At 38.4% G+C, this 72,089-nt stretch overlaps 1 pseudogene; it reads right to left on the reverse strand.

Moving 5' to 3' along the window:
* Positions 1–18,568: 18,568 nt before the first annotated feature.
* On the reverse strand, positions 18,569–47,855 carry LOC110195383 (charged multivesicular body protein 1B2-like; annotated as a pseudogene).
* Positions 47,856–72,089: the final 24,234 nt, after the last annotated feature.

Here is a 72,089-nt window from a genome sequence, read left to right on the forward strand (position 1 = left end):
AGATAAGGAAACTATGGCTGAGAAAGGTTGCTTTCTCAACTCTCCTACCACTCTGACCTTTCCTTTTCTGTCTCCTTTGCTATATTATCATCATTTTCCAACTGAGGAAAATTAGTATTACTATATTATTTGATAACCAATTTTACTCTGCAATTCATCCTTCCCTCATTTTGTCAGACCTTCCTTCTGAAGGGCAGGCAGTTTCTTTTTTTTTTCTTTTGGTAAGGCAATTGGGGTTAAGTGACTTGCCCAGAGTCACACAGCTAGTAAGTGTAAGATGTCTGAGGTTGGATTTGAACTCAGGTCCTCCTGATTTCAGGGCCAGTGCTCTATCCACTGTGCCACCTAGCTGCCCCAGGGCAGGCAGTTTCTGAAGAGCATGATTGATAACTGAGATGACTCCCAGCCCCCAAGACATCTTCTCACTAGCCAGCTTGGGCTAGGCCCTCTCCTAGGCACAAGTATCTTGTTCTTGCTTTTTCTTTATCAAAATTGGGGGGGGGGGTGGAGACCAAACCCAGGGTGGGGGAGGGGAGGAACCTGATTGAAATGTTTTTTGTTTTTCCAGCCAAGATTGCTAGAGACAGCTGGATCTCATAAAGCTACTCTCAGCCGTTCTTTCAGTTGTGTCTGACTTCTCATGGCCACATTTGGGGTTTTTTTTGGCAGGGATAATGAAGTAATTTACCATTTCCTTCTCCAGATCATTTTACAGATGAAGAACATCTGTAAACTCACCTGTAAACAGAGTTAAGTGACATGTCCAAGGTCACACTACTAGTAAGCGTCTGAGGCCGGATTTGAACTCACAAAGATGAGTGTTCCTGACTTCAGGCCCAATACTCTAGCTAGCATTCCTTTAAGATCAGAGAGGGACATAACCAGCCACATCTGAAGGTCAACCTACTTTCCCCAGCTTCAAACTAACGCTATCACCTGAAAATTAGTCTGTGCCCCTACCCCAAGACGAAGTGATAGGGAGGAGCTGAGAACTCTTAACGTCCATCCTCATTAAAATGTCTGCCAGTTGAGATTTCCTTGCCTTTGCTAGGGAAAAGCCAAATGATATGTTGCCAGGCCAATCTTAAGGAAGACACACCTTGAGATTCAGAAGGCTCTGTCCACCCTCACCCTGGGTCTTTGGTCATCAAAAGAAGCCAATAACCCAATGTGCTGGTTACAATAGCCTAATAGATTGCTTGTCCTCAGAACTCAGTCTCTCAGGAGTTACATCATCACACCCATCCTTTATTATCAGATTGCATGCCCGTAAATGAATGGTACCTGGCTCAGAGAATTGTCTCTGTTTCTTGTTATTCAGTCTTTTTAGTTGTGTCTGACTTGAGGATCTCATTTGGGGTTTTCTTGGCAAAAGATAGTAGAGTGGTTTGCCATTTCCTTCTCCAGTCCATTTTACAGATGAAGAAGTTAAGGCAAATAGGGTTAAGTGACTTGCCTTGAGTCACACAACTAGGAAGTATCTGAGGCTAGATTTGAAATCAAGAAGATTCATCTTCCTGACTCCAGGCCTGGCACTCTATCCACTTCACCACTTTGTGTGGGAGTGCCTTGAAGCTCTGTCCTAGTCTCTCTTCACGCTTAGCCAAAATTTTACTATGACCAAGTTGGATTTATACCAGGGATATAAAGGTGATCAAATGTTAGGAAGTCAATGAACATAATCACCTTAAGAACAAAAATAGCCTAAACCAAAAGATTTCATCAATAGATGCAGAAAAAGCCTTTGACAAAGTATTTTACTCATTTACATCAAAAACCCTGCAAAACATATAGGGACATTTTAATATAACTATATATGGCTATATATATGGATATATGCATACATGTGTGTGCATATATATTTTATGTATATAAATTAGGATTAATTACAATGGAGAAATACTAGAAATCTTCCCAATGAATATGCCAAACATACCTTCCCTGTCCGACCCCCCCCCTCACCATCATCATTGGTCATAGTTCTTGAAATGCTATAATGAATGAACAAACAAATGAATGAAAGAAAAATCATTAATCAAGCTATGGGCCAAACACTTAAGAGCTAGTGATATAAATTTGAAAGTAAAAATAGTACCTCACATTCTAAAAAGAGAAGACAAACCATGTGGGAATGGTGGTCAGGGAGAGGCACTTTGATTGAGAAAGTTACAAGAATGGTGAGCAGAGCCATAGAGAGGTAGAAAGAATACCCCTTCTAAGAATAATGGCAGAGTTGGTTTGATCACTGAGCATTTATTAAGGGTTTACTATGTTTTAGGCACTGTGCTAAGCTTTGAGAATTCAAAGAAAGACAAAAAGTAGTCCCCATTTCAAGGAGTATGCATTCCAATGGGACAGAATATGTAATAGCTAGGTCCATGTAAGATATATACAGAGTAGATGAAAGCAATCTGAAAATTGAAGGCATTGGCCTCTGAGAGAGCCAAGAAAGGCCTTTTGCAGGATGCGTGGCACAAGGGTATGCATGAGGATGCCAGGAGACTGTTACAAAGATGACCTCAGAATTGGGAGTCTAATGAAATATGGCTGGGACCTGCCTACAATAGTGGGCTAGATGGAGCAGTCACCAATCATGAATCCAGGGCCTCAGGGCAGAAGTTCTGGAGATGAAAGAATTAAAACCTCTAAGGAATGGTTTAGGCAGCAAGGTGGTTGTCGAGAAGCTGGCTAGGGAGTAGGGAGACAAGACATGAAATTAAAGCAGAAATAGTAGCAAAGGAGAGACAAAATTATCTTTATTTGTAGATGTGACAGTTTACTAAAAACAAACACCTAGAGAATCAGCAAAGAAACTAATTGAAACAATAAATAGTTTTAATTAAGTAGTAGTACACAAAAAAATTCCACAAAAATCAACTACATTTTTATGTGGTAACAGCAAAATCCAGGAGGAAAAATAGGATGAGAAACTGCATTGAAAATAGCCACCAAATGCATAATATATTTAGGTGCCAAATTTTCCTCTCTCTGTAGTCTCTCCCTTGGATACCTCATCAACTCTCCAGCTCCTGTAGTTTTAATTATCCAGACAACTCTTAAATCTATATACTGAGTCCAAATCTCTCCCCTGAACTACAAGCCAGCATTACCAACTTCCTGATGCTTCTCTAATTTGACATGTCAAAAACAGAACTTGTGTTTTTCCTTAAAATTTATCTCTCTTGCAAACTTACCTATTTCTGTTGAGGGCACCAATTTTCCTTCTGGTCACTCAAGTTCACAAGCTGGGACTAATCCATGACTCTTCCATCTCCTTCAATTTCCAATTTCTTCTGGAAACCCTCTTCCATCCATTATCATCTAACCACTCATAGAAATAACACTTTCCATTACCCCTTGGTTGGACTGTCATGATAGCTTCCTAACTGTTCTGCCTGCTCCAGTCCTTTCCTCATCCAATCATCCAATACATTCTTCAAACTGCCAGATGAGTATTGCAATAACATACATCTGACTATTTTATCTGTCTACTAGAAAAATTTTGACATCTCCCTGTTGCTTCTAGGATAAAACATAAACTCCTCAGCCTGGCATTTTTGTTTGTTTGCTTTATGATCTTTTTTTTTTATTAGTTGGTTCAAAATAAATTCAAAGTATTGGTACACAGCTTTTCTGAAATCCTCTACAAGTCATTTTATGGAGAAGGAAAAGAACACTGACATATAGTACATTATTTTATTTTCTAGTATTTTTTTTATTTTAAGTACATAATAAATTCAAAATACAATTTTCAAAGCTGTCCTGCTTGTCTAGGATTCCTTCTGTCCTTCCTTCTGTTCTCTTATTTTGTGGCAAAGTAACCCTATTTCTAGCTCTCTTCTTCCTTCCCCCTTTAAAATTGAAAAAAAAAAAAGACACTTAGAACAAATGCGCAGGGTCAAAGGAAAAGAAATTTCCACGTTGACCATTTACAAAAATGCATATCTCATTCTGCATCTTAATTAAGTCATCTCCCTTATTTGGTGAGTAACACGCTTTAGTTATCATCCCATTGAAAACTTTCTTGATTCATCATTAATTGATTAGAGTTCTTAAGACCTCCAAATTGTTTTTCTTCTTTTTTATAATAGTTTTTATCGTATAAAGTGTTCTCTTGATCTTGCTCACTTTGCCATGCATCAATTCAAACAAGTCTTCCCAGTTTTCTCTGGAACAATATCTTTTATCATTTCTTATGATGCAATAATATTCCATTATATTCACATACCTTAATTTAGTCTTTCCTCAATTGGTGGGTGTCTCCTTATCTTCCAGTTCTTTGCTATAACAAAAAGAGCTTCTACAAACATGTTTATATTTATACAAACATACATGGGTTCATTTCCTTTCTTTGATTTTTTTTTGGGATGGGGAGGAGTATAGAACAAGTAATGTTATCACTAGGTCAAAAGTTATGCAAAGTTTGGTGAATTTTTGAGCATATTCCAAATTATTTTCCAGAATGACAGGGACAGTTCACAGTACCATCAACAGTGTATTCTTACGACTATTTCCTGCCAACTTTCCATTTTTGTCATCTTTGCCAGCCTGAGGAGTATATGTAGAACCTGGGAATTGCTTTAATTTCTACGTTTCTGATTCTTAGTGATTTGGAATATTTTTCACATGGTTGTTATCTTGGCTCTCTTCCTTTAGAAATTGCCTTTTCATATACTTTGACCATTTATCTCCTGGGAAATTCAATATCCAAAATATGGTTCCCATATACCTTTACAATTTTATTTCATATGACTCTCCTTCCTATACTCCATGTTCTAGTCAAACTGGTTTACCATAAATGACATTTCATCTCCCACATCAGTTACTTTTCATTGTTGTCCTTGTGTGGAATGAATGCATTCATTAGTCCTTCACATCACAGAATCAGACATTTCTTTAAAATATAACTCATGTCCTACATCCTCCATGAAATCTTTCCTGATCCAGGCAGTTGGTAAACATTTATCAATTGCCTACTGTATGACAGGCACTGTGATAACTGCTGGAGATATGAAGAAACGCAAAAGACAGTTCTGGCTTTCATGAGATTCAGTCTAATGGGGGAGACAACTTGCAAATAACTGTGTACAAACAAGCTATTATGGACAGGATAAATTGGAGATGATCAACTGGGATGTGAAAGACTCCAAGGAAGCCAGGAGGCAGACATGAGGAGGGAGAGAATTCTAGGCATGAGGGACAGCCAGTGAAAATGCCTGAAGTCCGGAGGTGGAGAGCCTTGAGCAAGGAATGGCAAGGAGGCCAGTACCACTGGCTCACAGAGTACCTAGGTAGGGCAGAAGGATGAGTGTTAGATAACTGTACTTTCTGCCTCTTGAAATTACCCTGCATTACTTCGTGTTCATTTTTTTTAAATCTGGGATCTCCAGCACCTAACACAATGCCTTATATATAGCTGTTGCTAAATAAGTGTTTGTTGAATTGAATGGAATTGGATGGAATTAAGTGACTCCCAAGGTCACATAGTTATTTTTAAGAATACCTGGAAATAGGATTAAGGTTACTATGGATAAAGTAAAATCTCCTTCTCTCCTTCCACCCCACTCCTGACACAAAATGCCTCATCTTACTGAATTGGCTTAGACACTTCACTGAATATAAGGAGTCCCTGAATATAAGGCAATCCCTGTGGCACTGCTCTGCCATCTTACTATTTCTTTCTACCCTTCATCCTAAATTGTCTGCTACAACCTAATCCCAATCCAATATAAGCCATTCATGGAGAGCAATGAACCTGGACTCCAGTATAGGCTTTTAATTCCATGTGCTAGTCTTCTTACAATAGCATTTGTCCTTCTGCTCTCTCTCTCTGTGTTTCCTTGTGTTTCTGTCTCTGTCTGTCTCTGTCTCTGTCTGTCTCTGTCTCTCTGTCTCTCTCATCTGAATAATTTCCCTCAAACACCACTTTCTGTCATGTCCCTCCCCTGTTAAAGAATTTATAATGGCTGCCCATTTCTTGCTAGATCACACTTAAACCCTACAGGCAAGACTTCCAGGTCCTCCCTAGTTTCCCTCTATGCTACCCATGCAATCTTACTTCCTACCCTCTCCCTAATATAAATTTTCCCCTTTGGCCAGATTATTTTCTTCTTAATTCATTTGATATTGATCCATGATACCTTCGGTCATAATTTATCTATGTCTATTTGTATGTATACCTATGTACATACTGCATGCATTATTTATATGAATGTGTATGCACATACATATCTATCCTGAGTTCTCAACTAGGCTATGAGGGACTTGAGAGGAAATATAGTGTCTGGCACCTTTTGCATAGTGCTTCACATACAGTAGAGTCTCAATAAAATTTGTCCATTATGGCAATGAAGAGGAAGGCCTCTTGTTTCATTACATGTGATCACTTCCCATGTTACCATAACACTCACAATTAAGTGCACTTCTACATTTTCAAAATCTTTTTCCAAACCATGTAATTTGTTTTATATTCTTTCAAGTTCTGTTCTATAAATGCAAATAAAACCCCTATTTAATGGTGTAGACAATCTCTGGATTTAGGCAAAATGGTGTCATGGAAAGAACACTGAACTTGCAGTTGAAAGACCTAGGTTCAAGTCTTGATTCTGATATTTACTACCCTTGCTACCTTGTGCAAATTCACTAACCTCTCTGAACCTCAGTTTCCTCATCTGCAATTAGTGAATTGGACTAGAGACTTCTAAGGTCCCTTCATAATCTAAAACTCTCATCCTATGACCCTAGGGAACTGATAAAATAAGAAATAGTTTATGAAGTTAAATGGTACACTCCTTGCTTCTGAATATCTAATGTGTTGTCTCTGTCCCTCAAAAGGACTTGCTGCCATATTGCTTGATGGCTCTAAGTCTCAAGTTTTTTATCTATTTCATAATTAGAGGATTCTATTCACTAGTGTTTCCTGAAAAGGTAGTTTATTGGTCACTTCTTCATCTTATTTAAATACCTAGCACATTCCTGGATGTTATTTATTCTGTACTCCCAATCCTAGAGGACATATCAAGCCAAACAACTGTATCTTGCATCAATGTTAGAGAAATTAGTTTCTGAATATAACAGCAAAGCAGAGCCTTTTGTCATACCCCAATAAAGGGTTCTTTTTATATCACCCATCACATGTGAGCAGAACAAAGTTTCAGGCAAACTACATTTTCTCAAAGGTCCGTTACTGAAACTTTGGACTCAGATATTAAATTTCCTCAAGATATCACAGTCCACTCCATGGAGGTAGCATTAATCTCCTACCCTGAGACAAGATGTTGCCATTATTCACCAAGATAACTAGTGCCCCAGTTTTGCTGACAAGGTCTTTTTTTCAACTGCTTGCACCGAGGCAGTTGGCAAGATCCCTCTTAGGAGCAGAAGGCAAAAGAGTTGAAGAACAAGCCTGTACATTTTGCAAGGCATGAATTATTTCCATTCTGATCCTGATGGATGTTGAAATAACCTTAAGGCATTTGATAAATTATTGGATAAGAGATTAGACCTGATGCTTTGTACATGAGTAGAATTGTATTTTCTATACATAACTTGTAATACTCTGGATAAATTCATCTTGATTATCATTTTCAGTTTTTGGCTTTCCATTTGAAGCATTATTTATTCTGGAGGCATTATCTAGTCTTTTTTTGCTTTGTTTTCTTCCCTTTAAAGTCTTCATACTTTTTGCAGGTAAACAGCCCTGAAGACCACTAAATATGTTATAAAGATTATGGACAACCAATGCTACAACCAATTTAAGAAGGAAATATTTCAATGCTTCAAGGATTCATGATTTTCATTATGGGCCACTTCCTCTACTCCCTCCATGACAGATCTGTAACTTAGAAAATAGCCTTCATAAAATGTTAAGGCAAAGCAAACAATTTGACAAGCATTTATTAAGTTGTTTACTATATGCCAGAAATGTGTTAAGCACCTGAGCTACAAAGAAAGGCAATAAATCATCCCTTCTCTCAAAGAGTTCATAGTCTAATGGAGAGACAACATGCAAAACAAATTAAAACAAAATTTAAAAACCTGCCATAATTATCACCCTGTTGCCAACTTTCTGGTGATTAATTGTTCAGTTGTTTTTCAGTCGCAGTCAGCACTTTGTGACTCTATTTGGGGCTTTCTTCACAAATTATTGAAGTGGTTTGCCATTTCCTTCTCCATCCCATTTTACAGATGAGGAAACTGAGGCAAATAGGGTTAAGTGACTTGCCCAGTGTTACATAGCTAGAAAGTTACAGCTTTAAACTCAGGAAGAGTCTTCCTGACTCCAAGCCTGGCACTCTATCCACTGAGACAATAAAGATATTTCACCTCACTAGGTCTATACTTGAAATCCTTTGAATTTAGAGGGATCTACCCTATTTCAGTGACACAACCTTCAAGAACTGAGAGTCACCTCCAAACTGCCATTAAGATTTAAAGCAGGATTTTGGTGGAAGCAAGAAGATATATGTGCATGAGTTCATGTAGCATATATTCATTCTATTCTGCTCAGAAGAACCCATTGCTAGAGCCCTGGAATCACAGAATCTGAGAGATGAAAGGTAGCCTGAAGCCCTACAGGCTGTCTGGTGCCTGAACAAGTATCTTTTCTATCACTTACCCAACAAGTGCTCTTCTAGTCTGTTCTCAAAGAGATCTCTAGTAAGTAGCATCTGTCATTTCCTTAGGTAGCCCGTTCCACTTTGGGATAGCTCAAATTTCTAGGAGGCTACAATTTTGTCCTGCTAGAGCTTCCACTCACTACTCCTAGTTCTCCCTTCAGACACCAAGTAGAACAAAGCTATGATTGCTCTTCCGCATGACAGTCCTTCAGAGACCTGAAGATAATAGCGTTATCACATCTCCTGCAAATTCATCTCCTCTCCAGGCTAGACATCAGTCTTCAAATGGATTGAGGTTTGAGCTCCTCACCATTTTAGTGGTCCTCTTATGGATATGCTCTGGTTTATCCGTGTCATTCTTAAGATGTGATGACCAAAGCTGAAGACAATACTCCAGATGTGGTCTACTTAGGGCAGAATACAGATAAATGACTACCTTCTTCATTATGAGATCTATGCTTTTCTTAAAAGAATGTAGGCTGATATTAGCCTCCTTTGGCTATGTGAGATTGCTGGTCTCTGTTGAACAAAAGTCTACTTAAAACCCCCAGATCTTTTTCACAGGAAATGTTACATAGCCGCACCTCCCTAGTTCTATATTCACAAAGTAGAATTTTTTTAAAAATGAAAAACTTTACATTTATTCCCATAAAGTTTCATTTTATATTTAGCAATCATTTTAGCCTGCCAAGATCCTTCTGGTGGTACAGTAGAAAAAGTCTTGGGCCTGGAGTCAGGAAGACTCATCTCCCTGGGTTCAAATTTGCCTTCAGGCACTTACTAGCTGTGTGACCTTGGGCAAGTTACTTAACCCTGTTTGCCTCAGTTTCCTTATCTGTAAAATGAGCTGGAGAAGGAAATGGCAAATTATTCCAGTAACTTTGCCATGAAAAGCCTAAATGGGGTCATGAAGAGTTGGACATGACTGAAAAATGACTCAACACCACCACTACCAACAATAAAGGTTTTTCTGGATCCCAACTCTGTCATCCATTCTATTAGCTATTCCTCCAAGCTACCTATTTGTCATCTGAAAATTAGATAAGCAGGCCATTTATTCCTTAGTCCAAGACACTAAAGTCAGATTCTGGGCTATTCCACCAGACACCTTTCTGTAGGTCTTTTACAATAATGACTATTTTTTTTATCTAGTTATTCAGCCAGTTCTGAAACCACACACTCTTACTATTATCTAGTTTAATCTCTTTTTTTTTTGCATAAGTATAGCAGGAGGACTTAAAAAAAATTTGTGAAATCAAAGTATGTTAATAGCACTGCCCTGATCTACCAGTTCAGTTATTCTAGCTAGAAAAATAAAAGCTAGGTTGGTCTGTAATGGACTGTTTTTGAAGAAACGATATTGGGTTTCCTTCCATTGCTACCATTGCTTTCCTTTCTAAGGGTTGGCATATCACCCCTGCCAATATAGTCTAAAGTTTTTCTAAGAATAGAAATCAGGCTCATTGGTCTATAGCATGCAGATGATTCTTTTTCAGTTTTGAAAATGGAGATATTTGCCCCTCACCAGTCCTGTGAAACCTTTCCTTTTCTTTATAATCTTTCAAAGATTACTGACAAGTTTTTATTAATTCCATCTGCCAGTCCTTTGTTTGTTCATGTGTGGTGACTTTAACTCATTATAGGTAGCTAGGTGCTGCTCAACCTCTTTTCACTTATCTTGTATTGCCACTCCCAATGAATCATTTTTTTCTCTCCTTCCTAATATGGTTATCATTTTCCTTAGAAGAAAAAAACAAGCAAAATAAGAGTTGAATATCTTAGCTTTCTCCCCATAATCTCAGCCACCCAAAGCAGAAAATGTAATAGAAGTATATTTTCACCTGAGCAAAAACAGTTCTGAGTAGCATGGGGAAGAGTGTCATAGAGGTCAGTCCAGCATGCTCTCTTAGCAGAAAAGGGAGGGGAAGCAATCTTTACCCCGTTGTGATTGAAACAAGAATGTTAGTCCTATCATGGATGGTGCTATGGATATGGCATGTGCTATGGATATGGATGTGGACATGGACATGGATATGAATATGGACATGACCTAAAAGTCATTACTACATAGGAATGTGGTCAGTGGAGAACTACAAAATTAGGTATGAGGATAATAATCATTAGAGGAAGGAAACACTCTTCCAGGGAGGAAATTAAGCTGTCCGCAGAGGAAGGTCAACCTCCCTAAATGTTGGCAGCTGAGGACAAAACTCTGGTTTTTTTTCTCCAAGTTTTGGCTTTGTTTCTATCTCTTTTAAAATATTTTTCATGTTCACAACATGGCCAAATAAACAAAAAACAAAACAATACAACAAAAACCCTTTTTGTTGATTATAGTTTCTGCATCCTTAGAAGGAGATTGCCTTCACTTCAATCCATCCTCATATAGCGGCTAAAGAAATTTTCCTAAGGCATTAGGGTTAAATATAAACTCCCTTGTTTGGCTTTTAAAACCCTTCGTAAAACCTGGAAAGACTTACATGAATTGATGCAAAGTGAAGTGGGCAGAACCAGGAGAACATTGTACGCAGTAACAGCAATATTGTATGATGACCAATTGTGAATGACTTAGCTGTTCTCAGCAATTCTAAGACAATTCCAAAGGACTCAAGATGAAAAATGCTATTCACCTCCAGAAAAAGGACTGATGGAGTCTGAATGCAGATCAAAGCATACTATTTTCACTTTATATTTTATGACTTTTTTGTCTTTGTTTTGACTAATATGGAAATATGTTTTGCATGATCGCATATATATAACCTATATCAAATTGCTTACCATTTCAGGGAAATAGAAGGAGAGGGAGGAAGAGGATTTGGAATTAAATTTTTTTAAATGAATAATAATTTTTTTTACATGTAATTGGGGAAAATTAAGACCTTTTTAAAAAAAGAATAAGCCCTTCATATCTGTCCCCAAACTTATTCCAGCCTTACTATATGTTATCGCCCTTCTTGTACCCTAAAGTCTAGCCAAATTGATCTTCCTTATATTCCTCATGTTTGCCACTATACCTCCCATCTGTAATATGTTTGCATTAGCTATTCCCCATGCCTGGAATTCATTCCCTCCTCATCTCAACTACCTAAAATTCTCTCACATCCTTCAAAACTTAGTTCAAGTGCCACTCTCTAAATGAAGTCTTTTCTGACCCCATCAGTTGCTAGTAACATTTCTCCTTGTACACAAATTACCTTGTATTTATTTTGTATATACAGATATGATGTTATATGAAGATATAAATTTTTTTGTGCACAAATATAAAATTAAGCAATTAGTTTTTGCTTACTGTTTGCATTTATATCCCTAGGGCCTAGCAGGGCATCTGGCACATAGTAGGTATTTAATAAATGGTTGTTGACTGATTGGCATCATTTATAGATTATATGAGAATCAAAAGTCTTTTAAGTGATTTATGAGGTGCTATTCCTTTTAAGTTATCATCATTATTATTGTAGTAGGTGTTGTTAGCTACTAACTAGTTCAATCCTTTTATTTTATGTGAGGAAAATGGAAACCAGATAAGCTAAAGAGTGATTTATCCAAAGTCCCATAGCTGATTAGGGGTATAGCTGGGTCTGGAATTCAAGTTTATCGACTTCTTATTCAAGTATCTTTCTACTGTACCATTTGTCTTCAGAAGTATTATAATTCAATAGTTCCTATTTTCCAAGTACTTCATAAGAATGGCTTTATCATTTCATAAAAACCCTGTAATGTGAGTGACTCATTTATTTGGAGAAAATCTCAGTGGGAGTCAAAGTTGGAGAAGATTAACTCTATAAGTGTTCTAATCCTTTGACTAGGAGTGTGTTACCCACTAGGCTCTAATCTTCTCTTCTATCTAAAAGTAAAATCATAGAAACTTAGACCTGGAAAGAACCCCACTGGTCATCTTGCACAACTCCTGCCCAAATCATGAATCCTGTCTACAATCTTCCCATATAGCTTTTCCCAACATCTATAGTAAGGGGGACCTTACTGAATTTTCAATTAGCTATGTATCTTTTAGGAAGGTTTTTCCTTGTTCTGATGTCTACATTCCTATAATTTCCACCTGCTGATACTTATTCTTTCTTCAAGGGACAGAGTAAGCTTTGGGCTCTTTCACATGATAAATTTCCAGGTATTTTTTCTAGGGTAAGCTTTCCTAGTTCCTTCAATTGATTCTTATTTGGCTTAGTTTCCACTTCTTCTATCACATGGGCTCCCCTCCTTCAGAGATACTCCAGCTTGTCAATATCTCTTCCAAAATGTGGTAGCCAAATTGTACACAATACTGCTGATGTGGTCTGAACAGGGGGGATTTATTAGGGTTCCCAGTTTCTCTTGCTCATGACACTGTATTTCAATTTATGTAACCTAAGTTCTTTTGGTCATCACAACACACTGATGACTATTATTGATCTTTCAATTCACTAAGACTCTGGGATTTTCTTCTCATGAATTACTACTTTCTAGTTAAATATTCTTTCCCCATCTTTACTTGCACATCTCTAATTTTGAACCCAAGTGAAAGACTTTATGGCTTAGTAGGTTTGGACAGGCTTGGAGACAGACAAGATTATGCCTCCATGCAAATAGTTTGCTTGATACTGCCACTCCTGCAAAGACTGGGTTTTGGTCACTTGTTACTAGACTGTCATGTCAAAAGAAGGCAGGCAGAAGAGGATAAACTCTTGACAGACATGTGAAAAGAGAAGGCAGCTCTTCCCTCAGGGGGACACTGTTCTCTAGCTCCTTGGTGATGTTGATAGAATATGACAGTTTTGAAAAGGTCTTGATTTGGTTCAAACTTTATGGCTGTACCAATTTTAGATTACTCCCCTCCCTCTTTCAGGGCAGAGACATGAGCAAAGTGCCCATTGATCTGTCACACATCCTTGTGAAAATGTCTGAATTAATGAACTGTTCAGGCTCAGATAGATTTTAAAGTTGAATGACTTGGCATTTTAACAATTTCTTTTCATTTCTGAAAAGGGCTTAACTCAGGGAAAGGATTATTCAGTTGTCAAATGAAATTGCTACGAACACTCCTATTTTTGAGTTAAAAGATTGCAGGGGGAAATATGTTTCAACAGGTTAGCCCTTTGTCATTAATGGTCATGTCATCTGATAGTGTGATATAATAGAATTTTCAAGTTGGAAGGGACCTCAGAGGCTCATCTAATTCAACCTCCCGCCCAAATGTAGGAATCTCCTCTATATGATCCTTGACATTCTCTGCTTGGATACTTTCAGTGATAGAGAACTTACTGCTTGACATAGAAGTACATTCCTTTCTTAAGTAGTTCTAATTCTAAAAGTTCTTTCTTAAGTAACCAGTGCCCTGGCTTCTGGGCTCACACAGACCAGGTTTAATCCTGAGGGTTATCCTCCAAATACTACTAAACCTGTGATTCATCATGCCTTAATAAGTGTTTATTTTGGAAGAATTTCTTGTGTCTAGGTTTTCACAGATGCAGGTGAAAGATTCTCCCACATCCTATACAAGTATTCAATGTAACAAACCACAGGGCAGCCTTTATTCTGCCCTAATGGAAATTTTTAAAAAAACCATCTAAAGTGACCCACAATAGCTCATAAACAATGTGGAAAAACCATAAGGAACTCAAAGCAGTTCAGAAACGATCAACATAATTCTCCTTCATTTATGGTGATATGGTCACTTTTCTTGAGTTCCCCTTGAAGTGGAAGCATATGAGTGGCTAATAAATGGGTAAACTCCTTATCATCACCCTAGTCCTATCCAAATAATTCAGGTAATAACAGTGTATGAAACTGAAATCTGGCTCTTCACATCATGACTTTTAATCCCTTGCTGCTCCTCCACCTTTAGGGGTCACTTATGCTACAAATTCTGGAGCTCTTCTCTCAGACCACATGGTTCCTCTCTCAGAAGCTGTCAGCTCTTAGATTTAGAGGTTATACTTTGGCTCTTCAAGACTGAAGCCAGGAACTATCTCTCCAGAAACTACTGATATTTCATTTCTGCCCTAACTCCTTGATAGCACTTCCTCCATCACCACCCCACCTACTGCAATCTCCCATTCAAATATTGGAGTCTTTTCTATAGCAACCCTGGCAAATAGCTTCCAGTCTCTGGACCTCTTCAGTGATTAAGAAGTCATTGCTTTGCATATTAGCCCATTTCATTTTGGGGCAGTAATTATTATAACTTCAACTTTATGCTGAAGCTGAACATTTGGAGCCACATAAGAAGGAAGACTTGTAGCTTTAGGAAACTGAAAAATGCAATTGCTGAGTCACTGTCAATGACTTCGGAAAAATCTTGAAGAATTGGAAAGATGTCCAAGGCTGTTGAAGGACAAAATTGTCTGGATTTTTAAAAAAGGGAAAAAGGCAGAGTCTATAAACTGTAAGCCAGTGAGTTTGACTTCTATTATAGCAAAAAATCTAGACTACATTATTGAAGAGAAGGTTTTGGATCACTAAAAGCCAGTATGGTTTTTATGAAGAATAGGTCATAGCAGATTAACCTCAGTTCCTTTTTGATAGGGTGATTAGATTGGTCAGTCAAGGCAATGCTATAAACATAGAATATTTAGATTTCAGTAGAGTATTTGGAAAATTGTCTTGCTGTCTTTGTGGGTAAGATAGAGAGATGTGGGTTAAATGTTGGTACGGTTGAATGGATTTAGACCTGATTAAATGACTACACCCCAAAGCAGTTATTAATCAGCTAATGTCAACTTGGTAGGAGGTTTCTAGGGGAGTGGCCCAGGGAACTCTCCTTGGCCTTGTGCTATTTAATATTTTTGTCAGAGATTTGGATGAAAGCACACAAACTATGCTTGGCATGTTTTCAGGTTATATTAAGCTGGGTGGGCAGCTAATACATTATGTGACAGAGTGAGGATGAAAATAGATCTTGACAGGCTAGAATAATGGGCCAAATCTAATAAGATGGAATTTAATATGGATAAATGTAAAGTTTTACACTAGACTACAAAAAAATCAACTTCATAAATACAAAAGGAGAGAGGCATAGTTCAACAAAAATTTCTCTTAAAAAATGACCAAAGGATTTAGTGAACTGCAACCTCAATACGAATCAACAAGGTAATACGGAAGTCAAAAATGTTAATTTTATCCTAGGCTTATTAAAAGATGCACAGAGTCTAGAATGAAAGTTATAATTTCACTGTACTCTTATTTTCTTTATTTTTATTTTAAAAATATATTTTATTTATTTTGTTATATATTCATTAATTACATGTAAATTTTCTTCAAAGATTTGTTTTTATAATTTTGAGCTCTAAATTCTCTCCCTTCTTCCCATATCTCCCCTACCCATTGAGAAAATAAACAAGATGACACTGATTTTACATGAATTTCGCTGTACTCTTCTTTGGTTCTGATAATATATATTGTATTATGTTCAGGTCTAAGTGCTACATTTTAGGAAGACTGTGTCACTGCGTGAAGGACTCTCATTAGGACAGTCTTTAGGAACCCTTTAGAATTCTAGAGAACCAGGGCCTTCAGCCTACTGCCCTTGTTGGGAAGGGAACTCGTGCAATGGAAAATATTCCTGTGCCTCCTAATTTAGCTCTATCTTCAGTAACAGTTCCTGATAATAGAATGCCACTAAAACTCATCCTTTTTATTAACAGAGCTATAACTTTGGGTGAGGAGAATAGAAAGAGTGGAACAGATAAGACTACGACCATGAGAACATCAAAGCAAAGTAAGTTAAATCAACAAGCATTTATGAAACACTAATGATATGCCAAACACCGCTAGGTGCTCAGGATACAAATAAGAAAAAGAATGGCAGTGTCTGCCCTTAAGTAGCTTACATTCTAGATGGGGAAGACAACACACAAAGAAAGCTCAAAGACAGGGGAGAAGGAGAAGATGTGTACACACTCAGAAGTGGAAAGGAATTCTATAGAAAGTATAGAATATGGTGAATGGCCTGGGCAATTTCTTTAAAATGGTCATTCTTGGAGAAACTGACCAATCAGAGAAAGGAGCCATAGAAGCAGAGTAAACTTCCAGGGTGAGAAGGCTGTTATGTCATGGCAGAAAAAATCAGGAGTGAAGTCTGGAGAAGACTGGGGTATGTCTAGAAAAGTGTGCCCAGCTTGTTAAGAGAACTAGAGACCATGTCATAATAGTACCATTTGAAGGAACTAGGAAGGCTTATTTTATTTTTAATTATAATCTTTTTTTAAGAAAAAAAAACAGCACTGGAATTCTTTTATGGGAAATCTTTTAGCAGGAGGAATTAAAAAAAATAATTGTACTCATTCAATCTCCATTTGTATATTTGATACAATGTATTAGTAACTCAATGGTTCACCACCATTTTCTGAGTACTAAATTAAAACATCATAGCTACATGTAAATTTCACATTTTAATAAACTAAACTAGCCATTCTAAGAGGCTGAATATACACTTGGGCTACAAAATTCAATGACTCAGTTTCCTACCCCTCTTTCAATTTCCAGTTGACTAGATGAATGTTTATGTTCCTTATATGGTCAAATTTAAATTTTCCTGATCCACTCAAGATTCCCAGAGAGTAACATACAAGATTAATGCACTAAGTTTTGAGAATGGCACCAGTGATTTCTTTGTTCTTGAAATTCTTGTTTAAAGTAAAACAACACACAGAGTTTTCCCCAAATGAATCAATAATAGTTCCTGGGAATGTACATGGTAAGAATTCCTTGTAAATTAACATACTTTAAAAACATTGAGTAATAAAAATCTGATAGGAATGGTAAAATCTCTCAACTTTTGCATTTCAACACAAAGAAAAGTGTGGAAATCCATATATGGCTGTGAGTTAACCACCACCAGATCTTGCAAAAGCAAATGAGTCTTAATAAGTCTCAATCTCTCCTGAAAATGAAGTAGTGTGGCGCTTTTTCCCAGGTGATTATGGATGAAGATGAGCATCTCATGAACATTTTAGAGAACACACACAAATTCACACAATAGAAAAGTATGGCATGGAGAGGCTTATAGTAATCTAAGCTTAAAATATGAATACAGACTAAAAGTAGACCAACATGCACACAGCAAAGGGAGAATGATGTGTATTGGTCTAGGTGAGTAAATGTGTGTGTGTGAGTGTATTTGTGTGTGTGTGTGTGTGTGTGTGTGTGTGTGTGAGAGAGAGAGAGAGAGAGAGAGAGAGAGAGAGAGAGAGAGGGAAGGTGGGGGGAGGGAGGGAGATTTCCCTGCCCTATTCCATTCTTATTTTTATTTTTTTTGTTTCAGTTTTTTTTTTGGGGGGGTGGTATCATCTCAAGTCTACAAAGATAAAAAGAACACTGAATTTGAAATATTTTCACTTAATAACTAATAATTCTAAATAAGAGATGCAGTATTTTGGTACTCGAATTTTGACCCAATATTTAATGAAGATTTTTCAAACAGAATGAGTTGAACTCTGTTGTTGTTGTTCTGTCATATCCAACTCTTTGTGACCCCATTTGTGATTTTCTTGGGAAAGATATTGGAGTGGTCTGCCCTTTTCTTCTCCAGTTTATTTTACAGATGAGGAAACTGAAGGAAACAGGGTTAAGTGACTTACCCAGGGTCAACAGCTGGTAGGTATCTGAGGCTGGATTTGAACCCATAAAATGAATCTTCCTGAGTCCAGGCTTAGTACTCTATCCACTGTGCCACCTAGTGTCCCTAAGTTAAACTCTAGTGTTAACCTTAGATACCTGCAAAAGATATCCTTCACATTTCAACCTACTCTGTTACAGAATTAGAAAGTCCAGTAAGAATGCAAGCTCCCTCAAACTTCTTATCATATCTATAAAGAACAGCAAGCCCAAGACATCTTATTCTACTAAGAGTATTTGAACCTTCCATATATACCCATGCACACACACACACACACATACACTCATGTGCACGCACAGGAAGTTTCCCGGGAGTGAACACCAGCATCAAGTTCTTGGTGTTACACTTGATCACAGAGGTGGGCAAGTCTCTGCGATGGTTTATGCTGCTCTGTTGAAGTGACACTTCTGCCAATAGTACCAGTCTGACCCCTTGGGTGCTCCATGTTGAGATCAAGGCCTGCTTCATCTGCCATTTCTTGAAGGAACATACCTACTTGGTTTTGTGGAGTTGTTACAGTTGTAATGCTGTTCATGATGTCTTCCATTTGTTATGTTCAAATGTCTAATGCTTCAAACTGGTGTTCAGATTTGTCCATTAAGGCAGATATCTTCTCAAAGTTTATACTCCTCAGTGTAGCATCCATAGACTTAACTACACCTGCCATTGATTTAGTTACCTTACCCAGCCATTTGAACTGTAGCTGTTTCAGCATTTAACCCAAGCACTTATTCTATTTTTTTAAAAAAATTAAATATTTCCCAATTACATGTAAAAATTTTTAACAATCCTTTTTTAAAATTTTGAGTTCTAAATTCTTGCATTCCCACCACTTCTCCCCCTTCCTTGAGAAGGCAAGCAATTTTATATTGATTATGCATGTGAAGTCATGCAAAATATATTTCCATATTAGCCATGTTCAAAAGAAAAAAGCAAACAAAATAAAACAGTAATGATAAAAATTTTAGAAGTATGCTCCAATCTGCATTCTCTCTCTGGAAGTCATTAACATTTTTCATCATGGGTCTTTGGAATTGTCTTGGATCACTGACTTCATCAGAATAGCTAAGTCTTTCACAGTTAATCATCCTTACTATATTGCTGTTACTTTGTACAATGGTTTCCTAGTTCTGCTCACTTCATCTTGCATCAGTTCGTGTAAGTCTTCCCAGGTTTTTCTTAAACTATCCTGCTCATCATTTCTTATAGCACGATAGTATTCCACTGTAATTATATACTCTATCATATACTATAATGTTCAGCCATTTCCTCAATTGATGGACATTCTGTCTATTTCCAGTTCTTTGTCACCACAAAAAGAACTGCTATAAATATTTTTGTACAGTTAGGTTCTTTTCCTTTCTCTTTGATCTCTTTGGGATACAGACCTAGTAATGGTATTTCCGGATCAAAAAAAATGAACAGTTTTATAGCCCTTTGGGCATAATTCCAAATTACTCTCCAGAATAGTTGGACTAATTTACAACTCTACCATCAGTGCATTAGTGTCCCAATTTTTCCACATCCCCTCCAGTATATGTCATTTTCATTTTCTGTCATGTTAGCCAATCCAGTGGGCTGAACACTAATTCTCAATAAACTAATTGCTTGGTTTTTCTGGTGGTTTGCATTCCCAGAATGTACTCATGGAACTTTTGTGTTGCCCTTCTGAATGGCCCTTTTAATCTTGGTCTATTTAGCTTTTTCTTCTTTATTGCATGGGTGGGGGTATTCCTATTAAGCTTTTCCTTTTCAACATGGTCTGGCTGTTTTTTCTTGGGGTAGTGGGAGGTGGTGGTGGGTCTTTGGAACCCTCTGGGCTGTAAGTTACCGGAGCTCTCTCATTCCTATTGACTGCACTTCTCATTTATTTGGGGAGCTCTGCAGGTTTAGTTTAGAGAAAAGAAGACTTACTGGTAAATGTGATATTAGTCTTCAACTAGTATAGGGTAAAGGAATATTAGACTTTTACTACTTGGCCCCATAGGGGAGAAATAGGAATAGTAGCAATAGTTTGAACAGAGCTAGCCAAAAGTGGAGTGGTCAGACTCAGTAAGTAACCAGACATGTCCAAATAGAGTAGTGGTGTCAAATAGAAATGGATTCCTGCAGTCCCACATTCACTTAGAAAACCACAAATGATGATTATCTTTGTGGCATTTTATTTTTATTTATTTTTCTAAACATTTTCCAATTACATTTTAATTTGGTTTAGGCCACACTCAGCAGTTTTGTGGGCCATGAGTTTGACACTACTGAAGAGGTTGCATGGCCATTGGGTGGTGATGTTGTAGAACAGATTCTTAAGTATGATCTCCACTCAGAAATTTTGTGATTCTGGGAAGCTAAATCTCCCTCCTTGTTACATCCACCATTGATTCTATTTATGTCTTCTATAATTAGAATAATCTATTAGTTATTCCAAGTCATAGTCTTCCAAATATCTAAATATAGGAACTATGTCTACCACCAGATATTCTCTTCTCCGGGCTAAATACGTCTTGCAACCTTCCCTGAGGCTATCTTTTGCAGATCCTTAATCTTCTTGTTTGCCTTCTACTGGTAACATTCCACTATGTTGATAGTTCTCTAAAATATGTGATACAAAGCTGAATACAACACTCTACGTAGAGCCTGAGTAGAGCAGAGTAGAGTTCAATTTTCTCTTCTTTGGAATTTAGTTGCTGAGCTTCTATTAATGAAGTCCAAGGTCAAGTTAGCCTTTTTTTAAAAGCAGCCATATCAAATTATTAGATCATATTGAACTTCTAGTCAACCATAACCCCCTCAGTCATTTTCATGTGACCTTCTGGCAAGTAAGGTCTCCCCCATGGTATAGTTGGGCAATTGATTTTGGTAACCTAACCTAAAGCTAGAACTTCAAATTTATCTCTGTTAAATTTCTTCCTGTAAACTCTGGCCAATCTTTCTGGTCTGTCAAGGTCTTTTATAATCTTCTGTCATCCAGCCTCCTCATTGCTATTTTCTTTCTCATGTTGCCAAAGCAGACTTTTGAGCTGAGGAAGGATCTATTTCCAACTTCAGAGGCGATTTCCTGGGCTGAGTTATATATCTTTGAATAATGAGGTTTTTAATGAAAGCAAGGCTAACACATCATTAACTATGGGGAGCAAATGGTGCTTCTATAATAGCTATTTTTGGGGGGCTTAATGGAAAACTACAGAATATTGAAAATGTTTTCTTATTATGACTTAATTTATCAAACCCCATCATTCATGGTACATTTTAAATGAGGTGAAATCGTCTTTAAAGATGCTACAGAGATCATTATCTAAGCACTTGGAAGCCAAATAATGTGTGGGAGTGGAAGAAAAAGGGCACATGAGGGGAAAAGAATTACCAGGCTAGCTGTGAAACTGGGAGACAGCAACACACATCAGCTTAGCTCATTGCCGACAATCCACAGGGGGACATAATGTGAAAGTTAAAATGGGATTGAGATAGGTGCGTTGACAGTTCTGCATCCGCAACACACATCTATCCCAAGGCACCATCTGTTACATCTTTAGGCTTTTTGTGACTATCAGCAATCGAGGTAATTAAGCAAATGAGCAGCTAAAATTGAAGTTCCCAGGAAGGAAGAAAAGTTAACAAAGACATTGCTGTGGGGCTGAGGAGTAGTTATAGAGACAGGACCCCTAGGTCTGTTTCTACTTCTGAAATTGAATAGGAGGTGGATCAGGAGAACAGAAGAAAAAAGCAGCCAGCCTATGCCAAATAGCAACTTGATCGTGGTTTATTTTTTTGAGGAGATATTGACTATATTGAGAAAATATGGCTTTCATTTTTCCTATGGGAAATTACAATCTGCAGGACAGTCAGATTAACCCTAAGAGAAAAGGTGGGCAAATCATTAGTACATTTGGAGGTCATATAGTATAGTAGAAAGAGCAAGGCCTCTGGGGTCAGAGTACTTGGGTTCAAATCCCAAATCTGCCACTTATTCCTGTGTAATCTTGGTCAGGTCACTCAGTCTCAGCTTCCTTATCTCTAAAATGAAGGTGAGAAGAGCCTTGGCATAAGTTCCAGTTGTCTTTGACTGTGGCGCTGGTGGCTAGAGAGCTGTCCATGGTGCTCACTGTTGCAACTGCAGGCTTATCCCATGCAGGCCAGGGCTCAAGCCCAAACTGAAGGATAGAGCCTAGTGGCAGAGTTTTTATGGTCCAGTCAGCCAGAAATTATCTGAGTTTTGGCCATGTTCAGGTTCTTTGTCATCAGACCAAGGTCCATCCTGAATGAGGCAGATCCCTTCAGAAAGCCAGGGACCCCAGCCCACTTTCCATGTTGGGGACATATCCATGCCATGGAAAACATCTCTATACCTCCAATTTTAGCCATGTCTTCAGCAACAGTTCCTGAAAGCAGGATGTCATTGACATTTGTTGCCTTCATTAACAGTAGTGGGAGAGGGTGAAGTGGGGAATAAGGGTGGCCTAGAAGGTATGGTGGATAGATTGCTGGGCCTGAAGTCAGGAAGATTTCTCTTCTTGAGTTCAAATCTGGCCTCAAACACTTACTAGTTATATGACCTTGGGCAAGTCACTTCACCCCTTCTGCCTCAGTTTTCTCATCTGTAAAATGAACTGGAAAAGGAAATGGCAAACCACTCCAGTATCTTTGCCAAGAAAACCCCAAATGAGGCCAAGAAGAGTTGCAGACCGAAAAATGACTGAACAACAAGAAAAGATGACTACTAAAAGAGTTCTTTTATCACTGACAGATTGATATATATATATCCCAGTGAGGCAGGTAGTACAGTTATAATTATCCTATTTCACAAAAAAAAAAAGTTGAGACTTGGAGCATGTAAATGACTTCTCTAAGGTGTGTATATATAGTTAAAAGATGTCAGAACCAGGACTTTAATCCAGGTCTTTTAAATCGAGTACAGTAATTTTATTAACTCCCTGACACTGCCTTTGTATTATGTATCTTGGTGTGAGATGCATACGTATATTTTCTGGATATATATGTGTGTATGATAATAGGATTCAGAGCTAGAAAACCTCTTTCATTTTACCAGATGAGAACAAGATTCCTGAAGTAATTTCTTTAAGGTCACACAGATAGGAAGGAGTAGAGACGCTATTTGAACTCAACTATTTCAACTCCAAATCTAGCCCTCTTTTCCATTATAGCACACTACTGAAGAAAGGCAGGGTGCTTTAGAGATCATTATTCCAGCTTTTTGGACTCTTTCTGCTTTTTCCTGTGTCTTTCAGAGGTCTGAATACATCATTCTCCAGAAACAGATGGATTTTATTCTTTGTAAGCAAGTGAATGGTAAGGTAGCTCCTAATTATATATACATGTTCAAAAGAGCATGTATACTATTTAAGAATGGATAACATCAAAGCTGCCCCAAATTCATGAGGTCTCAAAATAGTGCAATTAGTTTCAGACCCCTGAATAGACTTCCAGGCACAATAATAACCTTGACAATGCTTTCACAGTGGTTCAGCTAATAGATGTCAAGATATTTGGGCTTGGTTCCTTATTGATTATGTAGAAAAAGGTGAACAGCTGAGAATATGCATTAAGATGTAATTTAGTCAGAGGAACGCTCCTTGGTGGGAGGATTTCAGTTTCAAGGAGGAAGGTATGCTTGGAGATAAGCCCAAGTCCAGGATGGTTAAGACTTAGGTCCTTAATTCTTGAAGGTCTTTCTTGCTGTGGATGACCAAAATAATAAAAGTTTCATGATGCTAGGTATCATGTTGTTTCAAACAGTGGATCAAGAATTTCAGGTCCCAAACAAAGACTGAATTATCTAAGGTTACTATTATGGCTTTGTTATGACCAGGATAATGTTCTGTATTGGAATTATATGGCCTGGTGATACAGGCTAGTGAGACTAAGCCCCTTTCTATGGAGGGAAGAGGGTGAACTGGAGAACATGACCCCTGATTCCAAAAGAATCCTAGTGATCCTGGTGGTTAGTTTTATCTGACCTACTCTAGGGGCAGCTAGGTGGTACAGTGGATAAAGTGCCAGACCTGGAGTGAGGAAGACTTATCTTTATGAGTTCAAATCTGTCCTCAAATACTTACTAGGCAAACCCTGTTTGCTTCAGTTTCCTCATCTGTAAAAGGGGCTGGAGAAGGAAAGACCAAACCACTCCAGTATCTTTGCCAAAAGAACCCCAAGTAGGGTCACAAAGTGTTGGACATGACTGAAAAATGACTGAACAACTGACCTAGTCTAGATGTGTGTATTAACAGGCTCTTAGCTTTCTTTGTTTATCTCTGTATATACCCATACATCTGTGCACTAGCCAGTGACTGAGCAAGTTCTAGATAGAATTGGCTTCCTGGCAGTAGTCACATGTGAAGTCATTTCCCTAAGCCAGAGAAAGACCCAGTAGGTCATAGCAAATTGGTGCATGCATGCCTTCTTGTATCTTTATTTTTTTTTAGGCAATTGGGGTTAAGTGACTTGCCCAGGGTCACACAGCTAGTAAGTGTCAAGTGTTTGGTCTGAGTCTGGATTTGAACTCAGGTCCTCCTGACTTCAGGGCTGGTGCTCTATGCACTGCACCACCTAGCTGCCTCTTTGTATCATTGTTTTATGAATATGTCTACATGGTTTTTATATTATTCAATATACCTTGTATATTGTATCAACTGAGTGAAAGACAGTTCCTTGAAATCCGAAATCTAACATACTTAGGATCAAATCTTGATTTTTCTACTTATTGACTATATGATCTTTGTCAACTAACTTCATCTCCCTGGGCTTCAATTTGCTTGTCTGTAAAATGAGGGGATTAGGCTAGATGATCTCTAATGGTCTTCAAAGCTATAAATCCTATAATTCTATGTTGGTCCATCGGTCTTTTGGTCTGTTGCAGACATCTGTTGTTACAAAGATTACTGGATTATACCATCCAAAAGAAGCCCTGATAAATGCATATTCTTACTGTTCTCTAAGTACTTTTGGTTTTTCAAACCCTTCAGAACCTGACTCCCTCCTACCTTTCTGGTCTTGTACCTTACTCTTCCCTACATACTCTGCCATCTAGTGACAGTGACCTCCTTGCTCTTCCTTATACAAGAAAATCCTTTTGATGACTGCATTTTCATGGGCTGTCCCCCATGACTAGAATTCTCTTCTTCATCTCCACCTCCTGGCTTCTTTAGGGTGCCAGTAAAATCCCACCTTCTATAGGAAGCTTTTCCTGACTCCCTCTTAATGGTAATGCCTTCCTTCTAACTTCTAATATACATGTGCTTGTGTGTGTTTGTGTGTGTGTGTATGTGTGTATAAATGTTGCTTGTACATATTTGTTTGCTTGTTGTCTCTCCCATTAGACTGTGATCTTGAGAGTAGGGATGTTTTTTAGTATCCTCAGAGCCTAGTAGAGTGTCCACATGGTGGGCACTTAATGACTGTTTCTTGACTCACTGACTTACTCAAAACAATGGGTCAATAGGAAATATAGGAATAGTAAAACACTGATTAGCACTTACTATTGGTCAGGGACTGTGCTAGATATTGGGAATTCAAATATAAAAGTGAGATAATCTCTCCTTCACAGAGCTTACATTTGAATAGGAGGATACAAGATATTCACAGATAAATAAATTCAGGACAGATACAAAATTATCCATGATGATGGAGGGATATATGATCAGCTGGAGAAATTAGGAAAGACAGTCCTCTTAAAAGAGGTGACATTTGAACAGCACCTTAGGGGGAATTAGAGGCTCCAAGAGGCAAAGGGAAAGAAGGCAAGCCTTTTAGGGAGTAATGGAGAGTGTTTAGAGTGTGGAGAAGAAGTCTAGAACAGTTATCAAACTCACAGACCACAAGCAATCCTGAATGTGGCAGGAACCAGATTAAAATTTAATTGGGAAATGTTTAACAAAATAAATAAAAATATAGTACAACACATATAATGCTAATTTGTGGTTTTTGTCAATGTGTAGCCTTCAGGGATCCTTTTTATTTGAGTTTGACACCACTGGTCTAGATCTTACCTTTATTGGCTATGTGACCCTAAGCTTAGCTCCAATACGTCATACACAGCTCCCTCAGACTTATCTATTCACTCATACATGGGCTACCATGCTCTTTGGCAGAGGGAACTGTCCACACTGGGGAAATTGCAGATAACAATAAAATCGGAGGGGGGGGAAGAACAAAGTAAAAAGTGCATGGCAGAGAACAAAAGAAAACTTATAAGGAAGCAAAGAAAAGATGGGAAGCTCTGAACACAATGTATATTATTTATTGTATAGGCTTTTTTGAAATGTATTGCTGTATATTTTGAATCCTCTCTTACACTCTGCTGTGCACATGGCAATGCCCTTTTTTCTTTACTTATTTTCTATTTAAGTTTTAGTATTTAAGTTTAGAATGTTTCTTTTTCTTTTCTTATTGTGTATTTAAGTTCAAAATAAATTAGTAATAAAATCAGCTAGCATCTATATAGGAGGCAGCTAGGTGACTCAGCAGAGAGAGCTGGGCCTTGAGTCAGGAAGACCTGAATTGAAATACAGCCTCAGACACTTACTGGCTCTGTGACCCTGGTCAAGTCACTTAACCCCTATTTGCTTTTATCCATTGCAGAAGGAAATGGCAAACCACTCTAGTATCTTTGCCAAGAAAACCCCATGGACAGCATTGTTGTGCTATGGCCCATGGGGTCATGAAGACTCAACAACAAAGCATTTATAGATAACTTTAAGGTTTGCGGAGAGCTTTATATATGTTATCTCCTTTGATCCTCACAAAAATCCTACAAGATAGGGTACTAGCATTACCTCATTTTATAGATGAGGAAACTGAGGTTGAGAGAGATTAAGTGGCTTTTTCCAGGGTCAGTCATACAGATAGTAAGTACATATAAGCAGGATTTGAACTCAGGTCTTCCTGACTACAAGTCGGGCACTCGGTATACTATACCACTTACCCGCTGAATCACATGTATATTTTGAGAAAAGTGGCCTTAAGAACAAACTCACCTCTGAAGCACTAGAGCTACAGGGACCTTAGAAATCATGCAGTCCATCTCCCTCATTTTATGGGTGAAGATATTGAGGTCTAAAAATAAAGAGACTTGTTCAAGGACATATAGATCACAAGTAGCAGAGAACAGAGCCTGGTCACCGGGTCTCCATACTGCCATCCATCACTCCTTTCCCTACAATCCATTGTGCTTCTATGTCTACCTGGTCCCTGGAGGGAAACACATTTTCAGGAGGAACTTCGCCCTCTCCATTTCCTTAGCTCTGAATAGTGATGCTTAGCGTCCCACTCCTGGCACTGACAAGTTACCCTTCTACATCCAACTTGCGAAGTCATCTTTCCTCTGGTTATTCTGACAGCAACGTGAATGTTGTTGTCAGGCAGGCACAGCCAATGTAACTGATTCAGGGTGACCCGGACTCTGTTCTGCTGTGTGCTTCAATAAAATTGCCTTGCCAGTCTTGCTTTGATTTCAGAATTTGTATTGTAGGTAATGATGATATATGAACTCAAGGTGCACATTTGATTCCCAGTGATAAGAATGGTCCTAGCAACTAAGGCGGGGGGGGGGGAGAAATCATTTTGATCTATAGGGCAGACAGACTCTCTGTGATATGGATGTCATTGATGGGAGATACAGATGAACACCAAGATGTCATTTTTACAGTCACATTTGGCCCACATTGACTAAAGAAGGAAGGGCTGTAATGGGAGCCAGAGAGGAAGGAGATGGGAGGTGTGGGTAGGAGGAGGTTTGAGTTAGAGGTTTGAAAAGGGAAAACTATTGAGGAAAGTAAATATGGAGTCAGGTGAATTCTATTCACAACTCCAGCTTTGTTATACTAGCAGCCAGGTGTTACACGGAGGAAATGCTAGGAACAAACAGATGACAGTTATCCTTACTCCAAGGTAATCTTAAAAAGAAAAAGACATACTGAGAAATTGTGGACAAAGGAGTATGAAATCCTGGAGAGAGGGTGATGACCTGATCCCAGTGGAGATGGTTATGAGCCACCATAAACTGGCTGCTGGACACTAAAATCCCCCAGAGCCTATCTGTAGGACTGATTCTGTTTAGTTTGCTTCTTCCTCCCTGATCTGATATTGCCAAGTGAGATTCTTTTCCCTCTTTAAAGTATTGTCCAGTAGGGGAATAGTAGAGTAAAATGGAAAAGACTCCAGCTTGGGAGTCAGAGGACCTGGGTTCATCACTACCTATGTGACTGTGCAGGCCATTAAATTTTTCTGGGCCTCAGTCCTTTCACCTATCAAGTGATGAGGCACGGACTGGACGTTCTCTAAGGCCCTCTTTATCCCTCTGTCTATGATCCGATGCATTGTCCAAAAAAAAAAAAAGGCTCACTGCAGGCAGGAACTGTTGAGGGAGCTTCCTAGAAGCCATTTTGCTGGAAGGTTAAGCAGTTCCTGTATATAGTTTGGTAAACGACTACTGGAAGAGGCAATGCAGTCATTCATTTATTAATCCCCTATTGCCACAGAGCATCCCTTATCTCACAATGCTCAGGGCATTCTGCAGCATTTTCACAGCCTTACTGGGAGGTTGGCAGGTGTTCACACAGGAGGAAATTGAGAACAGAGAATCTCAGAATCTTAAAACTGAAAGGGATTTGAAGGATCGCTTTAGTTCAGCTTCCCGACTTCTATGATATCCCTGGTTACTTTCATCTACCCTTCATGGGAACAGCTCCCTTAATGTAAGTCACTCATTATCTTGGGACGTAACATTCCATTTTCACTAAATGTCATAAAGGTCTTCCTTATAGGGAACCCAAATCTGCCTCCCTCTAACTTCCAATAATGTGGCCTTATTTACTAGCCATCCTCAGACTCCTCATCACCCTCCTTTTAGATTAGAACCTTGGACACAGACCCTGGGACAACCAGCCTTGGCTCTGATACGTGATCTTTTTACACTTTATCTTGGCCAGGACCAGGTCAACATATTGCTTCCCAGCCATTTTTGGCTCTGCATACCTTCTCTCTCCTCTTTTGTTCTTGTCTTCTCCTGTTAGAATATAAGATACTTGAAAGCAAGAACTGTCTTATTTTGTGTATTTCTATCCCCAACATTTAGTACAGTGCCTGGTATATAGGAAGCACTGAATGTTTTTTTTTTAATTCATTCTTTTATAGAACAGAACTTAGGCTATCTAAAGACAGTTGTCATGTTCTTACCTCAGGCTACTAAACCTTTGAGTTTAATTCCTTTGAGCCTTATATAATGATTGTAAGTCCCTTCATCATCCCCGTCAATTTAATCAACAAGCATTTATCAAATGTGCCCTATATGCCAAGTGCTGTGCTAGCTGCTATGTATAGAAAGACAAAAATAGAACAATTCCTGCCCTCAAGGAACTTATATTCTATTGGAGGAAACAACATATAGACTGGGAGATTCTAGAAAACAGGGGATATCTTTTGTCTTTCTTTGTATCCCCAGTGCTTAGCACAGTGCCTGGCTCATAGTATGCACTTAATAAATGCTAGTTGGCTGGCAAGTACATATATACATTCAAAATATATGGAAAATTGGGGTAGCTAGGTGACATGGTGTATAGAGCATTGAGCTTGGAAGACTCATCTTCATGAGTTCAAATCCAGCTTTAGACACTTACTAGTTCTGGGACCCTGGAAAAGTCATTTAACCCTGTTTGCCTCAGTTCCTCATATGTAAAATGAGCTGGAGGAAGAAATGGCAAAACACTTCAGTATCTTTCCCTCCCCCCCAAAACAAACAACCAGACAAACAAACAAACAAAAACAAATGGGATCACAAAGACTCGGACATACCTGAAATAACTTAACAACAACAGCAATATGGAAAACAAATACAAGGCAGTTTTGGGGGCAGCCAGAAGCAGTTAGAGATATAGGAGCATGTCTACTCTAGGAAGTGGCATTTGAGCAGAAATTTGAAGAAAACTAGAGAATCAGTGTTAAAGTACACAAGGAGGAAATACACTCTAGACATGGGCAAACAGAACCCAGTCAACACACTACCTCCCAGACATTTACAAACCACAACAACACTCTAGCTATCCTCCTCATTCCCTCTCATCATAACTCATACTCGGCGCATGAGACCCTGGGCTCAGATAATTGGAGTTTTCATTTTGTCTTGCTCAGAACCAAGCCGCTGTACTGCTTCCCAGACATGTACAAAACATGCTACCACCATCTTCCTCATCTCCCTCCTCCCTATATGTTGTCTTCCATTATTAGAATATAAGCTCCATGATGCCGGGAATGTTGTGCTTGCTTATATTTGTATCCCCAGTGCTTATCACAATTACTAGATACACTGTGCTTTTTCATCCATCCATCCATCCATCAATCCATCCATTCATTCATTCATTAATTCATTTGTTCATTCACTCATTCATTCCTTTATTCAATCTGTGCAAAGGTATAGAGGTGAGACATTCACTGTTATTTATAAAGAATAGTAAGAAGTCTGTTGCTCTACCCTGGCTTCAACTTATAATGTGGTGTCCAGAATGAAATACAATATTCTGGGTGTTCTAACCATGTGTTCTAACATGTGGTTCTAACCATGCTAGAATACAATGGGACTATTCCTTGATGTGTTCTAACCATGCTAGAACATAATGGGACTATTCCTTCTTTTATTTTTCCATTATATTCCCATTAATGCATACACGATCACATCGGCTTTTGGGAGAAGCCACACCAAACTAACTCATTTTCTGTTTGTAGTCAATGAATATCATTGCTTCCCCCCCCTCATGTAATCCACTGTTTAGTTGTGTTTTTTTCCCAATCCTGAAATTGTGTAGTACCTTTGAATCTAAAAGCAGAAATTTATATTTATTTCTAGGAAATGCCTTTGCATTTGTTTTCATCTATTGAGACATTTCAGGATCCTGCTTCTGTTATCCACTAAATTAACTCTCCTCATCACATCTGCAATGACAATCTGCAAATTTGGTAAGTATGCCATCCAAGTATACAGTCAAGTCATTGAGAGCAAAAGAATTTTTAATAGGATAAGCTCAAGGATAGATTTCATCCATTGATGAAAATTCTTTGCAACTACATCTAGACATGGCACATTTCTCCATCAAGGATTTTGTCAAGAGCATTTCTCACATATATTGTTTATACAGCACTCCTCTGAACCTCCCAACTAACTAGTAAACTTGCTAAAAAAATAAAGAATGTGGTTTGATGGGCATGGCATTCCTAGGGAACCTATACTGGTTCCTAATGATTATGCTTTTCATTCCTAAGCACTCACAAACCATCTATTTTATTATTCTATAATTTTGGCAGAGATAAACATAAAAGTCATCATCTATAATTAACAAAAATCCACCTTCTTACCACTTGTGAAATCTGGGGAAAATGTTTACCCATTGTTTCTCTTTGGTACTTCCATTGTCCTTGATTTCTTAGAGATTTTGAAAGTCTTCCAACCATCATTCTGAAATTTTGCCCAATTCTATAGGGGAATTCAAGTAGGGTAAGAAATGCGAATTCATTTAATAACAATAGAGGATAGGTGGTGCAGTGGATAGAGTGCTGGGCCTGGAGTTAGAAAAAGTCATCTTCATGAGTTCAAGTCCCGCCTCAGACACTTACTATCTGTGTGACCCTGGACAAGTTGCTTAACACTGTTTGTCTCAGTTTCCTCATCTGTAAAATGAGCTGGAGAAGGAAATGACAAACCATTCCAGTATGTTTGCCAAGAAAACCCCAAATGAGGCCAAGAAGAGTCAGACACGAGTGAAAAATAATCAGAAAATTAACAATAGTAACTCACATTTGAATAGTAAGCCCTTAACATTGGCAGTAGTATGTCTAAAAAAATTCTGGAAATTTTAGCCGAATTCAAACTTAGTATGATTCAACAGTGCTGCCTCCCAAAAATTTATCAATTTTGGGCTAACTTGAAATGCACAGCTTCTGGGAACATGCAGGTAATGATGTTGCTGTACTCTCTTCTAGTTAGACCTCATCTGGAGTATTGTGTTCAGTTCTGTGTGCTACAGTTTGGGAAGGATATAGATTAACTGGAGAATGTCTTCAGGAAGGCAACTGGAATGTTGCGAGGCTTTGAGATCATGTCATCCGAGCATCAGTTGAAAGAACTAGGAATGTGTAGCCAATGAAGCAAAATCTCCCAGGGACTAGAGAGCTGTCTTGAATAGCTATAGGGATTTCATGAGGAAGAGGTGTTAGAGTCGTCCTTTTTGGCTTCAAGAGAAAGAATCAGGAGAAAGAGGCAGTGGTTGCAAAGAGCTGAATTTGGGTTTTATATCAGGGGAAATATCATGACAATTTGACTTGGCTAGAGAGGAACAGTCTGTGTAAAGAGATAGTGAGTTCCCCCTGATTTCAGGGCTTTAAGAGGAGCCTGCCATTTGTTGGGTTTGCAGAAAGGAAAAGTATTTTGGTGGGGTGGGGGGCATGACATGGTTTAGATTAGATTAGTGCTTCTTAAACTGTGGCAAAAACAACTTAAACTGTGGCAAAAATTTGGCGACAGTAGATTTTCAAACACACAATGACCAAAAATTAATTAAAAATCTAATGTGTAATGAATCCAAGGTGTTTCTGGCAGCGCTTGTCCATTTTGCATCGTAACTTCACCGCAGCCTTGGTTCTGAACACAAAGCATGTGCACTTTGCGCTGTGCTTGCTTTCAGGCCATGCAATGCCAACGCATGCTGCCAAAATGCAAAAAGGGGTCACAAGCGGAGAAAGTTTAAGAAGTCCTGGACTAGATGACCACTGAGAGCCCTTCTAACACTAAAATTTTGTGACTTACAAATACAAATGTCTAAGAACATGAAAGTAGTTTTACCTATCTTTCAACAGGGTTACTAGGACCATCTATCAATAAATATATGTATTAACAAAAAGATCCTTCTCTGAAATATAATCTATAGCAGTTACATACTTACTCATGTATAGAGTGTTCAATGAGTTCCAGAAAGCTCTACAGGAAAATTTCTAAGGTATGTGGGTGGTTCAGGGAGAACTAGAATCTCTAATGCGAAGACTTCCTGAAACCTTTTCAGGGTTGCTCCTCCATCTTTGTTGTCCACCTGCCACCCAACTCTCCAAGAAGCTATAGCATGTTCAGTGGCCGTACCCTAGTTAAACCATCTCAGCAGATGAGCTAAATGAGGATGAGTATAACTGACCAGCCTCAAACCTATTGGTGAGTTAGGGGAATGTCTCCCCCAAGCATGGGAAGACTTCCCCTGGCAGAATGGGCAGATGAAAATAATTTGTTCCAACAACCAGTAAGGTGGCTAGAGCAGATAATATGGATTCTTAGAGCTTGGCATCAAAGATGGCAAGGTCATCCACTGCATCCTGGACTAGTCATCTTGATTTTCATCTTGCCACTGGATTTCAATGACTTTGGAAGAGAGAGTAAGGCTGATGACACTGTACAACTCTGCCTCACTTAAATCCAATTCACGCACAAGCTAAGACATTATCCTGTGACATCACTGGTCCTCTTTGCAAAGGAAGGATGGGCAATTACAAAAAGGTGTCTGATCACTAGGCAGAGTTTCTAAGAGTGGGAGATCACTGCTATTCCTTCCCCCCTTGGAAAAAGACAGTAGATTCAATTAAGCACCTACTAAATTGAAGGCCCTTTGTAGAGCAAACTTCCTAGAACCTTCAGGGATCTGAAATTGCACTAGTGAAGGTACTCCTTCCAGATCTATCACATAATGCATGAGTTCTGAGAAATTATATAGCAGAAAATAATCATCAACTTGGTCTTCCAAACTGAGTAAGACAGTTCCTCAGATGACAGATAATTCTGTCTGTTACAAAGACCATATGAAACTATTCTGAGGCTACAAAAATTAATACATACATATATACATACATACATACATATATACATACATACATACATATATATATATATATATATATATATATATATATTCTAATTACCCCAAAAGAGTATATGATCTTCTTGGGGGAAAGTAAGACAAATTGGGGCAGCTAGGTGGTGCAGTGGATAGAGCACCGGCCCTGAAGTCAGGAGGACCTGAGTTCAAATCCAGCCTCAGACCAAACACTTAATACTCACTAGCTGTGTGACCCTGGGCAAGTCACTTAACCCTAATAGCCTAAAAAAAAATAAGACAAGTATAAAAATAATAATAGCTAACATTTATAAAGCACCTACTGTATGCCAAGCGTGGGTCTATGTGCTTTATTAAATTTATCTCATTTGATCCTCAGAACACCTTAGGAGGTATTACTATCCCCAGATGAAGAAATGAAGACAAACAAAGGCTAAGTGACTTGTCCAGTAGGTGTCTGAGGCTGGATTTGAACTCAGATCTTGACTCCAGACCCAGAGTTCTGTGCACCCTGTAGCTGTTGCATGAGTGTGATAAAAGGTAGACTGGTATAGTAGAAAGATTATAGAGTTTTGGAGTAAGAGAAGCTGACTTAAAATTATGGCTTTCCTATTTATTGCCTGTGAGACTTTGGGTTAGAACTTGAAATAGAGTGACTTTTTCCAGGGTCACACAGCTACTAAGTGTCTGAGGCCATATTCAAACTCAGATCTTCTTAACTGCAGACCCAGCACTCTATCCACCTCACCAGTAGCTGCCTTCAGGTCTGCAGACCAAGTCTTAAGCCAACCATCTGGAGAGACAAATACCAGCATCCTCCTATCAGTTCTTCAAACAGAGCAATGCAAAATAACTTCCCAGTTTTCCTCTTATATACAGAATAAGTTATATTACTAATAGGTGTTGGTGATGCTTAACTGGTTTCCTGACTTTCCAAGGGAATGCCTGTTGGAGTGAGAAGGGGTTGCCTGTTGCTTCCACCTCTGCATCTATACCTCTAAATGATCTTTTATCATTATTTGAGAGGTGGAAGAAGCAGAAAAGAGAGGGGTAGGGTGAATCTGGCTCTCCTCCTTTGGCCGACCCTTATTCATGGAGTTAAGATGGGAGCCTTTTCTCTTGACTGACTCGGCTGAGGACTATAAAATTTTTACAATCTGTGCAATGTCAAAAGTGAGAGTGGCTGATATCAACAAAGAAAAGAACAAAGATGCTGTGAAATTTGTCCATGGCCTGAATGACTTTTCACTTTTCTAAAACAATTTCCAAAATTTAAAGCCTGCTATCTATGTGGGTGCAACATACAGGTTAGCAATTACCCAGGACTTTTATTCAGTATTTCATATATTGGGGTATCTTACATCTGTGACACTTATTGACAGGCAAATATAAAGAGCTGAACAAAGCCACTAGAGCGAGGCATCCCAAATTACATCATGAGACTACTCATCATATGTCATCGCATGCCTACAAAATGCTCTTCCTAACCAGACATTGGGTAAAGCTTTTATAGACAATCTGTACATAGGAATCATAGTGTAGTGGATAGGGGTCTCGTCTTAGAGATAGGGTGAGCCTGGGTTAATGTCCTACCTCATACACATACTGTGTGGCCCTGGGGAAGTCACATAATCTCTCTGTGCCTCAGTTTCCTCATCTTTAAAATGAGTGGTTCAGACTGAATGTCTTCTAAAGTTCATTCTAGCATTAAATATATGATTCTATGACTTCTCAATTATCCCTCATAATGGAGACAAGCAGCAACACAGCTAATGTACCAAAATGGTAGATCATCCTAAAGTCACTTATATGTAGGTTTTGGATATATTATGACTTTTCATCCCTGTATTGTTTCCTAATTACATTTTCTTCAATTGATATTAATATTACTTTGTATTTCCCAAATCTACACCAAATGGCAGAACTTTCCTGGCCAGCATCCAGCACAATGGTAGACATTTGCCAGGAATAACCTCCCCCTTCCATCTTCCTTTTCTCCAAGTGAATAATCATTTCACAGATCAGTGAAAGTTTGCAAGGAGAGAGTTTACGTATTAAATACATACAGATTCCAGGTTGATGGGACATCTGAAAATATCTGGTCCACTGCACAGTTTAGCTACTTCATAATACAGATACAGACTACACCCACATAGAGGAAGTGACTTGCTCAATGTCACCCAGTCAATTAGTGGCATAGCCAAGATTAGAACCCAAGTCCTTTGACTTCTGGTCCAAGGTTCTTTCTGCTATGTCACATTTCTGAACCTCTCAAACGTGTATGGAAGATTATGAGAAAGAGTTGAGAGTGAAGTTGAATATTTATTTATCACATATTTTACCCATAAATAATATCTACATTTCTAAATACCTTCATTATTTTGTCTGAATTTCTAACACACAAAGGATCAAATGAAATAGCATACATGAATCATTTAGTAAATTTATGATAAATGCTAGCTATTATTATTCTTCAGTTTCTGAAATCAAGCCTTTTCAAAATGTGCTTGAGTTCACCATAGTATTTGATTTAATTAAACAAGCATTTATCACGTCTACTGCTAAGTACCAAGCTCTCTATGGGGTTATTGACCTCCATGCCATCTTTCAGAAAGGACAATATAAAAATGTGATAGAAGGGAAGTCTGTTTGGATGGTGTTTATTTTTAAGTGAATGTATATCCACTATGTATTAACTCATGTCTCTGAAACCACATACAGATATATCTTAAAGAATGTTGCCTTAACTAATATTGCTTAACAATAATATTAATACATTAAGAACAGTGTTATAAATCATTTGTCCAATTGCCCATTAGAAAAATATTTCATTGATTCTCTTCATCCTTACATCACACTGATTTTTTGGAAAAAGACCACCCTGTTCCTCTCTCCTGACTTGTGACAAATAAATTAGGTAAAAAAAAATCCCAACTACATAGTGAATACATCTGACAACATATACAACATTCTGCCCCAGTAGTGGCTTACCTTTCTACTGTAAGGAGAAGTATGTTTCATGATTATTCTCTAGGACCTTCGAAGGTTTTCCAGTTACTTAGAATTTGGCTTTCTTTTAATGATCTTTTCACTTACATTGAAGTCATTGTACATGTTGTTCTTTTGGTTCTGCTTATTGTACTATGCATTAATTCATATAAACTTCCAATGTTTCTCAGAATCTTCATTTTCATGATTTCTTCTTTTGTAATAACAATGCATTAGATTTGTATGCCTTTTTTTTTTCATTTTCAGTTAGTGGATACTCACTTTGTTTCCAGTTCTTTACTACTACAAGAGAGATGGTATGAATATTTTAGGCCTTTGTTTCTGTTTTTTAATACTTAGGGCTATAAACCCAACAGTAGGATCTTTGGGTTAAAAAATCTGGAAAATTTAGTCTATTTTCTTGCATAATTCCAAGGTGACATCTGGACAAGTTGGAAAACTTCAAAGCACCATCAGTGGTTTATTAGTGCATTTCTTTTTTTTTTTCACAGCCCCTCCAATATTTTTTTCATTCTTTATCTGCCAATTATCAGGATATAAGCCAATATCTCAGAGTTATTTTAATTTGCATTTCTCCTACTATTAGTAATTTGGAACATGGTTTCAAATGGTAATTTAAAATTTGTAATTTTTCTTTTGAAAACTACTTATTCATATATATTGATCACTTATGTATTGGAACATGGTTCTTAGTGTTACATATTTGTGTCAATTTTCTATTGTATCTTGGATAGCAAATGTTCAATAGTAATATTTGATCAAATATATGTGTTCATTCTACAATTTCTATCCATATTCTATTTTCACTTTTTTGTGTAAAAGCTTTTAAATTTTATGTAATGAAATTTGTCAATTTTGTGACCTTCCTATAAGTTTTTGACCATATTATAGACGAAAACCTATGTTTTAAAAGTTGTTTTTTTAACATAAATGAATGCTACTACATTTTGTCAAAGGTTTTCTGCATCTATTTAAATAATTAAATACTTATTTGTGTATATAATATATACATTATATATAGTATACATACAATGTTATATATATACTTGTGTATATATAATCATATGTTTGTTATTTTGTTTTCATATGACTATTTGCAAATAATTTTTCTAATGCTGCCTTATTCTCATATTTCTGGTTTTAATCCAACTTGATCACAGTGATTTTTTTTGCCATATTTCTATAGACTCTTTGCAAAGATTTTATTTAAAATGTGTACAACAATATGCATTCATGAAATTTATTCATAATTCTCTTTCTCTTATTTGTCTCTCTCCAATTTGAGTATCAGGATCAAATTCATGTCATAAAGGATTATGAAAGAATATCTTCTCTGATAATAGTTATTGTAGCACAGGTTTGAATTATCCTTTAAATGACAAAATTCTCATAATTCATTTGGCAAAGAATCCTCCACCCCACCCTTTGGCATTTCACTTATGACTCATTCATTTTTTCTTCAGAAATTGCAATGTTTAAGAGTCTTCTTTCTTGATATGATAGTTTGGGAATTTCATATTTTTACAGATTCCTATTCACCTCAAGCTCAAAGTTTTGCCATTATTTGTGTGCAGTAGTTACCGACACTTTGAAATTTTTATTTTCTTCTCTTTTTGTCTTGGTCAAGTTAGCAAATGGCTTATGGAATATTTTAGATTTTTCAAAAAAAAAGCTTAGCTTTATCTGTTCTATAGTCTTTGTTTTTGATTCTTTCTATTTATCTTCTAAATTTTAAAATTTCTTCTTTTGTATATGTTTTAGGAGGGCTGGTTTGTTTTTTTCTATTCTTTCAAATTGCGTGCTCTGTTTATTGATCTTTTTTCTATTCCATTAATATAATTAATATAATATAATTTCAGGGATATAATTTTACTTTGAGGGCTACTTTAGTTGCCTCATAAATTTTTATGCATTTTCTCATTATTATAATTGTCTCAATATTTATTGTTTTTATGACATGTCGTTACTTAATTTCAATTAAGGTCAAGCATCTCTGCTTTTTTTTGGTATTAATTATTGTGCTATGGTAATTATGTTCTGTAAAAAATATACCCATTATTTCAGACTCTTCATATTTGCTTATGACTCCTTTGTGCCCTAGCATATGATCAATTTTTGCAAAGTTACATATGGCATGCTAAAAAATAAGCAATTTTAATATTCCTATTTTGATGCCACCATTGATTGAACAAATCTGTTTTTTCAAGTAATCTGTTCCACTCTTTCTTTTTCTTATTTATGTTGGATATATTTGACTCTGATGGAGGTATATTAAAAGTCTCCTATTATTCCTTTTTCAATGTATTTCTATAATTTTTTAGCTGTTCTTAATAAGTTAAATACCAATTCTTTAGCGTATATATATTTGAAAATGTTATTTTTCATTACTTATGGTATTTTAAAAAATAATGTAGTTTTCCTATTGGTTCCTCTTGATATTTTTAATTTTTATTATTGCTTTATTTCAGATAATGTGTGCAACTATTACTTTCTTAGAGTGCTCTATAGTATAATAGTTTTTTTCAGAATCTCTCAGTTTTGCTCAGTCTCTATTTTATGTATTTCTTATTTTTAGTAAATTGTTGCATTTTGTTTTCTGATCTTCATCTTCCTTTTATTGGGGAAGTCAATCCATTCACATTTAGTGTTGTAGATTTTTAAAATTGTTGTTTTCTTCTATTATAGCAAATATTTCCAATACATGTATTTACATGCATAATACACATGCACATGTAATTTTATGTTATAGAAATACCATATATATATATATACATATATATATATATATATATATATATATATATACATATGTATATATATATATATATATATATATATACATCTATATTTATAACTATATATATAGCCAGAAATGTATTAGTAACACCTATTGAGAAGACTTTTTATTTTGTCAAGAAGTTTTGGTTCCTGATTTCCTGTTCTCTGGATTACTGGCTCATTTAGTTTCTGATTTTACAATTCTAGCCTGCTCTCTGGTACCTACTGGCTTTTTGGTTCCTGAGTGCAAGTCTATTTTTAACTCATTGGCCACATGTGATCTAAGGTATCTATGCATATGAAAAACTGTTCTTCTTACTTTAACTACCAGGAAATGCTAGACTATCTATCTGGTGATAAGGGTCATGTGTGGTGAGTTTCATGATAACCCCTATAGTTATTCACTTCACCTAATACATTTTGACACTCTGTGATAACCAACAAGCTCGGATAACTAGCTACCTCTCCCTTTTTATAGGTAGCAGCACTTGTCTCATTTATTTAGGGAGTTATTTGTGTGAATTTATCCAATTAAGTGGCTTTATATTATGGTTTGTAGTGAGTGCTCTATCAGTGGGAAAACTCTGCCCTTTTTAATGCCGCATTTCAATGGAAGGCAATCTCACAAGCAAGGCAGTCATTTGAATACAGCTTGAAAGTATAGAATTCTTTACTCATAATCAGGATGAAAAATTAAAATAACTGGATACATTGAAATAAACACCGCACAGAGCATACATCCATGGTTCCTCCACGTCTCAGGTAACCTAAAACTTTTTAACCTATAACCAAGTCATTAAACCCAGAATTTCAATTTATTTGGGGTACTTCGCTTCAAGCCTACTCATTGTCTTTAGGTAATTCCCAAAGAAATTCTACGAATTAAAGGAGATACAATTTGGAGTCCTAGAATCAAACTTTCTCATCCTTTTTGACATGGGGAAGAGAAGACATCACATGAGCTCTGAATGTCTAAGCATTAGAATTCTCTGCTGGATATCATCTTGGGGAGTTGGGATGTCACCATTCTAATTCTGACAAGTATATGGGGTATGAATCATCTTTGCTCTATTTTGCAGCCGTGAATACAAAAGGAAGGGATTTCCATGGGGCAATATTGACCCATGTCTCTCAGACCTGTTTAGTCCCTACATCCCTTTCTCTGTCCTTGCTCCTTTTCAAATTCTCACGCCATCTAGTACTCTAGGTCACTTCTGCCCTCAAAGTGATGCCTTACCTTCTCTTTGGTTCTTCCCTTACTATCTCAGTAGCTGAAGCTCTGTAGGTATGTCCACCTTTAATTTTCTTCAGAACTTTATGGGTAAGTCTGACTTGACATATGGGTCCAACTGCCAACTGGGAGATATAGATGCAGTTTCTTTCCCCATCGCTCCTTCTCCTCCTTACTCTAAGTAGCCACCTGCTTCACTGCTCTAGACCGGGGTTCTTAACTTTTTTATATGGATGCCTTGGGTAGCTTAGTGAAGTCTATAGAACCTTTCTCAGAATGTTTTTAAATGTATAAAATAAAATATAACATTACAAAGGGAATCAATGATACTGAAATTCAGTTATCAAAATATCAAAAATATGGATCCCAGGTTAAAAACCCCTACATCTAGACTTTGCCTTTCAGATACTTCCAGGGCCTAGTCCCTTCCTATAAAAGGATTTTGTCCTACACTTCCAGCCTTGCCTTGCTTTTTTTCCATTCCTGGATTCCTGACCTGATTATGTCCTCTGCTTTAATCCCTCCCTTAACACTAATGCCTGATCTTATCTTTTGCCTAATTTCTTCTTCCTTGGAGTCAACATTTGTATAAAAGTTAATTTAGTTCTAGCTACTTTCCCTCTCTGGGCCAATTTCCTTATCCACAAAATTATAATAATAATAATAATAGCTATCATTCATATAGTCTGATTTCTGCAAAGCAATTAAATATGTTATCTTATTTAATCCTTATAACAGTTCTGTGGTAGAGGTACTGTTATTATCCCTGGCTTATAGATGGGAAAACTGAGGCTAAGAGAGATTAAGTGACTTACTTAGAGTTACCTAACTAGTAAATGTCTGAAACAGGATTTACTCTCAGGTCTTCCCCACTACAAACTCACATCCCTACCCACAATGCCTCCGAGTTCCCGAGGAAGGGTTAGACAGATAATCTCCAAGGCTCCTTCCAGCTCTAAATCCTAGGATTATAAGAAATGCCAGAATAAAGATATAGTCTAGCAGTGGCTAGAGAGACACTCTTCTAAACTTTCCTATCATGCCATTTTATTGACAAGTCACTGCAAATTCTGTGACTTGGAGACCCATCCTGGCAGGTAAATTGCCAGCAGTTTTAGAACCTAGATTCATAAAGACAAACTTTTTTCAAATTTTAGATCTTACAGTAGAGATCATAGAATTTAGATCTGGAGGAGATCTAAATCACTTAGAGATCTGCCCTTTCATCTCTGCTTCACCTTTATAAATTTATTCAGTATCTTTACCATGACTTCCAGTCACTCCAGCCTTCCCAACCCACCTTTCTCCCTTCACATTCTTGACCCTATAGTTAACAAGTTCAAATACAAACTACCCTCTGTCCTTGAACCCCTTGCCCTCTTCTCTATCACTCTCCTGCCCAACCCAAAAGTGGGGTTACCCTCCCCCACCATCCATATTTTTCCACTTACAATGCAATGCTACTAAATATAGTTAGAGGAAGTCATACAATAGCACTGTTTCCACTACAAATATATATTATCTAATCACAACTGGGTCTTCATTGTCACCGCATGATAAATATTTGATTTTTCCATGACTGCCCTGCCCACGGCAACTGTTCCCAACCTTGTCTCTTCAAGCTTCCAACATTCTCTCTTCCCTTTGCCCTCTCATGGAGGCCCTTGCTTCCTGCTTTCCTGAGTCAATAGAGACCATCTGTTGTGAAAGGCCCTCTCCTCTTCTCCCCTATTGAATGCCTCTTCACAGTATTCATCTTCTCCCTCATTGCCTATATCCAGTCAACGGCCAAGCTTTGTAAATTCTGCCTCCCAACCCGTCTCATGTCCATTCTTTTCTTACACTCACACAGCAACCACCCAACTTTATATCCTCCTTGATATAAGTTCATCTGGACTATTGCAAAGGCTTCCTAAATGTCCTCTTTGCAGGGTAGTCTCTCCCCTCTCCAATCCATCTATCCTCCATATATCTGCCAAGATAATCTTTCTTGAGCTCAGAGCACATCTGAGCTCAAGGATCCTCAGCAAGAATCCCTCCTGCCTCTAGAATCTTAGCTCAGCATTTTAAGTCTTTCCCAAGCTAGCTCTAATCTCCCATGTCTCTTTCCCAAATACTTCTCCATAACCCTCTCTGTTCCAGCCATAGAATCAACTATTCCATAGATCTTCCTCACCTCTACCTCTTAGAATAATAAAAAAATAAAATAATGATAATGATAACAATAATTGTACTTATATAGCACTATATTCCACAAACCTTACTCACCTCTGCCTCTAATAATAATAATGGCGTTTATATATCTCTCTAAGGTTTACAAAGCCCTTTACAAACATTTTCCCATTCTATCTTCACAACAACCCTAGGAGGTAGGTGCTGTTATCACCCCTCTTTTACAGATGAGAAAATAGAGGCAGAGAGAAATTAAGTGATTAGCCCAGGAATACACAGCTAGTATGTGGCTGAGGCAAAGCTCAGGTCTTTTTGACTCCAAGTCCTGCATTCTGTCTACTGCATCACCCTAGTTCCTGTTAAGAATACATAGCTTTTTTCAAGGCTCAGCTTAGGTGCCTTATGTGGCAAGTGGTTCCAAATTATCCTATTTCTTATTACTTTTTCCCTCCATAAATTTTACCTATTGTATTTACTTAGCCATGTAAATGGTATATGCCCCAAGAGAATGTAAGGTCCTTGGTGAATTCAGCTGCATTGATATCATCTAGTCTACAGTTTCTTAACCAGAGTCCATGAACATAGAGATAGAGACAAATGTAGGTGGATGAATGGATAGATGAATAGATAGATAGATAGATAGATAGATAGATAGATAGATAGAAAGATAATAGAGATGTAGATGCAGCTATAGATGCAGATAAAGATGTAAATATAGATATATATTTTATATAAAATATATCATGGTAACTATTTGAATTTAATCAGTTTCCTATGTAATCATTTGTAATTTATTTTATATGTTTAAAAACATTATACTGCAAAAGGCCCCATTGATTTCATCAAATTGTCAAAGAGGTACATGAAATAAAAAAGGTTAAGAACCTCTGATCTAGCCCAATATGCTCTTTAGCATATGGGGAAACTGAAACCCAGACACTTACATTAAAAATCATTTAACATAACAAAATAGTTTTTCCTCCCCCTTTTTATATTAGGGCTTTTAGCATATGGGGAAACTGAAACCCAGACACTTACATTAAAAATCATTTAACATAACAAAATAGTTTTTCCTCCCCCTTTTTATATTAAGGCTTTGTATTCTGCAAAACTGCAAACTCACTTTGGCTCCAGAGCTAAGTAGTGCCTCTAGCTCTAGTCCATAAGAACTGGTTAACTCCCCTCCTCAACACCCAACTGACAAATCTCTTCAGAGTGGACCATTACCCTTGCTGAACTTCCTCATTCTAGCCTGAGTATGGGAGGGAGAAGGAAGCAAGTGGATAAGTGGACACAGGGAAGAGCTTCCAAATGGGACATGATGCTGAAAGTAGTGAGTGCTTGAGGTCTCCTGCCTCAGCCCAACTGGAGAATAACGGCCCTCAGTTGCCTCCTCAGCCTCAATATCTGGCTTTCTTCTTTGCTCTCCTGAAAATCCATCCAGGGCATTCACCCTTTGAAAAGTCATACAAATGCACAGAACTGTGCTTTCAAATAGCCATTAAAGCAGCATCATCCCTTGTGTGTCAAAGTACAGGGCTTTGCAGACATTAAAAAATATCTATGTATGTCAGTTGTACTTGTGTTGAAAATCTCTGTGCCCAAGGCTGAAACATTGAATAGGTATAAATTACCCATATTGTTCTGGGATTCAGCAGTGTCTGAAAATTTGACTCCAGAATGCCCTTTAAGAGAAAAATAAATAAATAATGGATTTAACAAGTAAAAGATTTGCTGGCTTAGCAGTTATTACATTTAACAGCCTGGCCATATTCATTTGCTGAAAAACAGGAATGAAGACTTTGAAAGAGTCTCTAACGCAATGGCAGTTTGATTTGTGACTTATCTCCGAGTACAGTATCTCAGCTCTGTCTTAATTTAGTTCATTAATGTGCCAACAAAGGGCAGTGGATGCAAATTAAGCCCCACAGAAATATAAACAAACAGTGCCCTCTTCTGGACGCTGCTCACATTCCGTGCATACCCAAGCACTATAAATATCGATGAGGGTCCGGGGATGCCGCACACACTGGCATCCATCACAGATGGCAGCTAGATACTGTGTTTATCATTAGTAAATCACCAGGGAAGGCAAGCTTTCCATAACTCACGGGAAACTTAAGGCACTGAGGTTAAAAATAGCCAGGAACGTGCACCTGCTGAATTTGTCTGGAATACTGCATTCGGATTTCCTTGTTAATGTCTCCACAGAAAGGCCACTGTGGCCATTTGTTTGCTTGTCTTTTCTGAGTAACTCAGAATATTCTTTCCAATGGAAGCTCATTTCCAAATCCAGGCAGACGTGTATCTGGCTCAGGAGTGAGGTATGCATGGCCTGCATAAAGAATAATAAAAGTTGTAAGCCTCTACATTTGCGTCAGGATATTCCAAACTGTAGTAGAAAAATCTGGAGATAGAAATGTATTCATCCTACATGAAAAGGAAGGAAAAAGCCGACCTTGAAGCCCATAGATTGATTAGATGGTCTTATAGCAAAGGGCTTCATTCATCCAACATTAATTGAATGCCTCCCCAGTACTGGCGCTGAGCTTTTTGCTCACTGAGGCTAGAGAGATGGAACCTAGGGCTCAAGCTTGGACATTTACATAAGAATCTCCTCATTGGGGGAGAGAGAATATTTATTTCAATTCTTAATGCCAGGAAGCTGTTGAGTAATCTTTCTCTCCACTAATGAGGAGAGTCTTATGCAAATAACTAGGCTTGAGCGTTGAGTTCGAAGACAACTACAAAACAACCCAAACCTTAAGAAGCTTACATTCTACTGGGAGGGACATAGACAACATGCAAACAAGTAAATAATGCAAAACGTATACAAATGCATTTCTGGCCAGGATGTTGAAGATCAGCATTAAAAACCAGAAGAACTGGGAAGGTAAGGAGAAGGAAGTAATACCTGAGCTATGCTTTGAAGCAAAGGACTCCAAGAGGCAGAAATGAGGAAGGAGTATGTCCAGGCCCGGAGGACAGCCTGCATGTATCTCAGAAGTGCATGGGCCAGGGGGCAGCTAGGTGGTATAGTGGATAGAGCACCAGCCCTAGATTCGGGAGGACTTGAGTTCAAATCTGGCCTCAAACATATAACACTTACTGACTGTGTGACCCTGGGCAAGTCACTTAACCCCACTGCCTAGCCAAAAAATAAAAAAAATTTTAAAAATTTAAAAAAAGAAGTGTATGGGCCAGTTGCCATTCTCATGGACATTTAAGAAACACCTGTTTGTATATGTCCCACGCAGAGCAAATTAAAAAGATGTGTTTCCTTCCTCTCCTTTCCTCTTATCTGTGATTCTTGAGAAGAGTCTTTTGATAGGCAAAGAGAGGAACTGGGAGTAAGAGGCAGTTCACTGTGTTGTAAAGGAAATATAAAACCCTGGAATAAAGGAAGGTTATGAAAAGTACATTTAGAAAGATATTTTATCAGAATGAAGAATCAAAGACTAAAAATGAATGTGGCAGTGGGAGGTTGGGAGGGAGACATAACATGAATGACAGGACTTTGCACTGAAATGAACTCTTCCACTTCTCAGTCTGAGAAAAAGCCAGTGAAAGCTTGAGACGGGACTTGAAGAAGGGTGTGATGGGCACCATCAGTTTTCTTTAGTCACCTGAAGGACACTACTCAGGAACAATACCATGGATTCGTTATATGTAATAGACATTTTCTTACAGAGGCTTTTAACTTCCCTGGAAGGCAAGCAGCATTCACTTTCCCCCTCCTTCATGCCCCTCCACCGATTTCTGTTCATATCAAATTTCAGGATGACAAGAAGCACACACACACACACACACACACACACACACACACACACAAAACCACACACAGAGAGAAAACAGCTTGTCTTAAGGTCATTCAGGATAAATAAAACCTCAACTTCATACAGCTCCATTCTCTTCTCCTTTCTCAGAAACAAGTTCACCACAAGCTCAGAGTGGGGAAAAAAAATTGTTCTTTATAAAGCTGTATCTAGAAATTTTTGTGCCTGGGGAAAAGTCAGGAGAGGGATATGGTGGCAGCAGGGCAGAGGAGGAGGGTAGAAGACATAATGTCTGCATATGAAATTAAGAGAAAGGTGGTCTATCTTTCAGATGAGTGTCTGGACCTCATATGCCTTGTGAATGGGGAAAGGCAAGCCTCGCAAGGTTGGTACCATAGCAAAAGGGAGCCTAGGAATCCCATGAACATGAGATCATAAATGTGGAGTTGGAAGGAGTCTTAGAAGTAATCTAGTCCAATCTTTTCATTTTCCAGATGAGGAAACAGGTACAAGGGATGCCTTGCCCAAGGTCAGAAATGTAGTAAATATCAGAGATGAGATTTGAACCTAGCCTATCTGACTCTAGGGACTATGTACCTTCCACTGGTACCATATCGCCACGTGATCTGCCAGAGAACTGCATTGGGAGGGACAGTGGTCACTAGTGAGGGAAGCTTGCCCTTCCTTGTAGGGAGTGTGTATCTCAAAGGTAAGAATGCCACACTGGTCGTCAGCATCCTGGAACAAATCTCCTTTTACCTGGTCCTCATTTTGGCTAAGGTTCTTCATACTCTCTCATAGAGTCTCTCTTGTATCTCCTAACATGGTTACCAATCTTGCTATTTTCCTTTATCTCATCACTGACTCATTTAGTTCTAAATTCTATCCGGAAACAGTCTCATGTCTCACTAAAATTGCTTACTCTAAGGCTGAAACACCATTAATTAATAGAACAAGACCCTAGAGGGACATCTTGAGTACTCTTCCCCAATAACATTCCTTCACAGCAAACTAAAAGGATGTGTCATTCCTAGAGATTACTAAGGCACATAATATTTTCATACACATCCAGTATTCAGTGATCTGGTCAAGATGTAATGCCAGTATGCAAATGAATGTTAATTAAAGTGAATTATGATGTGACCATATCATATCCATTTATTTCAGAGAGAGAACCCTTCTACTGGTAAGATTTAAGATTCCCAATCTTGTGAAAAATATTCACATCAAAGACAGATTGGTAAGCAGATTCCATCATGGGTTCAAGGCCCCTTCAGTCCTTCCTAGTGTCCCATCTGCATAGTCAAAAACATCTTATTAGATAACTATTTCGAGAATCTATTGGTTCCTACCCTGTAGATGTTTTCAATGAAATTTTCAATGACTCAGACAGATAATATGGGTATAAAGACAAATGAATAAACATTAAACAGATACATAAATTAAGTATTTACTCTTGTAGGAATAAGAATAAATTAAATTTACATGGACCATTTACTCAAAATACTTATTTCTCTATCTGAGAACTATTTCTTGAAGGGAAACACAACAGAAAGCTAGGAATGTTTAGAGTGTATACTCCCCTCTTTCTATGTAAATTTAATTTGGGAGAGAGAAAAGATTTCCTCAACACACTAAGTTATGTCTCTGAGTCAATTATTTACTGTATACATTCCCAAATCTAGCCGAGCTAGACTTCCAGTTTAGGAGAGAAAATTTCCAGGTAGAGATTCAAGTAAGAGTCTTTACAGTTATAAAACCATATCTTATATCCAGGGCTTGTGTGTGTGTTTGTGTGTTATATGTGATGATTTCAACATACAATAAAGTGTATCTTTTCCCTTGCCCTATTGAAAGGACACACGTTAATGGGCTTGCCTTCTGCAAGTGACTGGCTGTCTCTACTGGCAGATGGAGGGTGGTAGATTATGACAGCTAAATGGGAGAATATGTAGAAGACAAATAAAGACAGGAGTCAAGGAGAGAAGAGGAAAGAGAGTTCATGACTCTACCTGCACTTCAGACCAGGCATTCTGATTAAAGCATAGTGATTTATAAAATGGGGATTAGGATTCCTTGTTAAATGTCAGAACCTTTTCAAATTCTTCCCCTGTGGCCATGGAATTGGATTATATCCCATAGGAAAATGTGTCATTAATGCTGAGCCAGAAGAGGAAATGCTACAAATTGGTCTCCCAATCAATGACCCTTTTAAATATCCAAATTTCCAAATAACTTTCTTTTTTAATTAAATTAAAATTTTCCAATTAACAAGTCAATTTTCTCCTTCTCCCACCCCACCCATTAGGAAAACAAAAGAAAAATGATACCCTGTAACAAGTATGTATATAAACAAGCAAAAACAAATTTCCTCACTGGCTATGTTTAAAAAATGTTTCATTCAGCAATCAGTCCATCACTCTCTACCACGGGGTGGGTAGCATGCTTCATCATCAGTCCTCTAGAATTAAGGTTAATCATAGCTTTGATCAGAGTTCTTATGTCTTGTCAAGATGTTTCTCTTTACAATGTTACTGTTATAGTAAAATTTGTTCTCTTGCTTCTCATTTCACTCTGAATCAGTTCATACAAGTCTTCCTAGGTTTCCCTGAAGCTTTCCCCTTCATCATTTCTTACAACACAGTGGTATTCTATTACCATTCCCTCATCGATGGGCACTTTCTTAGTTTCCAGTGTTGCTATATAAGACTTACTACAAATCAAATTATAACTTTGTAAAAGAAAACAAATATTTTTGCAATTTCTGCATCACACATACACATTCATGCACCCACCTGTAGAGAAGACACTGAGTTTTACCAATTTACTGTCACCTTACTTGTTGGAAATTTAAATATTTAGGTGTATAGAATGTGTTTATTGACTCCTGGCATTCATTTCTACCTTCTTTTCCTTTCTTTATTTTTAGTTCATAATCTGTTTATTTGAAATAAGGGTCAGTGTCCATTAGAAAAAAATTTGTGTCTGGCCAGATCAAAGAATTCTAAATAGGACTGTCATTTAGGGGAATCTGTACAAAGAATGACCTTGGCATAGAGAACTTTGAACAAATTTTATGGCTATTCACAAGAGGAGGAGAACAACTAATGGGGAGAGCAGTCTCAGTGTGTAGCCTCCAAGTCCATAGTAGGCATCATGCAATAGGAGTTGGGGTGGAGATATGAGAAGGGATAATCCACACTGCAGTCAAAGGCATTGAACACCTGAGGGCTCAAACTTATCTAGAATTTTAGACAAAGAGTCAGCATGGTAACCATGTGAGATAACCCTGGAGAACTTTCTAATTTGCTGAAGAAGGAATGAAAAATAAGGGACAGTGATTTAGAGAATTTCACTCAAATGGTGCTATTCCAACAAGAGTATAATTATTATCTTGGCATACATGTATATCCTGGGTGGCCTTGGCCATCCCAGCTAAACCAGTTTTTAGTGGTCAGCAAGCATATTGCTGGCTTTCCCATGGAAAGTATTCAAAAATATTTAGGAAGCATCCCTGTTAACACCCAGAAAGACTATATTAGAGGAAATAACAGAAAGAGCAGCACCATATACCTTAATAATGACATGACATTTACATAGCTCCTCAAAGTTTACAAAGCATTGAATATTGACTGATTGATTTAATTAGAGCCTCACAACAATTCTGTGAGGTAGACTTATAGGTATTATATCCATTTTACAGCTGAGAAACTGAGGTGAACCTAAAAAGGACTTGCCCCACAGATCAAAGGATTTGATCCCATATCCACCCTCTGATAGTTTAAGGAAATAAGGGTTTCTCACTCTGTCTTTTGGACACTGCTGTGGTTTCTTCCTAATGATTCTCTTCTGGGTCCTTTAGATATTTTGGTTGAGGAAATTTTTCTAAGAACTCAATCTGAAGGAGGCAGCATACCCAGTCAACCCAAAATAGTACAGTTTCTCTCTCTCTCTCTTCTAGTGAGTGGCTTTTTCCTCTTTTTTTTCTCCTCCTTTCCTCCTAATGAATACCCTCCTCTGTCCCCAAATCCTACTTCCCTCTGATTTCAGAGATGTCTCTTAAGAAATATTGGGGAGGGGGTATTATCATTGGTGGGTTTTTTCCTTCTATATTCCCCTAACACCATGTACTGGCTGCCTGCTTGTTACTGCTTCCCTAGAGCATAGTTTGATTAACTCTGCAGGCTATGCCTTATGACACCACTGTACATTAATTAAGTTGTTGTCTGACCACTGCCTGCCTGCCTTCCTACTTGTGCACAGAACTTTCCAGAGCTCGGGTCAGGTCCGCAATTGTCATGAATCAATAATATGATTCCTCCATGACTTCACCATTTTGTGCCAAATCCTGGCACATTGGTGTTTGGTCCACTCCCGAAGCATCCCCATTGTTGAGACCAACAAGAATCCATGCAAATGAGCAGGGGCTCACCTTCTGTGTGATTTATTGCTCTGACTTTCCCCATCCCTTCATTTCATTTGAATATTTGCAGTAACATTAAAGTTGGGCCCATCACTCTGTGATCACAAATAGAGGATTCTTTACTGTACTAACCAAGACATATTATTTGCTGCTCGGTAGGCAACAGTGGGATTGATTCAGCCAGGTACAGAGTGCTTGCCAACCAGCTGCTGAGCTCGGGATTGTTGGGTTAGAAAATCCATCAGAATTAAAGAGCAAACTCCGAAATAAATTGTTATCATTTTCATCCACAGCCTCCACCCTGCACAGGATGCAGATTTGTTTGCCTAAACATTTCTGTGAATCTCTTCTTAACAACAAGCAGTTAGGAAAGCACATGCCTGGGGTTATTTCCCAAATATAACAACTGGGGCCTGACAGTGTGATGTTGAGAGATGCTTTCAATTTCATCTGTTTTGTGTTAACTACAACCTGGATCATTACAATCAGTCAGAGCTCTTCTAACCATCTCTGATCCCTAGAACTAAGGCAAGAAGATTTGGGATCAAAGAATCTAGGCATGGAAAATGCGGCTTCATTTGTCCTGTGGAAGGGTTCCCTGCTGAGTATTGATGGGGGCCTCTCAAGCTCTGCTTTTACACTGTGAGGCAGCTTGTACCAGTGCTCTTAAAAAAGATTCCTAGCTGCATGAATTCTTTGCTAGAGATTGTATATCATGTAGGACCTGGACTCCTTTCATTCCTATGCTTTAGGTCTTTGCAAGGGTATTGGAATTACAGGTGATCCAAGTTGGAAGATGCCTCCTGGATCAAAGCAGACGATAGCATGTAACTAATGATAATTTACTCAAGAGAAGCAGATTAAAAGACTCAAAGGAGGTGTGTAACCAAAAGGGAAACCTAGCCAACCATGTAGTGGGAGTGAAAAATCAAATTTAAACAACTGGAATAATGTACTGATAGCTACAACATATTAGAAGACAGAAAAAGGCCTTCAGAACATGGATAGATCCATTGTGGCAAAGTTATAGAAAACCAAGACAAGTAAAGTTTATTTGTTTTTCTTGGGGAGAGGCGTAGTGCATGGGCTATGATTTGGGCCATGTGGAGGGTGTACAAGTGATGAGATTATCAGTCCATCAAAGTAACAGCAGCTATATTGTTATATTGGTTTTACAAATGAAGAAACTTGAGAAGTATATAGATTGCCCCCCCGGGCAACATAGCAATTTTATGACAAATCTGGAATTAGGGAAAAAAAGCCTTTTTTAAAAAATTAAAATATTTTTCAATTATAAAGCACTTATTATTTTTCTCCCTCCCCCTGGAAAAAAGAATGGAAGAAAGGAAGGAAGGAAGGAAGGAAGGAAGAAAGGAAGGAAGGAAGGAAGGAAGGGAGGAAGGAAAGGAGGGAGGGAGGAAGGGAGAGAGGAAAGAAGGGAAGGAAGGAAAGAAAAAAGAGAAGAAGGAAGGAAGGGAGGAAGGAAAGAAGTCCTAGTCTGTCCTCTAAAGTTTAATTCCACATCACTAATTGTCTATTTGACATCTAAAACCGGGTATCCCAGAGACATTTCAAACTCAACACATAAAAAACTGAACTAATTACCTTTTCTCCCCAAACCTTCTTTTCATCCAAACTACTCTATTTCTGTCAAAGGAATGATGATCTACCGGTCTCTCAGCTTCAAACCTTGGCATTATCCCACTCCCGTCACTCTCGCTCACCTCATAATTCCCCTCTTGCCAAATCTTGCTCTTCCTCCCTGTTCCCGACATCCTTTGTAGCTGACCCTTTCTCTCTACCCTCATAGCTACTGCTTTAGTTGGGGCCTTCATCCTTCTTGCTTGGTTATTACAGTAGCCTTCTAACTGGTCTTGATGCTTCAAGTCTTTTCTCACTCCAGTCCATTACACATACTACAACTGAAATAATTTTCCTTAAACACCGATTCGGCCATTTGACTCCCTTACTCAGTCAACTGCAATTGGCTCTAAAACAAAATATAAATTCCTCTTTTTAGTTTTTAAAGCTTACTAGGAAGCAAAATGGAATTGAGAGCGCTGGGCCTGGAACCAGGTAGACCTGAGTTCAGATCTTGCCTCAGACGCTTACTAGTTGTATAACTCTGGACAAATCACTGCCTCAGCTTCCTCAACTGTAAAATGGGTATTATAATGATAGTACCAACCTTACAGGATTGTTGTAAGGATAAAACGAGATATCTGTGAAGCAAGATATAGGTACTGATGGACTCAGTCAATAGTATACCCATCCAACTGCATGCCATGATCCTAACCACAGGCATTTTTTTGTCCATCTGGGTTTATTTAGCTGGATGAATAGGCCAAGCTCATTGGAGTGGCCATGAATCTCATTGAGGAGATCTCATAATGCCCAGGGATCAATGCAATAACATCGTCCACAAATGGGAGCAGCTTGAATACCTCATCATCTAGGAAGAATCTTTCTTCTAGTCAGAATTTAATCAGGACATTCTCCCTTTCTCTGTTTTAGACTCCCTGTGACCTCATCTTCATTTGAGACACTGTAGTATAGTACAAAGAGTGGTAGATTGGCAGTAAGTAGAGGCCATGGTTTGAATTCCCTCCTATACTATTTAAGAGCTGTGTGATAGTTATCACTTCCCTTAAACACTTCAAATATCAGTTTCCACATCTGTAAAACAGGAACAATTTTACCTGTAGTACCTACCTTAAGAAATTTCATAAAGATGAAGTGAACAACATGAATAAAACACTTTGCAAACCTTAAATTGCTATACAAATGTTAGTTACCATTATTTATTTTACCAATTGGGATATCACCGCTACCACCAATTAGTAGGATGTATACAATGGGAAATTGGCACTTTGCTGAGCAAATCAGGAAGGAGGGCTCCTGATTGCCAGAAATGTATAGTCTAGTGATAGTGTCTATGGTAGCACCTCAAGGTTTGCAAAATGCTTCGCAAACAACTTGTGAAAATCAAATGAGATAATGAATGTAAAGCAATTTGCAAACCTCAAGGGCTGTATAAATGCCAGTCACTATCATTATCATTACCATTATTAATAATAATCATTATTAGCCTATAGTCACCAGGCTTACATTCTGATGATGACTTCATTCCCTAAGCCTTCTACTGTGCTCCTACTGAGTAATGTTTGTAGGGCAATACAGGAGAGTGCTGGTAAATGTTTAACAACCAGACTGAGGGAAGGGTTAGGAGAAAAGGATGCACACATACTTTCAAGTTTAATCTGCATGATTTACCCTTCCTTAAGTCTATATGAGCAAAAAATCCCCAATAAATCAAGCACTGATATACAGTGATTGTTGATTTCTGAGGTACAAAAGCTCACACTGAAAATTTAACAATCAGTTCAAAGGTGGCCAGATAGAGCACACCCTGTTTACACATATGAGTTCATTTGATCAATGACTTGCTATCTACATTTTTCTGCTTCCCCAGAACATGATCCTAGTATACAGCAGGTATTTAGTAGATGTTTAGTGGATTACATCCATGTGTAATAGACTAGAGAGTGATATAGTATGGTGCAAAGTGCAAATCTTGGGTTTGGGTCCTGACAAACTCTTTAACTTTGTTTAACTTGGAGGTAGCTAAATGGTACAGTAGATAGAACATTGGACCTGGCGTCAAGCAGACCTGAGTTCAAATCCAGCCTCAGAGACTTACTTAGCTCTATGACCCTAGGCTGTAGTAACCTGTCTACCTCAGTTTCCTCATCTGTAAAATGAGGATAGTATTAGCACCTACCTCCAAGGGTTTTTTTGAGGATCAAATGAGATAATATTTGTAAAGAACTTTGCAAACCTTAAAGCACTATATAAGTGTTTATTATTATAGTAATAATAATCAGTATATTATTACTGTTATTGTCATATCTTTCCAATCTCTTCCTTCCTTTTTTAGCCTTACTATACACTCCTCTCCTTCACACATTCTGCAGCCCAGCCAAACCAACCTTGATTTTCCTCACAAGACTCTCCATCTCCTCTATGCCTAGAATGTACCCAAGAGCCACCTTCTGCATGAGGCCTTTCCTGGTCCTCCCAGCTGCCAGTGCCTCCCCCAAAGTTACTGCATATCTGTTGAGCATGTGTTTAATATAAATCTATATAGGTGCGCGTTGTCTAACCTCTTAACATGTAAACACCTTGAGGGAAGAGCCTGTTTTGCTTTTATGTTTGTACACCCCCAGTACTTAGCATAGTAACCAACATATAGTGGATACTTAGTAAATGCGTATTGATTGATTGACTTCTCTGAAACTTAGTTTTCTCCTCTATAAAATGGGAAAGATGATAATATTTGTGCCACCTGAAGAGGAAAAAGTACGACCAGGAGGAGGCTGGCCAGTGATGACAAGGTTGTAATAAGTATTTTTTGAAGATGTCTTCCCATAAAGAGCATAAACATTTCCCCTGACACCATATTTGGGAATTTTGTGATGTTTCATAGACCCACCATTTACCCAGACTATTGCAACAGCTTTCTAATTGATCTCTATGACCATTGTATCTCCATTCTCCAATCCATACTCAGCACAGCTCCCCAAGCATATTCCTAAAGCACAGTTCTAAAGTCACTCCCTTGCTCGAGAAGATCCCAATTGCCTCCTGAATAAAATATAAATTGCCCTATTTGTTTTTTAAATTCCTTCATGATCTGGCTCAAGCTTACTTTTCCAGACCCATTCTACATGTCTCCCCATCAGGCACTCTATGGTCCAGACAAACTGGTTTATTTACTGAACCTCACACAAACCTTTTTACCTCTCACATTTACATTGACTGTACTCTGTGCCTGGAATATACTCCTTTGCCTCTGCCTCTTAGAATGCTTAGCTTCCTTCAAAGCTCAAATCAAGTGCTACTTTCTTTCCTAATCCCTGTACCTCCTCCTCAGTTTTCCCCCACACCCTCTAAAATTTCATTTACTTTGTATATCCCACTCTACTCCCCCCAGTGTAAGTTCCTTGAGGGCAGGAATTATTTTTTTTTTTACTCCCAGTATCTACCACAGTACCTGACACATACTAGGTACTTAATAAATGCTTGATGATTGAGTAGCTGCCCTCCATAGTAGCTGGGCCATTAATACCACATTAATGGGATATATGAGGTGGTTAGGGATGATTAGCACTTCTGGTGTGAAGACTTGTCGAGCCTTTTTCAGGGCTACTCATCCATCTTTGGTGTCTACCTTTTTACCCAACTCTCACTTGGGGCTCCAAAAAGCTGTAGCATGCATGGGAGCCACACCCCAATAAAACTCTCAGCAGACTGGCTAAACCAGGTTGAAGCTAATCGGTAGGTCTTAGACCCATGGGTGAGTTAGGGAGATGTCTATCCCAAGCACGTGAAGACTTCCCCTGGCAGAATAATTTGTTTCAGTGCCCATGAAAGTGGCCAAAGCAAGAGCTGTGGAGCACTTAGAGCTGGGCCAGGCATTGAAGACACCAAGATCATCCACTGCATCCTGGGCTATTGCCAGCTGTCTTGACTTTTGTCCTGACACTGGAGTTCTATGACTCGGGAAGAGAGAGTGAGGCTGATGACTTAGTGCAACAATGCCTCACTTAAATCCAATTCATGCCCAAGTCAAGACATCAATGTGATGTCATTGGTCCTTTTAGAAAAACAAAGTACAGACAGCAAATACCACATTACAGTTCATTGATTGAGTTATGGCTAGTCTATACTAGAACCACACACTTACTCTTGGTCTTTAAAGAGGAAAATAGACACAGATTCAGAAAAAATAAAGGTAACCAGAGCTGAGATATGAAAATCAAACACAGTCTAACACATGTAAAATTTGGTTCCCTGTAGGGAAGCCCGTGGGATTCCGCAGTTCCTAAGGGGAAGCCGTGTGGTCCCAGAAGAAAAGGAATCACATAGATCCTTGACATGGCAGCAGGACATTTCTAGAGTAGTGAGGGTTTCTTGGAACAAACCTTCTGGACATGAGAGGAATTACTGAATGATAAGAAGCTTCTGGACCAACCAAAGGAAGTCTTGGAACAAATAAGAGCCAGAGCTAAGGAATAACAAGAAATAGTGCCTTGGTGGGGAACTACGAACTCAGCCCTTAAGACTCCCTACTACACAAGTCCACGGGAACGGTTCAACTCTCTAGTAATACCAATGCTTTCCATTTTAATTGAAGGGAGCAAGGAGGTGGGGAGGAAACTCCACCCTAAGGGCATAGAATAAGTTTAGGGGATGCTATGGGTCCCTGGGTAAGACTCATCAGAGAGAGATGTAAATTGTCTTGACTGTTTATGAGCTCCAACACAAGTCTTTTGTGTTTTGTTTATGTGATTAGGGAAAATAACCTATCATATATTCGGTACATTGTTAACCTCAGTGCTTGCATGGGAACTGAAGGCCCTTTTATCATTTCCTTAGAGACCTAGACATGCACTATCTACTGTTATTTCTAGTATAGATCCAGATCTATATGTGAGAATCCCTGGGACTAGTCCTGAGCTGTGGTCCAGACCAAAAGTGTCAATACTCCCATGTAGAGCCTGAACTAGATTAAAATATAATTGGGAAATAGATAAAATACAACAAAACATACTTGGCATTACATTTTAAAAAACAAGTTATATGTGGTCTGCAGAGATGCATATGTACAGATTAGTTGCCTGTTTCTATTCAACTTTGACACCACCAGTCCAGACCACAAATTACATACCTACCCATCACATAACATTGTTGTGGAGACAGGTGCTATATGACTATGAATCAGTATTCTACAATGCCAGAACACCATTGATAAGGGAAATTTTAAGTATGTTCTGCATGAAGGCTTTCCTAACCACCTAGCCCACAGGGATCTTTTCTTTTTCAAAGTTCCTATAAGTTTTGTTGTCTGCACCTCATAAATTAGCAGGCGATAAATATTTATATTAAGCAGCACCACAATGCTGTTGAATAAATTTAATTGATAATGATAATGAGGTGTCAGTGCTTCTTACTAATGACTCAGAAGTAAATTATGAAGTTTAGATAAATCACTTCTCTTTACATGAGGCTTTCAGTTTTCTTGCAACGCTCTGAGCATTAATGTTTTCTTTTTATGAATTAAGAAACTATGGTTCACAGAACCTGGGGTGACTTGTCCACGATCGTGCAGCAAGTAAATGTCTGAGCTAGCCTCCAAGGCCCAGTTTCCAGGGTGGAAGATTCTTTTCCATTATACCATACTCCCTCTTGGGTAGACCTTTCTGTTTTCAGTCATTGCTGAAAATTGGAAAATAATTGGAAATCAATGCTACCCATTCTTGGCCAGTTAAGAGAGCAAAGTCCTGCCTCCCATTGCTTGCTTGATGACATTTCTCACTCTCAGTTCTCTCTGGAAATATAGATCTTCCAGATTAACTTGAAGGAAGCCTCCCTTAGACATTCAGTAGGGATCCATTAGAACCCTTCAGTTGTTTTTGCAGATTGAATATGTTTCCATGGAAATAAGAATTGGGAGCCAAAAACTGAGAAGTTAGACTTTTCCCTAGCTGCTGGATACTGATAGAGAGCCAGGTTTTGAATCAAGGCAGAGAATCTCTAAACCTTTTATCTGACACCTTTTTTTCCCCCCTCCTCTGCAGCCTAGGTCTTCTTTCTCTTTGTGATTGAGTCAGCATTAGAATTATCAAATCATGCTTGTTCACCATCAGAAAGAGAGAAAGGAGCTCCTGCCTGTCTTGGAAAGGAGAAGAGAAGAGAAGGCAGAAGCGAAAATCATTAGCTATTCCCCACACCCTTGCTGAGAACTAATATGAACACAGCTGTGTGATGAATAAGGACAACAATAAGAGCAACCAACTCACTTTTTCATAACCTTAATTTTTAAAGAAGCTCTTTCCTTGAAACCACCCTATAAGGTGGGTGGCACATGGATTGTTATTTCTCGTTTGCAGAAGGCACAACTGAGGCCAAGGTCATGCAACTAGTAAGTACCAGAACCTGGATTTGAAGTTGGATTTCTCCTCATTTAAATCGAAAGCTCTTTTTACTATATTATACTCAAAAAACAAACAAAGAAACAAAACTTGTATAATTATGGCTATGAGCATGACTTGGGTTTCCCATTGAATCTAAATGAGCTCCGTGAGCTAGGTGTCAATGCATGTGGAAACCCTGATGGGTCTGTAATCTCATCAGTAGCCTTGAAGGGAACTTGGGCTGGATGAAATGACCTCTCAGATCTTTCCCACTCTCAGATCCTATGAACTGTGTATTCTTTGGATATTTTCTAGTAAATATGAGACAAAGAAAATGGCAGTTATTTTTTTTCCTGCTTGCAAACAGCAATTTTCCTTTTTTTTCACAAACTCTGTGCTGGGGTAATGATTATACATAAGGGAAAAGAATTGGAGTAGTCCTGTGAAACCACATAAATGAGTAGCACACAGCACTTGAGTTATTCAGAGGGTTTCCTTTTCAGGAGAAGAGTGTATAAGAAGCAGACAGAGAAAGCTGTTCGTAGCTTTGTCCCTTCCTCTGTTTCCAATCTTCTTACATTCTACACCCTTTCACACACTCAGTGGTCCAGCCCTATTGGTCTACTTCCTCTTCCTCATAGATGAGATGCCATCTTCCATCTCTCTGCCTTGGCACTGGGCAGTTCCTCATGTTCCTAACCCTTTGCCTCTTAGAATTTGGCTTCTTTTAAGACTCAGACCAAGAACTACTTTCTCCAGGAAGCCTTTTCTGTTTTCCAAAATACTAGTACAATGTCTTCTAATGCTACTCCCCCACTATTTCATTCTCTCATTCTCTCTCTCTCTCTCATTCTCTCTCTCTCTCTCTCTCTCTCCCTCCCTCTCTCCCTCTCTCCCTCCCTCATATGTTCTGATGTATATATGTTGTCTCCCTTACTAAAATGAAAGGTCCTTGAGGTCAGCAACTGTTTTTGCTTTTTCTTTGTATCCCAGCACTTAGCACAGTGCCTGACACATAGTGAACTCTGAATAAATGACTAATTGATTGATAACTTTCTTTCAACTTCCTGGTTCTTAAGAAGTGCTGCCCAAAATTCCAAAAAAAAATTTTAAAGATGTTTTTAAATGAAAATGGAAAGAACAAATAATGACAAAATCTGAACACTACGTAAATAATGGTCAAGCTTGGCCCCAAAGAAGAAAAGAGAAAATGTACCTGCCTCCCTCAGCGCAGTGGTGGGGGAGTATGGGTATGGAACACTGCATATACTGTTCAGACTTTTTTGATGTCTGGGCTAGTTTTGCTAAACTATTTTGTTTAAATTTTCTCTTTTTATTCTTTGCTATAAAGGATGACTCTCTGGATAGAAAAGGTAAAAGGGATATATTTGAGCTTGAAGGTAATGTAAAAATTGAAGATATCAATTATTTCATTCTAAAAGGACAAGTTTATTATTACTAGGAAGGCTTCACTATAAAGGTTGACCAAATTTTGGACTATGGTGCATATCCTCTTAAGACAAGTCAGGAAACACAACCTGGATGGAAAGTGTGACCTAGTTAAAAGGCAAACTGCACCTAATTTTCTCAGTGCCGTGTCTTGAACATCGGCATTGAGAAACACTGATAGCTGTACCGAGTGAGCTCTATTACCCCTTCAGGGAATCAGTCTTGAACTAAGATCTGCTTAATTTCTGCCTCCTGCAAAGGTGCATTTAACATCCCCAAAGTCTGAGGATACCTCCTATGCTAATGGATCAGCCAAAGCCCTAAAGGATTTTTTTTAACAATTCTTTATATTTATCGGAAAACAAGCACCCTGGACTGAGCTTATCTGCAGGACTTCAAACAACGTGATAACTAGGAAATGCAGACTGGCATTTGTTCCTTTGCACATTTTGCATGGGCAGAGGCGCACCTGTCTCCAGGGGAACACTTCCCTCCCCCCTGAGTATCCTCTGTGTTGCCACCACATGGCTGTTATAGATGGGTAAACTGGGGTCCCAAGAGATGAAGACTTTACTTGCCTGGATTACTGAGAGGTAGAAGCGGGGGAGAAAGAGATCAGGACAAGGAAAGAGAAGGAGACAGACAGAGACAAGAGAAATAGAAATAAAGAAAAGACAGAGATTAAGACAAAAGAGAGAGATTGGGGTGGGGGAAGGGGGAAGAAGGGAGAAAGAGACAGAGACAGAGACAGAGACAGAGAGATCTGGCCAGGGGAAAATCTGGGATTGCTCAAAGGCAAACTTGGCACATTTTCATAAGCAGGAAATGAGAGGCAAAATACATCATGGGTCCCACACAGACCCGGTCACATTTGTACTGAACATTAACCCAACAGGGGAGACCAAATTCTCACAGCATAAAGCACATTAGGGTCAATAGGCTTTCTCCTGAGGAGGTAGGGGGTTAAGCAACAGAGAAGGACATTCGGTTTAGGAGAAAGGTGTGTTTTTTGGGACTGTACTTCATCAGCTAGGTACTGGGATTAAAGGAGGTTGGCAGGGGACATCTCAGGCTCTGTCCCAAGCATGGTCTGGTCACCTATAGTAACTGGTCTGCAAGTGAATGAGGGAGGGCTCTTACATCATGGTTAATACTATTTCAGGAAGTATTCCACAGTTGCTGCTCTAAGTGACGAAGATATTTCCTTGTCTCCTCCCTTCCAAATACCCTGTCATGACCTGGGAGTCAGGGCTTAGTGATTCACGTTAATGAAAGGGACATCAGCACAGATCATCTCCAAATCATTTTTCTTAGGAATTCGAACTACATTTTTATTTTTCTTTAAATAATTTATTTTTCTTTTTATAAGGGTTGTTGAGAGGGAATTTGGAATTTCTGGCATGAAAAGTCCATCAACAGGTACAGATCAACAAATTGTTTGTAACTTAGATCTTAGAAAGCTGACGATGGCACTGGGGGGTTGAATAACTAGTCCATGGTCTCATAGCCACAAAGTGTAAGCAACGTTATTTGAATCCAGATCTTCCTGTACTTAAGAACAGCCCAGCCGTCTATTAGCCACATTGTTTCTTAATTATACTTTACTTAAAATTAGAATTTGCTTGATATCTCTGAGCACACGCCTATTAATAGAGAGGAAGTAGAGCAGAAGCATATAGAACATTTCCTTCTCTTTTCTCTTCAGAGAAGAAAGGGAACGTTGCATACGTTGTCAGATCAAATAATAATAATTATTATTATTATTATAACTACATGTTAGCATTTATGGTCTGCAAAGGGCTTTACAAATATTATCTCATTTTACCCTCACAACAACCCTGGGAGATCAATGCTATTATTATCCCCATTTTACAGATGAGAAAACTGAGGCAGATGGAGGCTTAAGTGACTAACCCAGGGTCACACAGTTAGGAAATATCTGAGGCTTGATTTAAACTCATCTGCTCCACCTACAAGTCCAGCACTCTATCCACTGTACAACCATGGTCATTGCATCGGTTGTTTTTGCTCAATGGTGTTTCTGTTACAAGATAGGATTCAATCTACGAGCGGGCAAGTATATTCAGAAATGACAACGATATACAAGGAAAGCCAGTGTAAAATTTTATTTCATTTTTTAAAAAGCAGATAAAAAGCAGTAAAAACAAATCATTCTGGGCTTTGAAACTGGTCACAGAAAATCCTCAAAGTAGCTAGTTCCCATCTAGACACTATAAAGGTTTTGCTAACAGACCACAATTCCTATGTCTCTTAAATTTATCTTCTTTGCTGGTGAACAAGAAGGGAAAAGCTAAAAGTACCAGAGCATAAAGAATTGCAATCTATGGTCTTTCTGCTGTGAATGGTAGGAACATGGAGGGAGATAACTGACCTATGGGAGTAGGGGCTGTAAGAAGAGGAATTCTCTAGCTTGGATGAACTTTATGTTATTGCATTTTCCGTTAACATTTATTTTTTTCCTTCAGGCTTCAAATGAGAGTAGTAAGAGGCACAGATTTCATCACAGGGTGCAGGTTACAGGCAAATTGACTTTCTGATATATTATTCTTTTCCGGGAGTCAGCTAAAATATGCCAGTTTGGGGGCATGTAGTACGAGATGATTTGAGACCAGACTCTGAGAAGAAAACCAAGCTCCCTTGTGCTTCTGAATGATTTATTACTGCTTGAACCAGATCTAGCTTTCCTGGAAAGCTGTACTTACTGCTAGTCCAATTGAGTCTGTCAGGGCCAAAGCTGAAATTATTGATGAAAGAACTGAGGACCATATTTGAGAAGTTTATTCTTTCACAGTATGATTTCTAGACTGGCATAGAAGTCACTGGCTCACTACTCAGCCCAACAGTCACACACTGGAGCTGTCTCAGGGAGGTCAAACCAAGTACTAGAGACAAATCCAGGACACAAGAATCTCGTAGTTGACTCCCTAAAGCCCAAACTCTGTCACTAAAAGGCAACATCCTAGTCATCTTCATTATTTTATAGCATCTTCTAAGGAGCCTGACCTGTCTTACCAATATCTTCTTTGACCTCAGAATTACTTTGTAGGTAAGAGAATCAAAATGGCTCTGCTTATGTGACTTGTCATAGATCCCTGAGCATGGCAGTGATGGAGTAGAAGCAAAACTAATCATGACAACAATATACTGATTTAAAAGTGGAAGGAGATAAAAATCAATAGAAATGACATAAATCAAGGAAAGCACAACCCTGATCATCATAACTCAAAATGTGAATGGATTCAGCAATTCGGGAAAATAAGAGTGACAGAATGAATAAGAAACAAAACCCAACAATTTGTTGTATACAAGAAACACATCTGAAAACTTAAGACATATATAGAGAATGGAAGTGAGAGGCCAGAAGAAACTTTGCTATGCATCAGGTGATTACAAAAAATGTAGGCATTGCAATCATGCTATTAGAGCAAAAATAAAAGTTGATGATTTTGAAAGGAGACAAGTAGGAAAAATATGTTATGTTTAAAGGACATACAGGCAATGAGCCAATATAAATATATGTTTGTACCTATGTATGCCATGTATAACATGGCATCTAAAGTAATAAAGGAATATAAAACAAATATGGAGAGTAATGCAGCAATTATATTAGATTTTAATGATCTTTTCTCAGAACTGGACAACTTAGCAGAAAGATAAAAAGGAAATGAAGAACTAATATACTGTTGGAGAAGGTAGACCCAAAGTACTTGTGGGATCTTATAAATGGTGACATTAGAGAAAATACACATTTCTAAGTACCCTATGGTACCTTTGTAAAAATCAACCATGTGCTAAAAATCAGAGAAATCATAACTAAATGTAAAAAATCAGAAATAATAAATGCATCATTTATAGACTATATCACAATAAAAAACAGAAATTTAATAAAATAAACACAAGAAAAAGATATAGACCTAAATGGAGGCTTAATAATGGCATATTGGAAAATGAGCAAGTCAATGAAAAATTCATAGAAAAAAAACTATGTAAAAGAGAATAACTATGAGACAACATAACAAGATACCTAGGATGAGCTAAAGCAGTCATGAGGATATGGTGGGGAAGGAGGAGGGGAACTCTGAAAACATATATCAGAGGCAGCTTGGTGATACAGTAGATAGAGCACTAGTTCTGGAGTCAGGAAGACCTGAGTTCAAATCCAGCCTCTGACATTTACTAGCTGTGTAACCATTGGTAAGTCACTTAACCTCTCCTTGCCTCAGTTTCCTCATCTGTAAAATGGGGATAATAATAGTACCTACCTTTCAGGGTTGTTGTGACAATCAAATGAAATAATTGTAAAGTGCTTAGCACAGTGCCTGGCAAATAGTAAGCTCTCAAGCAGTGTTAGTTATCATCTAGCAGCTAGCCAGGCAGTGCAAGGCTAAGGCCACAGGAGCTCTACCCTCACCAATCCCAGTTCTTCACCAGCTCCCTTGGTGTGTTTTGGACTCATTGTTTAGAGGTCGCTTGTCTCCTGAAGAGATGGCTCCCAGATCTCAGATTCCTGAGGAAATGTATTGTATTTTGTTATTGCTACATAGTCATTTCAGTCATGTCCAACTCTTTGGGACCTCTTTTGGAGCTTTCTTGGCAAAGATACTGGAGTGGTTTGCCATTTCATTCTCCAGCTCATTTAACAGATGAGGAAACTAAGGCAAACAGGGTTAAGTGACTTGTCCAAGGTCACACAGCTAGTAAGTGTCTGAGGCCAGACTTGAACTCAGGAAGATGAGTCTTCCTGACTCTAGGATAGACACTCTATCCACTGTGCCACCTAGCTACTCCATTGTGTTTTGTATTTTGATTGGATTTTCTATTCTGTAGATTGTATTTTGGCTCTAGTCTAAGAGGTGCCCTCTGCCAGTGGGAAGAAAGCAAAAAAAAAAAAAGCCATACACTCACATGAAGGAGTCAACAAACAAACCTAAAATCACAAGAGAGAACATCTTGAAATTAGAGGAAGAATTTTTTAAATACAAAAATGATAAACAAAAGTAAGACTATTCTTTAAAATGACTAACAAAAATCAATAAGCCTTTAATTAATCTGATCAAAAGAGGGAGGCAAATCAAATTATCAAAATTGAAAAAGAAAACCCTGAGTTGCAATCACAATAGAGAAGAAACTAAAAAAAAAAATCAGAACATACTGTATGCAATTATGCGCTATAAAAAAGATTAGATAGCATGCTTATCATATTTTAGTTGGTATCAAGCTGGAAGGGATAGCTTAATACAGTGGATGAAAGAGTCGGGACCCAAAGTGAAACTAAGTTTTCACTGCTGGGCTGATTCTAATGAGGTGAATTTATTAAGAATAAATATGAAACTTTACACTTGTGCTCAAAAAATCAACCTCACAAGTATAAGTTGGGAGAGGCTTGGTTAGATAACAGCTTGTCTGATTAAGATTTGGAAGTTTTTAATGTATTCAATATGAGTTAGAAGTTTAATACAGCAACCAAAACAGTTAATTCACTCTGGATTACAGAAAAGCATAATTTCCAGGAATAAGAGGATTTAATCTTGGGTAATCTTGTTGTAGTGTCAACCGGTCAAACAACACTTGGAGTACTGTGTTCAGATGTGAGAATCACAGTTTAGAAAGGATGTTGCTGGCTATTTGTAGAGCATCCAATGGAAAGTATCTATTATGATGAAGTGTCTTGAGTTCATGTCATATCATCAATTAAAAAAATAGAGGCTGTCTATCCTGTAGAAGACTTGGGGAAGAAGTTGTCTTCAACTATTTGAAGGGATGTCATGTAGAAGAGGGATTAGATTAGTTTGATTTGGCCTTAGAGAGAGTGAATCAGGAGCAATTCATAGAAGTTGCAAAGAGACAAATGTAGGCTGTTGTTTAGTTATTTCAGTCGTATCCAACTTTTCATGACCCTTTTGGGGTTTTCTTGGCAAAGATACTGGAGTGGTTTGCCACTTCCTTCTCCAGCTCATTTTACAGATGAGGAAACTGAGGCAAACAGGGTGAAGTGACTTGCCCAGCTAATAAGTGTCTGAGGCTAGAGTTGAACTCAGGAAGATGAGTCTTCTTGATTCTCGGATAGACACTGTAGCCACTGCGTCACCTAGTTGTCCCAAAATTTAGGCTGGATGTCAGGAAAAAGTGACATCAGTTGACATTCCTGATATTAGAGCTAATCAAAAGAAAAATGGGCTTCCTCAGGGGATGATAGGTTCCCTTTAATTGGAGGTCAGATGACTACTTGTCGGGTATGTTACAGTGGGGATTCCTTTACAGATATAAATTGGGTTATACGGCAAGTAAGATCCCATCCAGTTCTAAAATCCCATGATTCTGTAGCTCGTGCTCCCACTTGGGATTTTCCCTGGGAATCTCAGATTTTGGCTCATAGCTAGGTTTCTATAGAAAAGGTAAAATGAGTCTGAGACCACATGTAATCACTCAGGCTAACAATATATGCTTTTGATTCCACAGAAATTACAAAGCTTAAAAGGACTCAGAGAAGCAGTCAAGACAACCCTCCTCTTTCCTCTCATTTCCCACTTTCCCTAGTGACTTAGAAAGTCCTTCTAGATTTATAGTGTTATCACTTTATGGTTAGGCTCCTCTCAAAAAGGGACATATGTGAGGTTGCTAGAGTCAACTCCTCTTCTCCCCCATGAGTTCATAACTAGGAGGCATAGTGGATTGAGTGTTAGACTTGGAAGCAGGAAGACCAGAGTTCAAAATCCTGCCTCAGACACTTACTAGACATATCACCCTGGGTAAGTCATTCAACATAGTAACAGTACCTACCTCATTGGGCTATTGTAAGGTTCAAATGAGATACCATCTATAAAGTGTTTTGCAAACCTGAAGCACACTATAAATCATATTGTTTCCATTCTATTCTATTCTATTTTATTCTGTTATTTTATATCATATCACATGATATGTGTTATGTAATATTGTTATTATATAATACACTATGAAAGAGGGCGAGGTCTAGATTTGCTTCTCCCTATCATAGCTCTGTCCCTTGCTTTTCCTCCAGCCCTGTGGTTATATGTTTGCTCTTCTTCCCTCCAGAAGTCCTGGTTGAAGAAATTCAGGGTTCTGCTGGAATCTTCCTCCTCTCTCTGAGGACTGGATCTAGGAATCCTTGTCATTCCCCAGCTGCTGCTTTCTACCACCGTTTCTTGGCCTATGTGATTCTGTCTTATTTTATCTAGGGCTATGTGGTTTGCTTTTTGGAAACCTCTTCACCATGCCTCTGCCGTTCTCTGTTTCTGGGACCAAGAAATCTTGTTACTGATTCTCTTTGGCTATCATCTCTTGGGTTGATTGATTTCTGAGTAGGGCTTGGTGAGTAAACAGATTCTTCCTTTCCAGGGACCAAAATTCAAGGTAAACTTGGTTCTTGGTTCATGCTCTGTTCTTAACTCTGTCTCTCTGGTTTCTGGTTCCAGCTCAACTTTCTCTTGGATCTGTCTGCTCTTTTTTAAAAGCTAAATATAAAGATGTGGAACAGATTTACAAAAGCCGCAACTTAGTCAATCATCTCTGAATGACCTGATTCAATAATTCATCCTCCAGGAACCCACAAGCCCTCAGGGTGAGGATATCCTTCATACCTCAAGGATACAAGAGAGACCGAGTTCCCAAACATATTGTCAGTAGGGATGCCCAGACCCATCTAGGAGGCCTCATCCTTTAACCTTGTTAAATTGACCTGGTCCTCTGTAAAGTCCCTGCAAATCACACCAAATTCTTTTCAAGTTCACTGGCCTGCATCCCCCATTTTGCATCTGTCTTTCAGGACCTAGGAAAGCTTCACTGTATCCCTATGGCCACTTAGCACATTCTTTTTCTGAATATCTTTCCCAGAGCCTTATATTTCTTACCCCCACCCAAGATTCCACAGTAATGTAGAAAATCCCTTGCAAGCTCCTTCATCACAGTATGTCGGTACTCCCCAAACTGATACTCCTTTGTGAGGGTCCAGAACTTCCATAGCAAGAGCCCTGAGGCACTTATGCTCAGCCTGAACAAATAATTGTCCACTGTTTCTCTAGATTCTCACGTGTTTTCATTTTTACAAGCTCAGGAATAATAGTAACAATTATAATATTTATATAATGCCTTAAGATTTATAAAGTGCTTTAGGCACATTATTCTTGCTTGATCCTCACAATAATTCTCTGAGGTAGGTACGACTAACAATATTCTACAAATGAAGAAACTGGGGCTGGGAGAGTTTAAATCACTTGCTCATGGTCATTCATCTAAGAAGTGTTTGAGGTAGGATTCAAATCCAAGTCTTGCTGACACTGAGTCCCACACTCGTCTGCTATCCCATCTCACTACCTCACCTTTCCTAATGAAGGGCAAGATCTAGGTTTGCTCATTTGTATTGTGACCCCTTCCCTTGATGCTTCTTGGCTCTGCTTCAGCTCGGATCCCAGACCTAGGACTTTTTCTCCTCTCTCCAAGATGCTGGGTTCAAGCATTGACCCCTGGCTTTTGGCTCTTTCAATACTATTTTTTTCAATATCAAAAACATGGACACTAAGGGGCTGCCCATCAGTTAGGGAATGGATGAACAAAATATGATAACTAAATATGAAAACACCTTCTGATTAGAGGACATGGTGGTGATTTGTGTTTATTTCTGCTGAATATGAGCTGAGTTCAGTCTGGAGAACATCACAGTAGAAAGCCAAGTCTCCAGAAACGTGATTGGAAGGTCAACCAGTCAACATGTGTTTGTGGAGTGATTGGCTAGAAGGAAAAACAAGACATCAAAATTTCCCTTTGGAAAGCAAAGATTTGGGAAAAGATTTTTTTTTAAGAACAGTACAAAGAATGAGTACAGGGATAGAGATAGAGATGGTGGATGGCCTTGAATCAGAACATTATAATGGGGTCTATGTTTTGAAGTTACTCTTTAAAGAAAAAAAAATTTCTGAAATAACTATGTTCTCCTCTAAATCTAATCTAATCTAGCTAGATTAGAGGCAAGTCAATCTCATGTTGAATCATTCATCCATATTTGGCAAATCATTCACCACTGCACACTATGACTCTTCCTCTTCCCACCCTGAAGGAGTTATTCCATTCTTTGCTTATTTAACCTGTGCTCATATTAAATATCAGCTCAATTGTTTATACCAGGGGTGGGGATCCTGTGGCCTGGAGGTCACATGTGGCCTTCTAGGTCCTTGGGTGCAGCCTTTTGACTGAGTCCAAGTTTTACAGAACAAATCCTTTTATTAAGGGGATTGGTTCTATGAAGTTTGGATTCAGTCAAAGGGCCACACTTAAGGACCTAGAGGGTCACATATGGTTCACCACCTCTGGTCTATACTATATGTTCTTTAAGTCTGGACAGCTCCATGTTGTCCCTCCTTGGCTAACTGCAGGGGACTGTGTCTATTTAGCTCACTTCTTACCATGACTGCCACTTCACCACCTGAAGATGATGGCCTTTCAGAACAGCTGGTTTAGGATAAAGCCAGGTAGAGAACTACCCCTTCCTCCTCCCCCCCAAAAAACCAACTTTATCCTGTCCAAATGTTGCAAGAGCTATTGTTCTCTCTTCACAAAATATGCTTGCCCCTTTGTTTGCATATATTGTGATTATATTTAAAAAAAAAAAAACAACTACCACAGCTGTTTCTCTAGTCTGTGTCCTGGTGTTTACTTTTATACATTAGTTCAGCATACTTTTAGATTCTGAATTTTTCAGTAGCAAAGTCTTGGCCTGTTTCACATTCTCTGTACTATATGTAGCCTGGTACAGTTCACTGGGCAGAAAGATGCCTAAGTACCTCTTGCTGGTGATAAGGATGATGGGGGTGACAGTCCATGACATCCTTGTGAAACTTCAGAAACTTTGATGAAAAATGGATGCTGCAAGGACAGAATGCCATCCTGGGCTACGAATGACTACTCTGCAATTTCAGTTGGATAAGAAGGTTAAAGTCTATGAACTTGGAGTCACTGCAGATGTAGCTAACTAGTAGAGAGAGTGCTGAAGCTGGAATCAGAAAGACCTAATTTTGAATCCTGCTACAGATACTAATTAGCTATGTGAGCCCAGGCAAGTCATTTAACCTCTCAGCCTCAGTTTCTTCATCTGTAAAATGAGAATGTGAGAATGTCTCACAGTACTATTGTGAAGATCAAGCAAAATAACGTATGTAAAGCACGTTGCAAAGTGCTACGTAGTTGTAATTATTGGCCTGGAATGAGAAAAGATTTTCTTCAAGAGCAAGAGTGGAGGGCAAACCATGGGCAAATTTATCTCCATCATCAGTGAGAACTTAGACACCTACCATACATGCAGCATTGTGCTAGTGCTAGGGTGGGGCAGGTACAGGGAAAATCCAAATAACAATACTTTGATATTGCCATGAATTGTGGAAAAATGAATTGAAATTGAGGATCACCCAAAAAGCAATGGAGAAGAGAACCATAGGGATGTAAGCAGGCTACTACACATTGCTAAAGAGCAAAAATTATGAAGTATATGCAATGTAAAGTATTTTATCATAGAAATGTGGGCATGAAAAAAGGAAAATGGGCTATTCCCATGGTCAGAGCAAAGGACAAATGATGATGGAAAGCTTGTATGCACCACTAGTATCCTTGGGATGGTGAGAGAGAGCAAATAAAACCCCCAGAAGGTTGGATGAACACTCTGCAATGAACTTATAGAGGCCATGGACAAGAATCACCTAGGATGGGCTTTGTATATTGGTCTTTATCTGTGTCATTGGAGAAAGAATAGGCATGGATGAAATCACAGATGCATTTGAGTACAATATTGGAAACATTAATATATTTCTTTAAATGTAATCATGCAACTCTTTGAGGTAGGTGATACTATAGTCCCCATTTTACAGATGAGGAAACTGAAGTTCAGCTAGTTTCAGGGACTTCCTTCTAGTTCGTCTCCTGCCAGGTGTCTTTCTCCACGCAGCTATCAAAGTGACCCTCCTAAAGCTCAGATCTGACTATGTCACTCTCTATTAATTCATTTCAATAAACCTACAATTCAGTGAACTAATATTAAGCACTTACTATGTTCCAGGCACTGAGCTAAGTTCTAGGGATACAAAAAGAGACAAAGACAGGCCCTGCCCTCAGGGAGTTTACCATCTAATGGGTGAGACAATGCGCAAATAA

The sequence above is a fragment of the Phascolarctos cinereus genome, unplaced genomic scaffold (assembly GCF_003287225.1).
Source record: "Phascolarctos cinereus isolate Bilbo 61053 unplaced genomic scaffold, phaCin_HiC Scaffold_7;HRSCAF=346, whole genome shotgun sequence".
In the NCBI taxonomy this organism is placed as follows: Eukaryota; Metazoa; Chordata; class Mammalia; order Diprotodontia; family Phascolarctidae; genus Phascolarctos; species Phascolarctos cinereus.